Source organism: Nipponia nippon, unplaced genomic scaffold (assembly GCF_047370975.1).
Source record: "Nipponia nippon isolate SJK-2023a ecotype South Korea unplaced genomic scaffold, ASM4737097v1 scaffold_3, whole genome shotgun sequence".
Lineage (NCBI taxonomy): Eukaryota > Metazoa > Chordata > Aves > Pelecaniformes > Threskiornithidae > Nipponia > Nipponia nippon.
Genome location: NW_028262347.1, coordinates 36,509,612 through 36,581,700, shown reverse-complemented (window position 1 = coordinate 36,581,700; position 72,089 = coordinate 36,509,612).

Below are 72,089 nucleotides of genomic sequence, written 5' to 3'. Positions count from 1 at the left end.
TTGTGAGAGAAGCTGAAAGAAAGAGATCACCAGAGGAGAAAAGACATAGCCTGGGGTATTAGATTATTTTCTTTCATACAGATGACTACTTATTTATACTAAATTTCTACAGCTGGACAAGTAGCTGTTTGTTCTTCTGTCTGCATGACCAGCAGAAAGCTCTTGTTACCTGCTCTGCACAAGTACTGACATGTCACAGTGCATGTGAAACTGTGCTGTGAACAACCAGCTACTACGAGTCTCAGGTGGGAGAATCCATCATAATGGTATATTTCTGACAGCTACAGCATAAGTTTTTTAGGTTTTGTATGCATTAATGGGCACTTAAATAACTGGCTGCACATGGAGCTGAGCCTGGTTCCAGACACTGCCCATGCCTGGAGCCAACTGGATGCAGAGTTTATGTTGTTAATGTTTATGTAAACATACTCCGGCAGCCATAAAGCAAGTGGCTGCCTTGGTGAGAAGAGAATAGAAATACCTGTGAGAAAGGCATAGCTTCTTACTTCTGTCTTGTGTGAGGACACATGTAAGAGGTGAAATACTTTTTGGTGGAAAAAGAAGGAGAAAATGAGTCTTCAATTTAATTACGTAATTGGAGATCTATTTTCACAAAAAAAAGCACTATGATTAAACACACATAGAAAAAGATTGTCCAACTTTACACAGGCGGTCCTAGTTGAAAGTCTGAACTTTCAACTATTTGTCTTTGTATCATGTGTACAATGTAGGAAATGTTTATGGTTTTAATATGCAAATTATTCTGAACATACAGCTACATTATAATTTTCCACCATGACAGCTATTGCTGGATTCGTCCACAGTGTTCTTCATTTTATATAGGAGAAATTTTAAAGGGAAGATATTCTTGTGCTCAGTTCCTAATTATGATACCTAGAGCACAGGGCTCTGATCAGGGGCAGCTATTTAGTAAGAGGAACAGTGGACATAGCCATCAGTAATGTGGCTGTTTTGATAACTAAGATCTTAAATCATACTTTTTATTGCTCATTTTTTAAAATATCTGTTTGGTTCACAATATTCCTAGTGTTCCATGGATTTAATTACTTTGATTAATGCATGTTTTGATGTCTGATTAGAACACTGTTTAAATACATTCGGTCCTCAAAAGTCCATTAAATGAATCTTCAATTGATTAAATCAAATTTGATTGTACCAGCAACTGCCTTTGTAAATAAAAATAAATATGCAATCATTACATTTAATTACAACTGAGAAATCAAGATAATATGGACCTATTAGATGGCAGACAAAACGATTGATATGCCTAGAAAATACTCTTCAATTTTTATATTCATATAGGGATGGAATTGAGTTTGATAATAGGATTTGTCTTTATTCTTTGCAGGCAGCGACAACAGAAATAACAGCCTTAATTTAAGGTAATTGGTGATGGTGCAGCAGGCTGGCTGTACAGACAATGTGGCAGAACCTTCCTTTCAGAATGCAATAGAGAAGAAAACATGTCCTAGAATTAGTATTTGCGGGCTTTGATTCAGTTCCTGCTCTGCCAAAGATTTCTTTTTGACTTTCAACTTAATACTATCCTAATACTATCCTAATACTATCCTACTATCTTAATACTATCCTTTTTTAAGTAGCCAAATTCACAATAATCTGGTCTTCAATTTGCTCACCTGTTAAAAAAGGTTAATAATATAAAGACTACAAGGCAGTTTAGATAGTATGATAAGAAGATATGTGTAAATATCATTGATTGAACTAAAGAATGGAAGGAAATAGTATTGCTGAGCTATTCCATTTCTCTGCACAAGCTAGAAGGTTAACCAGCAAGTACATTTCATTGCTGCATTTTGCATGGTCCTTGGTCTAAATTAGAACAATGTAAATGTGGATCCTGTGTTTCTCTATTGATGTCTCCCAAGAGCTATCACAGCTACTGGGAGTTAGGGAGTCACCCTAGGGAAAGGTGATCCAGTAGTTGCTTCGGCACGCGCGCACTGCCCAGACACTGGACAAGTGCTCTGAATGACTTGTCAAGGTGCCATTTGCATAACAGAGGCACAAAACATTCTTCATGCAGTCTAATTTCAACTGACATTTGCATTCTAATCAATATGAACTTCATATTTAATGTCGGATTATTCATTTACTCCACTAACATCCATATGGCCTTTGAGCATTACTTTTTATCTAGCATTTTGAATAATCATGTCCCATCCCTGACCTGAGCATCTCTTGGTGTAGCTGCAACTGTGGCCCTGTCCACAGCTCTGTTCCTGGTGACCTAAGCAGCTTCTTTTATGTTCTTAGCAAGAAAGGATGGCATATTATTTTCCCTCGTGATAAGTATTAATCACTTTGTAGTAAAGCAGTTATGGTGTGTGAAGTCGCCTGCTGGCAGTCCTTGTGAGCAGTTTATCACTTTGGCTCCTGCTTTGTTAGATGTCGGGGCTTTCAAAAATAAATTCATCTCTTTTTTATAATTACATATTTACATATTTGACTCTAAGACTGTAAATTCTGCAGGGCAGGAGAGGAAGATAGCAGCTTATTCAGCACCCAACACTTTTTTAGTCTCATTTTGTACTGTGCCTGATGCAACAAGTTTCATTTCTGGCCAGGGCTGACTGATGCTGGCACTCAATACCAGCTGTTGCTCTAAAAGAGAAAAATTGACATAGAGTCAGCCTGTTCTCAACTAGACCCAGGTCTAACCATGCCAAAAGTTTGACATTATTAATCTCCGGGATTTGAGTTAAATCTTTTTCATAGAATGATTAGAACTTCAGGGTTCAAATACAAATATGAAATTACTAAATACTTGGGTGTGTGTAGACAGTAGATATGGCTATAAGATACTAGGAGACAAATGAATGTGAGTAGAACGTGCTCAAATTAACTGAAACAAGACGTGTTAAATTTAACTGAAGCATTACAAATGAAAGTTGATAGATATAAGATCTTAAAAAAGTATTATATTACTTTTTTCCCTAATGAGTTCAGACTTCAGAGACCAGTTGGTATTTTGAATGAAACTGGCTCCAACCGGTAAATCTACTAACACTGCAAGATGAACATACTGTCTGACCCTGATAAAACACGGTTCATTAAAATTACCAGCAATATTTTCAAGAATCATCCTAAAAAATATAAATCCTTGGGGCTGTTGTCTGACTTGAGTTAATGTGATGGATTCTTTTAATAGGAAAATCATCCTTGTCACTACTAATCTTCAGTGATTGATAACATGATTGATTTTGAAAGTAAATATAAACATTTTAACTTTTCTTTTCATTGATACAACTCTTGTCACTCAGACAGAACACTGAAGTCAGTAAGATTTTTGTTTCAATAACAAATGGAATATGGAAAAATTAAGATATTTCTGTTTAATTTAGTTAATGAGTTAAAATTGTTGCTCTTCTACTGTGATATACTGTAAATCCACAAATCACTGTACTATAAATCTGTTTCTTGATTAAGCATCACCATAATTTGTTTGCTATTGTAATTTGCATGCCACAAGTACTATATTATGTACCTTATGTACTTGCAAAAAAGTGTAATTTAATTTAAGAATTGTTGTAAAATGCAAAAAAGGTGCAGAACAGCATAAATATATGTAATAAAATGTAGTAACTGATGGTAATTCAATTTCAGAATCAGGCAATTAATCACAGTACTACAGTTAGGTATCTACTGTTGTTTGTATGCATAATATGGGACTGATCATACCATCCACTCACCAGTAGTGATGAGAGCAGGGTAAATGGATTTCAGTGGAAAGATGCGTCTCATTTCCTTCCCTCCCTCCTTCCCTGTCAAATTAAGCCAAAGTTTCATTAAAACTATAAGGGCTTCCTATTCTGCTGGTATTTTCAGTTGAGGTTACGCTGTCCCCTACTTAGTTGTATCTTCATATTTTTTTGCAGATGTGGAATTTCTTTTTAAGCCCACATCATCTAAATATCCTGTGGTTTGACGGCCCCTCCAGAAGGTTGTGTTGGGATAAGGACACAGTGACACCACACCCTGGGGGAGGCATGGGCAACCAGACACAACAAATGAAGCTGTAATTGCTGCCAGAGTCCCAATACAATGATACTATTGCCTTCGGTTTCCAGAAGCAATATTAATTCTTAATCATCCACATCACACTTCCTCTAAGTAATAGTCTGAAGCACTCTTTTGAGGTGTTCCTCTTTTTTGAATAGTCACAGAAAATGGACAGCCAGAGCAAAATTAGTTTTGTATTTTTCTCAACACATGGCCATTTGGGGTGATAAAAGATTTCCTAGACAAGAAAAAAAAAACCAAAAACCAACCAGTGAGAGTACAGTTGATACTCCACATGTTAAAGTGTACATTTCCCAGAGGAATGGCTATCTAACCCCTTTGAAAATCTTGCACCTGTTGTTACCAGTTGCTTTTGTAGCTCTTGGAGCTTAGTTGTCCGATTGAAGATCCAAAAAGACTTGTTATTTACACAGTTAAAAAAAGAAATAGCTGTAGGCTGTGTGATTTTTTTTTTTCAATTTTTTTTTTTTTTAAACCAGCTTTGGTGAAGTAGTCCACTAAACTCCATTGGGGTGTTTGTGCTGATGCTTTGCTTTTCTGGCTTCTGGTTCCATATGCATAGATAAGAAAACTTTTATTTTATTGTATATGCCTTTGCTTGCTGGGGATAACAGGGCAGTAACTTTCTGTAGCCTCGGGTGTTCAGTTATTTGGTCTGAGAAATCTAAATGAAGGTGTAAAATGCAAAGTTGTTTTTAATAAGCTCACCGCCAAGTCTCTAGCCACAGCCACGGTGATTTCGGATTGAATAATCTCCTGCCCAAAAAAGCCTAAGGGATGAGTATGTGTCCTGGTACGAGAGAAGAGAATTTAACTATTTGTGATCGTTTAAAAAGACAATTGTTTTCTTTTTTTTTGTTTGTTTGCTTGGGCTGAAACCACAGCGCTCGCAATTTTTTCTTCTAATCCTGTACTGAGGAGTGGGAATTGAAATGTCTTCAAAGCAGCTTTGCACAGACCTTGGCATCAATCAGGCCACTTTCACAGCTACTTTAACTTACTCCCTGCTTCCTAGGACCCATTGTACTCACATTTTGCAGAGATGCACCATCATATCAACAGCTGCACTCTTCCCTGTCATTGTTGCTTCCATTTGGCCTACAAATGATCCTTTTTCACCAGGGTCCAAGGCATTAATTATACCCCATGGACTGTTTTCTACCTTTTTTATGACATTCAGAAAGGCTCATTCCTTGGGCTTAGTAGCACTGAGTATTTTGTTGTTGGTGTGGGAAAGAAAATTAAGACTACTAACTTGTGTACATGTAGGTGAATGAGAAAATAGTATAAATACTGTTCTTCTGGCCAATTTTAATTTTTCTTAAGTTTTGAACAAACACTGACATTGAATAAAGTTATTTCTGTTATAGACCAGTAATTTTCATTTTATATGTGCCAAAAAGGAAATGTGAGAGAGGATCACTGCTAATTAAAATGGATTCTGTGAAGCATATATGGATAACGATGAAAGCTCATAAAAAGGAACTGTAGAAAGGCAGAAAGGTACCTGACTTGTTGCATGTTGATGAAGATTCAAATCCACTAACTGCATGTGACATAAAGTATTTCTAGGTCCATGTCAAAGAAAATAAACAGTGCCTTGTAGAAGGAACTTTTAATTATCTCCATAATAGACAGTGATGATTATAGCCTGGTCTTGTCTGCCTTTTGCTCTTTTCAAAAGGGAAAGAACTTTTAGATGAGTCCAGTAAGTCACATAGATATGCATCTTTTCATCCTGTTTTTGGAGTCCAGTCATTCATTCACTGGAGACACAGTGTAGCCCTGATGTCATTCAACAACAGCTATGTCTTTTTTTTATTTTGGAGAATTCAGGCCCATTGTAATGGTGGCCTTTTCTTTAGATGGTTTTGAGCGTGGAGCAGAATGAGTGAAGACATGGGTTGCAGTTTCATCATTCCCCCTCAGCAAGTACTGGGAGTGGATCTGGATGAACCTGATGTGTCAATGTTCAAATACATTTTCCAGTGTCAAACACACATGCCATTTCTCAGGCTTTGTTCCTTTGGTGGGCTGTTTCTAAAGGCTCACTGGACACTCCAGGAAGACAAAGTGACTGAAGTACTAAGTTATTTTTTTACAAATCTAATGTTAAAATGTAAGGAATATTGACATCCATTCCTCATCTGAGATTTCTGTGAAGTTTCACAAGTGCTCAAAACTCCTGAGGACAAGCTCACAGTTTGGACTTATTGATAACACAGACTTTGAAGTGTCTGTTAGGAATAATGATCACAGTTTTTATAGAACCATCTTTTATGCTGAGTAACTAAGGGTGTTCGCTTTAATTAAGCAACAGTATGTGGGATGGAGAGAAAAATGAGAGCTAAAATGAGTTCTAAACTGAAATGAAAAAATAAGTATTGGGAAGAACGAGATAAAAAGATGATAAGTGACTTTTGGACCTTATTCCATCTCAAAAAAGAAACGCAGTAGATATAACATTACAGTAGGAAAAAATTGTGATTCAATTGCCTGTCACAATGATTATTATTTGTATAAAGCTCCAACAGGAAAAGCTAGGAGAAACTCATTCCACTGTGTTTCAGTTTCATAGACAGAATAGTTAAGAAAAGGGTGATCTAGAAACGGTGAGTATCAGAGCAGCTAACCAGAAATTCTCTTCTGGATCTGAAAACCCTTTGTTTAAAAGTGAAGTCTCAAGGATCTTCTGTTGTCTGTGCTTTCTGTGCTCCTGCTATATATGTTTTCAAAAACCATTTTGGTTTTGAGTATTTGACATTTTCCAATATAAACTTCTTCCAGTGAAGAGTAACTCCCTGTACTCCGTCAAGCCAAACTCTAAGTAAATCTGTTACAGGTTTAGCTCTTCTGAATGGATGCTTTTTCTCTGTTTTTAGTTGGTGGAACACGTTCCCATTTGGGTTGTTTTGGGGTTTTGTTTGTTTCAGTTTTTGAATGTTTATTTTTTTCTTTTAAAATGTGTTCTGGATATCCCTGAAAGGATGTGTTGGAGCCACGTCTGTGAGTCTGAAAAACGAAATTAGAATTTGTCAAAAGTGTTCTAACAATTTCGCAAAGAAAGAAAGCATTTACTGTGTGTGTAAATTACTGTGTTATTACTTCGTAGTATTAAACATTTCCATCCTGCAGTAAGGCAATACTCAATATAAAAGGCTGGGACTGAGTCTGGAACAGTAGAATGCTATAATTGCTTGCTGCAAAATTAAATGATCCACTGTTGAATTGAATATGAGGCAGAATATAAAATAGATAATAGATAATTGGTATTTTTCAAGTATGGGACTGTAGGATGAAAATTTTAATACAGCAATCTGGAGAAAAAGAAGAAATAAAATCAGTACACATAATGTGTTTGTGCACATATATGTATGCTTGTATACATGGACAAATGTGTGCACACATTCAGGCACATATTTTGGTTGAAATGGTAAGCAATTATTCCACTTTTCCTGGAGACAAAGTGAGATAGGATAGTAGAACATTAGGATTCTCCCTTCCCTCTCATATGTTTAAAAATGTTCACACTATATCGTTACATGAATGTGTAAAGGCATGTTCTGTTTTCACATCTATGTGCATAGGCGTGCATATATACATTAAAAAATCCATAAGTAAAAGAAATATGTCCATCTAAGTCTATACACATACAGAATATGTCCCAAAACAAAGATGCAGGCAGTAAAAGGTATCAGTCCTGACAATCCCAATAATTTTGCTTCTCAGAAGTTTCTTTTCTGATATCCTGTTGCACAATAAAAAAGCACCATGACTGAGGGCTCCCAGCCAAGCTTACTTCAGGGTTATCAGTGCAGCAAAGCTTGACCTTGTTATGTAGGAAATGTGTTTTAAATTAGAGCTTGCTCATAGCACTGCACAACCCATGTATCAATTAAAGTTCTTGTAAGTGGAGAAAAAAGGAAAGGGAAGGAAAGGAAAGAAGAGAAAAGAGAAAATATTAATGGGAAGATAATTTTCATTTGAATGCCATTAGTCATATTTTCTCTGGTTGTGTGTAGGTTTGCTCTACATCGTGCTTTAATTATGTCCGCCTTCTTCACATTTTCCTCTGTCTTCCCAAAGAGTCATTTGCCTCCTGCCAGCTGCCATAGGCCTGTACTGAAGGAGTTGAGTGCCAGTTATTTCTTGTCTTAAAGTCAAGTCCATGTAAGAACCATCAGGAAGTTCATTATACTCAGTGTCAGTGGCAGGTTCCTCCAGTGCAAAACATTACCACAAGTCACTTTCCTGACTAGTCACCCTCAGATATAGTGAAAGAAGGTATAATATCCCTGTAATCTTTATTTAGTGCTGGTTAGAGTTGTTATTTGTACTGGTTCTTTGTTCAGGTCTAGCTGTCGACGATAAATAAATTACTCCCCAGCTAGTAAATTGCAGCATTCTTCTGAGGTTTTTGGAGCAAGAAAACAAAGTGATAAATTGGTAGCCCTAAGATGTTTATTTGTAAATATTCCCTCCATTTCATTCAAGGCTTTTTTTCTTCTTTTTTTAATGTATTTATTAGAGGTTTATTTACATCTTTGGTGGAGCTTTTATATGGAAGGAAGCCACAACACAATAGTCCTTGTAAGTATTATTACCAGCCTTAGAAAAAAAGTGAAAGAGAGCAGTATAAGAAAAGACTGAGGCTTCCCTTCTGCTGGAAAAAGAAGAGGATATTTAAGTCTCTGCCTTGAATGTTCATTTTTTGCCATCCGAAATGGAACACGCATACTTTCCCCCTCCTTTTTTCTACATTTTATTTTTGCCAGAAACATTTACAGATTTGCTGGGACCAGAGAAGCTCTCCAACTGTTCTTATTTAGAGAAAACCAGAGAAAGTTCTATTAGTCAAGGCTATAGATCTTAAATGACTCACATAATAGTTTTTAGTAAATGCCTTTTTCTTTTTATATTCAAACCCAGATCATCAGAAACTAAAATGCCTTTCCTCTCTGACAATGTCTGAGTTCACAAGGGAAATAAATTCTGTCACTACGAACCAATTCCTAAGTGGGATAAAAAATTCTTGACTAAAATTCAGCTACTTAAAATTCAGTTTACTGAGATGTTTTATGATTACAAAGCATAAAGCTTGGCAGCAACGCTGCCCAGAGGATAACTGCATTAAATTTTATTCTGATTTGTTTTTGTGGGACTAGTTCAGAAAAGAAGATTCTTTCCTTTTAGGCTTATTGTTCAAGAGGTTAGGTCATGATATTTTTGAAATCCCGGTTTAAAACAAAAGAATTAATGGCATAGATGAGTTGAATTATTATACAAGTATTATACAGTCCTATGATCATTTATAGCTACTAATTAGCAACATGTTCTTCTATTCTTCCTCTATGAGGCCAGTTGGGATTGAAGATCAGTTCATTCTTTTCAGTGAAATTAAAAAATATATTGATTTTTAAAATTCCCAATATAAGTCAAAATAAACACTTTCTTCTTCTTTAAGAAGATTACAGTACAGTGAAAATGAGAAGTCAGTTCAAGAATTTCACCACAAATTCCTAATCAGATTTGTTGTTCTTTTTCTATAAGTCAGCGAGATACACCACAGTAAATTGATGCTTGTCTTCACTGCTTTCATTGCTTTGCGGTTTGCTTTGTGCTGCTGTAAGCAATGCACAAATTGGAGCAATAAAAATCAGGATGCCTTCCTCTTCTTTATAATTTCTCTGTGTCTTATTGTCTTTTGCTTGTCAACTTTCTTGTCTTAGCTCCTAATTTTTTCTTCTTTCCCATCATCTACACTGATGCCAAACAGTGTCTTTAATTCAATTATAATGCCTTACAAAATCCAGCTGTGCAGATCCAAACTTAAAAAGAGCTGATTGACCTTGGGTCCTCTTAGTTTCAACAGGGATTGATAATATCCTTGTGTCAAAATCCAGCCATTTAAAAGTATTGATAAAAACCTCCCTGAGCTATGTTAGCTGATGGTGGAGGGAAGAAAGTGTAATCTTGCATGTGTTTATTAAGGTTTCGTGACACAAGCTTAAAAAATGTAATTAAGCACATTTGGCCTAGAGGTACTGCTTCTTTGGAAGTGTTGGGTGAGTTAGTAGAATTGGAATATGTCAGAGCTCCTGTGAAAGTGTCCAGCTATTGATTTCCAAAAAATTTACTGTGATAATGTGCACTTTCAGGGGGAAAGAAAGCAAGATGTTTCAGGTATCTGTAGAAGTGAACAAATGCATATCAGACTGCATGTTCTGAAAACTATTTCTGCAGTCTTCACCAAATTTATGTGGAAGTTTGTCAGTGTCCTAGTGGGTTTCTTTCCCCATTCCTGAGGACATTTTTACTGAACTAAATTTGGAGAAGAGTTTCGTATTCCCTTCTAATAAGTATTTAAATTTAAAATTTAAATATAAATAAGATTTTCTTTCAACATATAGAGCAGTAGAAACTGTCACCTGAATATTTCATTCTGTATCTTCTCTGTCTCTGTCTCACCATTTGTATTTATCTTGTTTACCACTCTTGTGCAAAAAGGTTAGTGTCTCTGCTTTTAGTTGAAAACAAAAAATTATATAACAGACATAGATTCTGAGACACCCAAGATGATGCAAAAAACCACGGCAGCTGGATACAGTTTAGATACCTGTTGATTTTGCCTCAGTATGTCTTCATTGTACATTGCCAGTCCATCAACTATGCATTTCCTTTTCCATCTTTAAAATTCCAAATGAGAAGTAATTGAATTTAAAGCAGAAAACTCTAGAAGGTTTGCGTTCAGAAGCCAGGAAGTGTTGAAAGTTTCCCATCTGTTCCCATCCCCCTCTTTTTCAGTTTTGTCATGTGATTAGTTTGTATGTAAATGGAAAGAGTAATCTAATAATATAGTAGGAAACACAACAAAAATCTCAACGTGCTAGTTTGACTGCTGTAGAGCGTGTGTCTATGTGGGTCTGATGTGTGGCATTGCTTTCCTCTCATTTAACACAGTAGCAGAACCTCATGCACTGTTAATACATGATAGGACTGGGACACGCAAGTGAAGATCACTGGTATTTAAAAATGCAATCTCCTTTCTTTTGACAACACTGATAGTATGATCCACAGTGGTGTGACAAAACTGACAATACTTCAATGTAACTTAATGTAGTTTAACTAATTGTATTGAAGGAAGTATTGATATTTATGTCAGCAAGCTTGATGTTTAAATGCGTCATCTAAACGAGGTTTTACTTCATGAAAAAAGTGGATAAAGGACTTGAAACAAATAAATAAATTAATATGACAAGTCCAGAAATGAGGCTTTCAACATGAGTCTAACATTTTGTTTAAGATTTTTCTTGGAGAATTTGAAGGTAGGCTTAATTATAGATGGTCTCCTATATTATTCATAAGAATATACAGGATTCCAAAATGGATTGCAAAAATCAGAATGCTTCCAGTCTGATTAGAAATCAAATAGATTCTTAGGTTTCATGGTGAAACAAGCTTAAATTTAGGAGAAAGGCTTAAATATGGTTCATTTCCATGTTTCCTGGGGACTCTTTGTTGCTATTAGATCTGGTTCATCTAACAACATTTTAAGCTTCTAAAACTTAGATCATCATGTCTTAAATTATCATCATATTCTAAAGCAGGTATTTAAGACAGGTGGAAATTCTCTCTGGGTGCCTGTCTCTCCTTACTGACTGTAAGGGGGAGTCAGATTGCTAATTTGTACTAGATAACTAACAATCTAAAAATTAGTAAAGTGAACTGACTGAGCTAGAGCGTATAACTCATAATTTCTTAATAATTCATCTCAAGTATTCTCGCATGCTTCTGGTTTTCATGTTCATGAATATTCTACTTAATGTTAATTAAGTGTTCCTTTCATGTAGTGGCACAGCCTGGTAATGATATGAAATCGAACATTCTATTCAGCTACAATAACTGAATATAGGTAGATTCACTCCATCTACTTAGAAATCAGCTTTTGGATCTGTGAATTATTTGCTCAAGGTACTGATAGGTGGGGGCGATTTAAGTATTTTAGACCTGACATTTGAGAGTATTGTGGAACTGGAACAAAACTGTAAGATGTCTAGGCTAAGTTGAAAGGCCTATACCCAAAAGTTGACAGTAAGGGCTATATAACATTGTAAAAGCAGCATGACAGACTAATCCTGTCAAAGAGAAAAATGAAAAAAAAAATCTTAAATTTTCCTTAAATCCTAATGTGTATGTTTGAGTACTGCAAGACAAAACTGACAGCTGCTGTCAGCAGTCCTGCAAAGACAGAGCACACAGGACCTTTTAGCCCAGGCAGTCTGAATAGAAACTCTTTGCAGTCCGGGTTGCAGCTGAAATGGTAAAAAGGCTTAGCACAGATGCCTCACCTCTGCCTGAGCTGTGGGACGTAGGCACACTTCTACAGGCTGAGCATCGCATATGCTGCTTCCTCTGCTTATTCTCTCAGTTTCTTTGGCATGTAGGTAGATGTACAACCTGGAGAGATGTTGTGCCATGCTCTGGTTAGGTTTGGATGATCAGGGGACCTGCCCTGCAGTCTGTAGACAAGGGGGTTCACCAGGTAATGAGTCAAAGTAGTGGCATAGTTACAAATAAAAGCTTACAGGCTAGGCACTAAGTTTATTCTAGTGTCCAGATAAGAAGTAGAATTTCTTCCAAGTATTGTTTCACAAAAGATGATGGCACAAGCTACATGTGGGGTCCACTGCATTGCATGCATTTACTGTAGATAGTAAGTAAAGGTTGCTTACTTTCATGGAAAACAAAACCAGATAAAACAAAACAAAGGAAAGAGAGACAGAGTGAAAGAACAGGGAAATTGAAAACTTTCTGCAGTGACCAGCTGGACAGAGAAGTGACAGAGTGCACTCTGATGGGTGTCCTCTCCAGTGCAGCAGGAGGTCCCCAACCATAGTTTTTCCTTAGTACTATACAGTTTTCACAGGGACCTGGCTGGGCTCCCTCCTGGAGAACCTGTTCCTGTTCATTTCATGCTCCTGTTCCTGTTCATGGTGCTGCTGGTTGGAGTGCACTTTGGTCATGACTATTTTCTGCTATGTTGTTCACTAGGCCTCCTTTTCCTGTAGTATAAACTAGAAACTACAAAACTAGATGTATGAAAAATGATGCTCCTGTTCCTGTTCATGGTGCTGCTGGTTGGAGTGCACTTTGGTCATGACTATTTTCTGCTATGTTGTTCACTAGGCCTCCTTTTCCTGTAGTATAAACTAGAAACTACAAAACTAGATGTATGAAAAATGATGGAGAGAAGGGGTAAGTCTCGTGTCAGAAGCAATCACTTCCCGTGAGAAGCCCACTGTAATATCTGGGTATTCACAGATGCAAGGTCATAAAAACAATGTCACAGGAACCAGACAAAGACACTGGAACAGCAAATGCAGAGTCCCAAGTCCACAGGTGAAAGGTTTCACAGTGCAAGTGGAAGACATTGTTAACAGCTAAAAGTTGTATGTCATACAGTAGTTCCACGGTAACATTAAAAAAAAGGACTAAACAAGAATTGTCAATATGAAATTAGACTGTAAAATGATCAGTTGCGCTTGGTTCAAAAACAGGAGGAGAGAAAAAGGACAATCTGTTTGACAAGTTTAACTTTTGCTCAAAAGGTGAAATAAGAAATCAGCTGTCTGCCCCACAAACAATATATATTTTGAGAAAAAACATAAATATTTGGAAATTGTCTTAACCAAGATGATACATAAGAATAATTATGAAAACAATATAAATTCTTGTAGCAAAAGACAGATACAGTATTGAAAAATCAATGTTTCCAAGTTGCATTGTGTTATCATAATCCTACTTAAGAACTTGGAAAAGAATAAAATATTTTAAAAATACTGCCTTATTTAAGGCAAAATGCTGCTGTCAGGTTTGCTGTTATAGCTACCTTGGAGCACTGACTTTAGAAAAGTCTGTTGTGAACCCAAATCCTGATACCTTGGGGGATTTTGCCATGTGCCTCAGTGTGCTCCAGTACAGCAGTACATGTAGACATGCTGCTTCCTCAGCCTATGGGTCCTCATGGCTACCTCATTTTAGAAAGCTGAGTTCCAAGACAGGCCATGATTTGGTCAAATGAGGAGCTCTCGGTCACAATTATTTGGTTTGTATTGTTGATTTGGCAATATTTTTACATGGGAGACATGAACAAAATCAGTGCAGCTTATCAACATTGTGTGAGGACATGACAAATAAAAGTAAGAGAAGTGCACTATCTAAAGTGGATGGGAAAGTTAACAGTGTGTAATTGTTGTGTGCCACAGGGCACGGCTTGGCAGGATACTACATCTGAAAACCAGGCACTGGGCTAGTCTTTTTTGTCAGCATCAGCTCCTCCACACCTTTATCTGCTATGCTTTGGATCTTTTCATCTTGGTAAGAGGAAATATGCTATTGATAGGAAATTGTTCATTATACATTTATTATATTTTACTACCAAAGATATAAAATGCATTGCAAATGCTTTCCAAAGTCACAGAGGAAGTATTTATTGGTTCCTTTGTTTTGAGGGAAATGCAGGCATTTTTCAGATAATGCTTCAATAGCTGAAAAAATATTTTCTTCTTCATATTGGGAAAAAATGCCAATTTTAATTTAGAAACAGACTATAGCATTCACAGATAGTGAAAAAGGTGTAATTTTAAAGTTAGATATTGGATAACTTTTAACCACATGCTTGCAAAATGAGGATCAACAATCTACTCCCACATCCAGATACAAGTATGTCAGCTTGTGATAACAGTAAATATGTTGTGTTTAGCATCTTGCTGAACTCTGAGAGTTTTGGTGCAATACTATTTTCTGGACAGCTCCATTTGTTGGATGTGGGAAACCTTGTAATAAATCAGCTTTGAAACTAACCTTAGACATTACATGCAAAACAGTGCAAACTGTGTTGATAATATAGATGAGTTCTATGGCTTTATTAGCAATTGTTTTTTGGGTTTATTATTAAACCTGAGATTAATAGATATTTGTGACATCTGAAGAGGTAATTCTATAACTTTCTCCCTTTCAAAGAAAAGGGAAAACAATGTAGGACTTCATGTGTATGCTGTAGACAAAGTTTTGTCTTTGTGTGTTTGTTTCTTGTTTGTTCTATGGAAATTTGAAGCCCTGAAGTGCCTTTATGATCACCTCATATTATTCAACATGATCTCGAAGTGCTATGCACACAACTGAAATTATGCGATCAAGGCCAATGTTTTGTGGCTGAACTAGAGTGTGTCTCTTTGGAAAGGCATACATACCTGTGTTAAAAAATTCAAACAGGACAGCTCTGGATAATACGTGCTCATTGTCATACATGTTCTTTACTTCCATTTGAATTTTACTTCACAGAACTTAGCAGGCTGTGCAGCTGAATTTCCTTCAGTGGGGGGAAATGAGGTGGAAGTTAATGTCTTCTCTCCCTCTCTCTCTCTTTCTCTCTCTCTCTCCTCTTCTCCCCGCCCCCTGATTTTGTATGCCATGGCTGTTCTTCTTTATATCAAATATAAGAGAAAAAAAAAAAAATGGTAGTCATTCTCCAGCTATTGCAGATTTTTGCAAATGTAGTCTTATGCAAGGATCTTATGCAAGAATCTTATGTCACGTTAAGGGCTCTTTCCACATGCCCTCCAACAACGAAACACATCCAACCCACGTCTGTAGCATAATATATCACTGATTCACTTTCTGACTGGAGATAACAAACACTACTGTTTGGTATCCTTCTATAAAAATACACTCCTCTACTCTACCATAGCGTTATAGCTCCTTACCCTTCATGTGACCTGGTGCACCAGATATGTACATGTCCCACAGGTCCTATGCAGGGGAAGAAGGAGAACTTGAAAGATGTATGTTACTTTCCAGAAGAAGCTGGGTAGAAAAAATAACCCCCACAGGTATTTCACTGGGGCAATGAAGGTAAAAATACTAACCACATTCTGGGATATAAGGAGAAACATGAGAAGGGTATGTACAGAAATAAAGAGAGAGTAAAAACTTCTAGAGCTTTTGTCCCGAAGGGAAATACAGGCTTGACAGACTTTACAACTGGTCTGAGCATAAAAGCTTTATTAACTTAACAACAACAACAAAGGTTTTAAAATGTGTACTTTTTTTCCCCCAGATTTTATTAGAAGAAACACTTTAATAGTTCCCTCAGGTAACTGATAGTGGTTGCTCAACATAAACAAGTGATGAGTTTTGGATGCTACAAGTTGTAGTGATGTGTTGGATATGATAAACCAATTTCTGTTTCTTCCAATGAAAATCTTTTGTTTTTTCTGTGTAAGTACTTTTTTCTTTCAAAATCCGTCTCATTTTCTGTTGTATACCTGAGTTACAATCCATAAAATACACATTCTATTAGTGCTGTAATCCAGCCAGCCATCTGATGTGTCATTCCTGGTGATACTTCTGTATAGGATTCAGTTGTATTCTTGTTATATTGATTTTTTCACCTGCATGTCTTTGAATGGTCAGTAGCAGCTTTACCAAAGGATTAAGACATGGGGTGACAGTGAATGTGTTGTTCAGTGCTGCTACCTGAGACATTTAGTTCTCACCTTTGCCTTTAGACTGAAGACTTTTTCTTCTATGAAGTCTGCCTCACATTCAAAAGAATGTAAAAGTAGTACTCAAGAAGCTGCTGGCTCATGTAATTGGCCTTTGCACAGGCTTGGCCCTCTCTTTCTGAACAAAAAATCAAAAAGCTGATTGAGCTTCTGCTTTAAGCATGGCAAGTTCCTCCACCCAGCTTCCAGGCTGAGCTGCAGAGCGGAATCCCAGTTCTGCATGTAAACTGTCATATGGAAGGAGGCATGGCCTCCTTTCCCAAGACACTGGTGACTTTTGGTGCCCTGGATGAGTCAGAATAAAGAGCTCATCATTGATAAAATTAAGTTAGAGCGATGTATGCAATAGCATATTTTTACAGGTAAGTTATGCATTCAAATCATAGCATCATAGAATCATTTAGGTTGGAAAAGACCTTTAAGATCATCACGTCCAACCGTTAACGTAGCACTGCCAAGTCCACCACTAAACCATGTCCCTAAGCACCACGTCTACACATCTTTTAAATACCTCCAGGCAAGGGGACTCAACCACTTCCCTGGGCAGCCTGTTCCAGTGCCTGACTACCCTTTTGGTGAAGAAATTTTTCCTAATATCCAATCTAAACCTCCCCTGGCGCAACTTGAGGCCATTTCCTCTTGTCCTGTCACTTACTACCTGGGAAAAGAGACTGACCCCTGCCTTCCCACAGCCTCCTTTCAGGTAGTTATGGAGAACAATAAGGCTCATATTCAGCTGGTTGTCAACCAACACCCCCAGGTTCTTTTCCGCTGGGCAGCTCTCCAGCCAGTCTTCCTCAAGCCTGTAGCGTTCCATGGGGTTGTTGTGACCCAAGTGCAGGACCCAGCACTTAGCCTTGTTCAACCTCAACATGGGGTTAGGGGCTTCATTCTGCTCCCTGTCCCTGTCTTCCAGCTCAGGGGGCTGGGTACCCCAAGAACAATTGCTCTGACTATTAAAGACTGAGACAAAGAAGGCATTAAGTACCTCAGCCTTTTCCTTGTCCTTTGTCACTATGTTTCCGCCTGCATCCAATAAAGGATGGAGATTCTCCTTAGCCCTCCTTTTGTTGTTAATTTATTTTTAGAAACATTTTTTATGTATGTATGCACATATGTAGCTTCTCTTCTGTAATCTTATCATTTTATAATCTTAAACTGTTTGGGATGTAGAAGAACACAAAAAATAGAAACCAGAAAGATCTTTGGAGGGACTTGTTTGTTCTGTTACCTAGTGTATGCTAAAAATTAGTTCTTTTTCTTCTTCTGAACAGTTATGAAAGTAGCTGCTGTTAAGGCTTTGGACCAAATCTGAAATTCTCTTAAATCCATGTAGCTTTATCAAATTCAGTACCATTACCTTGCTTCCCATACACTGAGAATCTGTATCATTTTCCAGAACAAGTTTTATCAGCCTGATTTTTTACATGTGCAAAGGAGATGATAGAACAGGAAAATCTTTTTAAGCTACTGTGATCTTTAGATAAAAGACACTTCCATACATTAAAAAAGTATTATTATGATGGTGATAATTATTGTGTAAATTTTATTTGAAATTTACCAATTTGATTTTAGTTTTGTTTTCTCAGTGAGTTTTTTATTCCATAAATGTCAGCTTCTTCCAAATCACAGTCCCTTCCATGGCTGCAAACTATTAAAAACAGAGAGGGGTATAGTTTCAAAGTAGTGCGTAGGTGGTATTAGCACAAATCCTGTTATACATGAACAGATTTTAGCACATACCTCCCTTGCAGTGCTTTGTAAATGTATCCCTTCATATAAAAATATCTGCATGTTTGGCAATATAGAGAACAGACTTTCTCTGTTTTGTTAGAAGAGCTTTATATCTTTGAAGTGCCTAAAGTAATTCAAATTAACCCTTTTTGTAACAAACAAGGGAGAAGTCTGAGATTATACAAAAGTTCTCCAGAGATTTATTCAAATGCCCACACACTTTAGGGTGATTTTTTCCAGCTTGATCCACTAATCCAACAAACATTAGAGAAGCAACATTAAAACTAACAAAGAAAATACAGCAAATCAACAAAAAATCAATCAAAACATAGCAAAACATAAAGTGAGATCGATAAGATGTGGAAGACACACCTTTTACTTACTTCACCAGGGATTTTTTTTTTTTTTTACTTAAAACATGTACAAAACCATGAGTTTTTGATGAAATATTTTCAGCACATGATGAGAATATATAGATGCATGAGCACAATAATTGGGATTTTTATATCAAATCAGCATTCTATCAAAGGCAGAACCCTGTATACCAAAGATCGAAATAAAACACTGTAGAAACAAAGATTTTTGTCTTCCTTAGGGTTAAAGATGGTACAATAACCCTCTCTGACAGACATTTCTACCTAACATAATGTCTAGCTTTCCTCCAAAGCATGAAACTTCTGGAAATTATCTTATTGCATTTAATAGTGAATAGCCTCCATAATTCTCTCAATTGCTGCATAATTCTATCATCTGTTTTGCATTCTTTTAATATTTTTCCAAAATAATATTTAGTACCCATAAACTATACCCATTCATAAATATAATTTATATGTATATTTTTATATGTATTAGCTATCAAATTATTTATTATTTTATCCATTTTACATACGCTACCTTTCAGTTGTGTTAAATCTTGTATCTTGCATTCTGAGAACAGGGAAGTCAGAAAAGCTAATTTATTTTTCCTGTATTATTTGTTACTTCATATAATTTTATGAGAATTTGTCTTTCTCAAATGGACCCAGAGCCAATATAAGACTGAACAGGTCACCTTCATTGGCACTTAAGATGGAAAGAAGTAGAATTTAGACTCCTGGATCAAAAAGAAATAGACTGTTTTAACACTGTAGTCAATCCTCTCATAGTACTCCCATTTCATAAAACACTTTTTTGTTCCAAAAAAACCCAAACATCCATACAGGTTGAACACAACCTTCCCTGAACAGCAGGCCACCTGCCTCCTGTGTCAGCTCTGCCACAATTCAGAGACATGCTCCAGCTCTGTGCCTAAGAAGCAGATGCCTGTCTTACATCTAATAGTGTTTGTTAACATGCTCATCATGTAGCATGAGGAAGCAACTGTCTTTTATTTGTCTCAACCTCCAGACAGAATTTATCTAGAATCACTGCAATTCCGAACTGGTATTTGTTCAAGAACAAGGTAGGACCTATTGGTTGTTTTGGGAAAGACAGATTTTTTTATATCTGTACACAGTTCTTTTTCTTCCTGGTTTACAAAACTTTGGTAGAGCATGAGATCATGGATATGGGGCAAAAACAGAGGAAGACTGCCACCAGCAGAAGCTCAGCTACTATCCAAATCTGACATTGTTTTGTCTCTGAGGGACAGAAAAATGGCTTTCCAAGTGGTTAGGGACATATTCTAATTGGGCACATCTGAGGGAAAAAAGCACTTGAGGACTGAAAAGTAGATGATCAGAGGAGTACTATACATATTTAACTGCATCTTAATGATCTCATGTGCATCATTTATGATGAAATAAAATAAAAATATTTTCTGCTGCTTAGGCAATAATGTATGATGTGAGAGAGAAATCAATGTTTGTTACAGTACATGTGGTATCCAAGCATTTTCTGGTTTACTACATCTTTTAGAAGCTTTTATTCATACAATGGAATATTGTACAATTATATCCCAGGGTGGGATTAGCTAAAAGTTGAACAGCTAGTCTAAGCTGGTTTTAGGACTTGTTTAGGAACCTGTCTGAAGACATCCGAAAGAAGGATCCTATGTCATTTGCTTTTCTTTTTTACATCACTTTTAAAAAAGCTATAGTCATGTGAGATGAATGTAACCCCAGAAGGTTTATGATATGCTCAGCTCTAATCATGTGAGGAGGTGGATGTGTGTTCATTAGAGCACTTAAGGCCCTTGAGCAAGAGCTTAAATACATACTTAACTACCTTGCTTCATAGAAATGGGATTTATGCTTGTACTTGCAATCTTTATAAGGATTATTCTGAACAATTTTGTAGCAATATAATCAGGCTGCATAAAAATTAACCAGGAAACACATGAAGATTTAATAGATTGACTTTTTAACTAAGCAATAGGGTACTAGAGAATGGATATAATTCTCTGTTAATATATTTCAGCTGATGCAACACTAAGTGAGAATACTATTTCACATTCACACTTTTGTTGTAAAGCAAGACACAGGGGTTTATTCCATTTCTCTCCTCCCTCCCTCCTCCCTGTAAGAATCTTGCAGGCTCATCAAATTCAGACATGCAAGCAGACAAAAGTGATCCTCCTGGCTACCTAATTCTAATTCAAGCTGCTTTGCACAGCTGCACTACTAGAAGGCCACATTCTGCCAGAATGATTGCCTTTTCTGCATACTTATTAGCTAGCTTGGTGCCTGGAAATGTTTTGTCCTGTACTGTATCATCATTTTTGGATGCCCTTCTTGAAAAGAAGCTGCAGCTTAGCTGCATCACAGGCCTTGCTGTCATCCAACCTAGCATATCACCTAGGTCAGACACACCTGATCACTGTGCAGTGAAATATGCAGAATCTCCTAGTCCTTTATGGGATGAATCTCATGTAATTTAGCAGAACAGTACCTTACTAGAGAAATTGTAGGTTTTCAGGTATTTCTGTAGCAGGAGAACAATTAGGTGTCATTAATTGTTATTAAGAAAAAGTAAAAAGAAAAAGAAAAAGAAAAAGAAAAAGAAAAAGAAAAAAAAAAAGAAAAAGAAAAAGAAAAAGAAAAAGAAAAATAAAAAGAAAAAGAAAAAGAAAAAGAAAAAGAAAAAGAAAAAGAAAGAAAAAAAAGAAAAAGAAAAAGAAAAAGAAAGAAAACATTCTTTATTAAAACCTATACCTTACTTAAATTATTTCTATAAGAACATTTCTGACTTTCAGTTCTACATGATATTATAGAAGATTTCTATTAGGAACACATAAAGCCAGTTCATATAGAAAACTACAGAAGTACCCAATCCATAAGTATTGTTTAGACATAGGAATAATTTTGGATTATTACCTCCCTAGTAGGACTTGGGGAATAATTTGCATCAAATGGTACACTGAATAAATTTTGCCTCTTTGGCTTGTGAAATGGCAGTGAGCTGACTGGGATTCCCTGTGGTTTATTGAGTATTCATATTTACAGAACTGGTGTCTGTGTGTGGTTAGTTGTATTTTTTAATTTTTATTCCATGTATTGAAATAATGGAAGGGAATAAATAGCCTCTCATTGTTTATATGACATAGCTGAAAGACAAACACTGCTTTACGTGGTGCACTGCTTCTCTTGTGTTTCTCTTGGGACTCTGCATCAGCAGCAGCTTTGAAGTGTGCTTAGAAAGCTAACACCTAACTCCAAGTAGTCACAAGTATTCACATTGACTAGTTCTTTCATACCTTCTTCTGCTTTATTTCTTGCACCTTGATGAATAAGATATAAGATCACATTTGCCAGCTGTTAGTCTGATCGTGTTTAGGACCCATTATTCATCTTATCTGAAGTACCTTAGCTGGCCACATGCTTTGAAGAACTTCAGAAATATATTAATAATTATTGAAAATGTTATTCGCAAATCAGTAATTCAATTATTTAATTTCCTCCGAGGCAGAGTTCTGGAAAACACATTAGCAATGCCCTCTTCTTCTGGGAAACTGTCCCATCCTGTTTGAAACAAGTGTCTCTGTCATGTTCCTTATGGATATGTGCCTTGACTGAAACCTTTCCTGAGCTTTTCTTTATATTTTGTAAGAAGTGAGCACAGACTGCAAACTTTTCATCAGTGGACATGCTAATAAGAAACACACAGTTTCAAATAACTTGTTGGAATTTAATATCTTTGAAATTCTGGTTTCAGTGGATGGACAGGTTTAAAAGTTTTTGAGCACACGTGTGTAGGAGGGAGGCGGGCACTCACATACACCTACACACACAAAATTAGAGTGTGGTTTTGTACACTTTGCATCCATCCTTGGAAGGTTTGGTGGCTAAGCTGTTGATTGTCACAGCACACACGTGGAGGTTCCTCTGTGTCAGACTACAAAAAATTCATGTCACTTATGGTTGTGAGGATGGAGGATATGCGAGGATGATCCAAGTACTTTGGATAAAATTTGGAAGTCTGTCCAGCTATGTGTCAGTGCAAGCAAATAACGTGGAATATTTTGAACGTAAGCACTGGAAGGCATGTAAACATGCCTGAGGTAAATTTTTAACTCCTTTTTAATAGACAAAATGTAAAAGTTAGAGTCCTCTTATCCAAGTGTATCCATCTAGAAGTCAGATATTTATTGGAAGTTATTCATAGAGTTTCCTTCCATGTTTGATAAAGAAAATAACTTCCAGAGGGTGATTAATCCCATTTATCTTAAACATTTCTCTTATTCCTTCAGAGGGTATTAGATACTAGCTTGGCATAGATGGCTGAAGTTAAGTGGAACGAATTTCATTCACTGATTATTGTTTCCCATATCACCATCTATATTATCCTTAACCTCTTTCATCTGCAGCAGGTTTCTGTGGGAGACTGAACGATAAGTCTAGGTGGATCCACCCAATGCAGTGTTGTTATCACAACCATAATTGACATGGATGTTTTTATATGGTTTTAGCAGGGACAATTAAAATATCTCTAGGAAACCTGAGTAGAATCCTGATGAATGGAAACCATATCAGAGATTATATTATGAAATTTAAGACACACATTTTAGTGTTTCAATGTTTCTGGAAGTCCTCATGATGCTGAGTGGAATTCTGGATGTATGTAGGGTTGAGCCCTCTATGAGCTAAACTGAAAACATTTTCAATACCAAAGAGAGATTTCTACCATGTTCTTCTTATATGGAGTTATCTATGGATTGTCATCAAGCAATAGAAAAATGAGAATTCATCATAATGATGGATTTATGAGATCTGTAGCAATCTCAATTCTTACATAGATCACCAAGGATTTCTGTTTTAAAATCTAAAAGGCAACACCACAGAACAGGCAGTATATTGGAATAGCAATGACGAATTTGCTCTACATGACATTTCATTTCTGGATGGCAGCAAAGATCAATGTACTTGCTTACACCTCCAGAATTAATATCCCTTGCTACCAAGGAATAAAATACTGTTACACAACTTCCTGCTCCACATTGCAAGCCTCTCACCGTAATGAAGTAATAATGCATGAGTTTCAATGAAGAAGATTCTTTCAGATTAATATCAATTTATAAAATAATTTGATATCATGATGTACTGAGTTGGTCTGCATTACTTTTTCAAGCAGTATTTTTATTGCTAAAAAGCTCAAATGCCAATAAATATCAAATGCTGTGCTGCAATGTATTTTTCCCTTAGTGAGTTGTGTGTACAAATGCGAGGCTATTCATAGTTATTTTATTAACTGATTTGAAATCTCTTAGAATAAAGGCCAGACCTTTTTTTTTTTTTTCTGACAAAAGTTTTCTTGGAGAAAGATAAAGACACTGCAGTTCAGCATTTCGCAAAATAGCTCCTCTTTTGCCATGTAATTCATTTAAGAAGTTGAAAAACCTTTTTTGAAAATGTTCTATATGATGAACCTATTATTCTTTTTCGATATAATTCATTTTCATTTAGATTCAGGTTTTTTATTCAGATATTATTAGCTGAAATGTTTTTCTAATTTTTTAAAGCAAACTCTCTGTATTTAAAACATTTTTCTCTAGTAAAACTTTTTTTTTTTAAACCTTTTGGCTTCCTTAATATAAAAAGAATATAACTTTGGATCTTGATTCCTTTTTTTTTTTTGTGACTTGACTTTTAGAGCTCCTGATGAACACTCTTACACTAAGCTGTATGAATATAAAGCTCTATACGAGACATAACATTAACAGGGATTTGCTTGCTAGTGTATTTGTAGGTTTAAACCATCTTTTATGGAAATTTGGACATGCTAAACACCTCTCCCAAGGTGGGCAAACAAAAGAGTGTGTTGCAAGCTGTAAAACACTAACAATAATCTCAGCTTGTTCTTTAATTATTGGTTATTTTTTGTGATGATCAGGGGAGTACTGTTGTATTTAAATAACAGTAAGAGAAAAAGTTACAGAACAGATACTGTGGGTTTAATTGAGCATCTTGGTGCACACCCACATTGTTTGAACTCCTCCTCCTCAAGTTGTATTTAAGCAGCCTGAACTGCCAGAGCCTGGAGAGAAAAAACTCAGCATCAGCTCCCCCGCCTCCTTTAACAAAGGATTTGACTGTTAGATTTTTTTTTGCTGCTTGTGTTAGGCAACTAGCAGGGCAGCAGGTAAAGATAATGAGACCTAGAAAAGGGTCTTGAGTGTGTCTTGAATGGAGTCTGCGAGAACTCAAAGGGGAGCAGGCAAGCTTCAGAAATGACAGAAGGAAATATCCCTACCGTCTACAGGAATGGCTGTGGTATAGTTTGTTGCTACCCAAGCAGCCACTGAAAATTGCTGGGCTGAGGATAAAGCCACAGCAAAAGGACCACTCCTTCAAAGACAGAGTGGGTGGGGAAGACATTTGTTTCTGAACTTTTGAGTCTTTCTCACCCCAAGCCCCAGAGTCTTCTCTGTTTAAAGAATTAGCTCATTCTAGCACAGTATTTTGTGACCTAAAGAAACCTTCCTTTGGAGACAGTGGCCAGCTTTAATGTCTTCCAGTATTTTGTCTTTTGGTAGCTCATACTAAACAAAATGTGCAGGTAGTCCAATTTACACAGCTCTGGCAAATAGAAGGTCTTTTCATATCTCCCTTGCTCAGTGCAGGAGCTCAAGGACTTTTAAGACTCACACTTCTCCTTCCCAGTGTCTCCCTTTGCTTCTCAGACTGGGAAGAGAACATGTGCCATATGGAGATCTTAGACCCACAGTTTTCTTCTTCCCCTTCTCCTGGTCTATAATTGTTTTCAAAATTACCGTTCAATCCTAAGAAAACAAGTTACCTTTATCTATGATATTGTTGTACTGTTTTGCTGTTCTGGCAGGATAACCATCAGCATGCTGTAATTTATTTTTCACAGTCCACTGAAATCTGGAAATTCCTCCCATAGACTTTAATAAGGTTTACATCCAGGCTCCTAATGATAGCAAATTCTGTGTATTTTGACATGTGCAGATTATGGCAGTGTTTAGCTGGTTAATGAATTTTCCAGTGTGGAGGAGCACATAGCTAAATTGCTGAATTTTCATCTGTTAGCAGTGCTTACATAATATGAAGTAATATAATCTAATGGGATGTGACCTGAAACCACGGCTTCCTAATATTACATCACAAATTTAAAAAAGCAGCAAGTACTTGGAAGGCAGTGAAGGGTTTCTGCTCTGTTAAAACTCACTGAATATCCTTACTCAGTGCAGTTAACGCCTTAGGTGCATTAAATTACCCTGAGCACAATATTTTTTTTTCAAATTAACTTTTCTATGAAGTTATTTAAAATGGCATCAAAGTCCTGTACTATAAAGGGATCAATTTAGATGACTTCAAAACCAGTAAAGTTTGATTTAGACTTTAATTGAAAGTTTAGTTCTTTCCCCTCCTCTCACTGATACCAAATTATTTCCTATTAAAAAGACTTTTCATAAAGACATATAAAGAGTGAAGTAAGAGCTAAAGGATATATATATCCAGGATTTTTAAAGTATTTCTTAGCATGGAAAACAAGGGAGCAAGCAACAAGCCACAGCCACCAATATCTCTATGGTTATCCACTAGGCCAGTCACACAACACATCTTGCTCATCCACAGCCCAAAACCACACTGAAGGGGCTGGCTGCTAAAGGCAAACAGATAGAGAATGAAGGTTTCCATATTCATCATTATCTCGGAGTGTTACTGTCCCATGACAGCCCTTTGGGAAGCACTAGTCTACAAGAATGGTTCACATCACTTTTGCACTCTTCGGAGTGACTTTAGTCATTTTGCTTCCACATTGAAAAATCTCTAGCTCCTGGCTAGTTTGCCTTCCAGAGCTGATATTCTTATGAGCCTGGATGGGAGCCAAGGTGCCTCCAAATTGCTCTCTGTAAATTTGATGCAATAGAAGAAAAATATATTGCAAAATCTGTCTATGCCTACCTCCATCACATGTAACTGTTACTTTGGAAGACGAATGTCATCACACTTCCTTCTTCTTCCCCCAGCTTTATATGCTAAGCATGACTTCATATGGTACTGAATATCCCTTTGGTTCATTGGAGGTGGTAGTCTCAGCTGTGTCCCTTCCCAACTCCTTGTGCACCCCCAACCTACTCGCTGGTGGGCTGGTGTGAGAAGCAGAAAAAGCCTTGATGCTGCGTAAACACTGCTCAGCAGTAACTAAAACATCCCTGTGTTATCAACACTGTTTTCAGCACAAATCCAAAACATAGCCCCATGCTAGCTACTGTGAAGAACATTAACTCTATCCCAGCCAAAACCAGCACAGGTGTGGATAAGAATAGGGAGAAATTTAATGTGAAATAGAATAAAAAGAACAAAGGGATTGTTGTAAGATGATCAATAACATAGCAAGCAGCTATGAAGAGTGACTGGAAAGCTGCCCAGCAGAAGAGGGCATTTACACCAACAACAGGCCCCAACAGGCTCCAGAGTCAGAGGGAGCCTGCTGGGCACACCCAAAGTCTGGTGACTGTCTAGGCAGACTGTCTGCAGGCTGCCTGTAAGAAAGCTTATAAAAATGAGATGGGTGCTTTCACTTTGTGAGAATACTCTTGGACTCTGGTTTTGGCTTCATCAAGGTAAAGAAGCAAATGTCACAGTTATGTCCAAAGACACAGAAAAGAAGAACTTAAAATGTTGAACTTTGCAACCAGGGGAGAAGTCAGGATGTTGTACTTTACTTTCAAGAAAAAAGCAAAATAGCAAGTGTTTAATTAAAATAAAAGCAAACCCAAAAAGTTTCTCATCAGTTATTTCCTCCCTCTGTCTCTTTGTACTTAGCTTCTATCTCGAGGCTTAGTTTTAACTTGAGTGGAAAATTCTAAACAAAAATGAAAGCTTTGCCCTCAGAGGGTTGTTTGCAGCTCATTCAACCATGGCAATCTGTAAAATTCCAGCAGCAAGAGAGAAGGACCAATTAAAACAAAATACATGTGTTATGATTTAGCACAGACTTGTACAAGATCTATTGTTTTCCTGGTATAATGCCACAGTTTTGCTGCAGTCACATCTGTTTTAAATTCATTCCCCTATAGCTGTCTATTTATTAAGTCACACAGGCTCTTTTGAACATTGCAATAAAATATAACTCAAAGAGGATCTTCATCTGTGTCAGATGAGGCTAAAGGGTGTAAACTCTCATCAGTATCTCTGATACTTGCTTTGGTGGGACACTATCCCTTTGTTTGTTTGAAGAGTAAAGAGCTGACAAACAGAAAGATCTAAAAATCCGAAAGCATTTTTTTTTTCATTATTCTTATGTATTTTGTTCTATTGGATAATTAAAGATGCCTTTCTATGATCACTGACTACTTTTTTGTGTTTGTACTTCCAGTAGCCTGGGTATAATTAAAGTACTTTGGACAGTCTTGGCACTGTCTTTATTGAAGCATATCGCATTCATTTTTAGGCATTTGTTGAATTCGTTGAGACATTGCTTATGTTCCAAATTTTAGCTGCTCTTAGTTGCATTGAAATGTCATACCTTATAGTAGAAGTCTTTAACTCCTTGCAGGTGGTCACCTCACCTGCCTTTAAGACACAGAAAAATGACACCTGGTTTAAACTAGTCATCTATACTCCCTTTATAGTGAATCGACATTACTCCCAGAGGGAAATTTATTCTTGAGTGGCTACAGAGAGTACCTAAATACCTGGAAGTCTACATTTGACCATATAAAGAAAGGAATTTAACTGTGTTTTCCTAACTTTCAGCAAACACCTAATTGCTGATTCCTTTTTCCTTTCTTTGCTTTGTGACTGAAGAATCTTCCTGGTTCATGTTCAATATTTTCTGTGTTACAATATTTGCAGTATTCACGGTGAATGAGCCATGTCTACTGATTTAATACAGCGAGAACAAAATCACAAATTCTTCTCAGTAGGGGTATGTCTGGAGTCAGGCGACAAGCAAACATTTAGAGCTGACTGTTCCTATCACTAGTGCTATGCTGATGTGGGGAGACGTGTTCCTAATACCTTGTTTATGCCTAATGAACTGAAAAGACAGTAGGGATGTCAGATGCCTCTCAGTGACCTACAAGAAGACAGGAGAGATTGCCTGTACTCTTTATTCAGAGCTATGACTAATACAAAGAGCTAAAGCTACATGCTATCTAGCCTCTGAATGGGACACTACATAGCAGTATTCCCTGCAGCTGCTTTTTTCATTAAAGAAAACAATGCTTGTCCTATTACAATGACAATTTTTTGAAGGAATAAGTATGTTTCTGCCTGCCTTCCTCAACTCCCTGTTGGTGAGTTTCAAGTGGGCATCTTCAGGAAGTGTAAGTTTTATAAGCATAGGTGCCTGGGAATAGGAACAAGTTTTTAGTGATCAGCCTTAATGGTAAATCTCTGCAGTGCCTACAAAAAATAGCCCAAGTTGGTAGTTTCTCTTTCCTGGAGCTTCTGTATCTTTCTGTGCAAGGCTGCAGGTCTGTTTCCCATTGTGTGTGCCCATTGACACTTTAGCTTACTACCTCCTTTTTTTTCCAGGATCCTCAGCACACGTACTGTATGAATGTAAATTTGTGTCTGGGCTTCCTTCTGGAGTAACTCACTAGCTTCCTATAAGATTAAATTTTTAAGTTCTTACTGATGTGAGAATCACAGTTTAGCACACTGCATCTCTTACTTAGCCCACTGAAAGCTGAGCCTTTGGCAATCGTTTGCCTATAGTCTTAGATTCATTTCTAACAAAACTGCAGTAAGTGAAAAACAGTTCTCTAAGGAAGACTTCCCCTATAGTGTCATTCTGCATAGTTCAATTCACAAAATATTATGTATTACTTATTTTAATGAGAAGAAGATCAGTTGTAAAGTTGTTATTAGGTCTAGATCATGTAGGCTTACACTTAGGCACAAATCCATATTAATACAAATTGTCCAAAAGAAACAGGAACCCATTCAAGGAAGTGCATGTGATTTGTTTCTGTAGCATTCAGTCTTAATTACTATATCCAAATGTAATCTTATTTACGAAATTAGAAAAAAGCCAACATGATGATTTTCAGAGTCTGAAGGCCTTGAAATTGCACATCAGTTTTGGGTCTCATATACATGGACGGCAGCACAACATTGTTTAGCTCCGCTTGCAATATCTGCAATTACAAGTACAAAAACTCAGCTGTCAAACAAATTAAACTAAGCCTTGCTGCATAAAGCATGTTATTTAATCTCCACAATCTGTTTGCCACCCATTGTGATACAACTACATTAATGCATTAAATTAAGTGATTTTATTTTACTGCTTGCATACAAATCTATACAGCAAGTGAGTGAATATTAACCAACCTAAACCCTAATTAAAGAGCAATGAGACACTGATGGCTACTTTGTCTTGATATTTGAAAGTTACTTTTTAAATTATTATCTGAGGTCAGACACTCTTTCATAATCATCCAGAATATACAGCTATTTGCAGTATTAAAATGCTACACCCTGTATTAACAGGCTGGGCTAAGGATAAGTGTATCTGCAATAGGGACAGAAAGTTGTGCAGTCTTTTAATAAGCCTGTTAAAGATTATCTAGCTAATATTATTTCTTCCTATCTTATGTTTTCTCAAACAGCATAGCACACACCTAATTTGTATTTGAACAGAATTAGAGCAATAAATGATTGGTGCAATCACTGGTCACTCATTACTGCTTGCAAATTTTGCATGAATGCAGAGATAAAATTAGTTTTAAAGTTTCACGATACAAATTGTCAGTTATCTTTTTTTTTTTTGTTTCAAAGGGAAAGTTAAATGAGCTTGTCACTTCTTAAATATCTTACAGCTCCAAATGTGTTAGTTAAGGAATCTAAATGTCTCAGGGGTTTACTCCTCTTATCTTCAAAGTAGAAGCTTTCTTTCCACCCTGTTTAAGCAAAGTGCTTAAGTGTGTGCTAAATTTTTTTTATAGCCTTTCCATCTGAGTGAAACCATTCTGTTGATATTAAATGCATATCTGTTTTGCTAAATTGTTGATATACTTCCTACCCTCCTAGAGATTTCTACCTCTTGAAGTAACATCTAGAGATTTCTACCTCTTGAACTAATGTCTAAAAAGTGCCAGATGAAAATGTGCTTTAGCTCTCTGCAAAACTAGCAAAGCCAAATCAGGACAGCATGGCATATGGGATCCCTTATGCTGTAGACACATTCTTCATTGGGTTGCACAAACTTTAGGAGTTACGATGAATGGGGCAGTTTGTCAGTCTTTGGGGGTTTCAGACTCTCAAGAGAAGACAACATAAATTAGTTATACAGTTCACATTTATTATGTATGCATTATTATTATGTATTATTATTATTGTATTATTATTGTTGTTGTTATTATTATTATTATTATTATTATTATTATTATTATTATTATTATTATTAAAGTATTTCTCTTCATCCTTCACAGGTAGAAACATGAGGGAGAGTATAAATGAAACTGAGACTCTGATTTTTGTGAACCTGAGTACTGGCACAGTCCTGAAATGCTGATGCTTTGCTACTGTCCTGGAAATCCCTTAATTTCTGGTTATTCCACATATCCTAAGCTTGAGACTGATGTCAGTTATGTAGCAAAAAAGATTACTTCACTTGTAACCCGTTCTGGCAGTGCCACTGCCAAGAGGTTTTACCATCATTTTCTTATGCTTTTACAAGCTCAGTTCCTCCTTCTTACAAGACTGCCAAAGGTCACATTAACTTTTTGAGGGAATATTTATGATGTCGGTGAAATTATGTTATGAGTCTTGTCCACTCTGCTATTCTTGACCTCTGTGCACTTCACTCCACGTGTTTTTCCACATGCCAGGTTCCTTAAGTACCTTTTAAGGCACCTTGAGCTGAAGAAGTGCTGCCATTGAGTTGGCTGAGCAAAATGGGAGTTTGAGGATAGATATCTACCTGCAAAGGTGAATCAAAAGAGCACAGTCCTTTCTTTCCCATGATTTTAAAAAGTAGATTAATATTTTCTTCAGGAAAAAAAATCACCTGTTTAGTAGTGTGAAGGCTACGGAACATAAATCAATAGTTTTACTGGTATCCCTATTCTTTTTCAAGTTACAATAGCAAATAGTTATTTTTACACAAAAACACCCTCTAGTCTCTCTTGATTTACAGTGATAAACTGACATACTATACATCTTCCAGAGTAAACTGCAGTCTTTCCTCAGGTTATCATTTTCTTGTCTCCTGTGAGAACTGAAGTTTCCTTTAATCTACTATTTTCACAGTTCAATCACATTTCTAGTTCTGCCTATGTATGTATCCTAGGGTTGAGCTGAATACATAGAGAATTAGTATTATAATATACCTTTAATTAGCAAAGTACAGATAATTAAAGTTCTGAAGCCAGTCCCTGTCTGCATTTCATACCTATTTTTGTTAAATGATGACTCAAAACATTGTACACTCTTGATGAAACCATGATGTCAATCACAAACATCTGAAATGGAATCACAATTTCTCCCATGCAGAACATGTAAAAGAGTATTATACTGATTTATTTCATCTACCACAAACTAGATTATAGAAAAGTTGACACTTGTATTGAATATGTCTACCTTTTACTATTGCTTTTGTCAAATCATATGTAAGGAAACCACAAATTATCTGATCCTATGATGAAAAACTACATTATAATATATAGATGTAAAATGGAGAGAGAAAGTAATCATAACTTGATTTTTTCTCTTGTACCTCAGTGTTAGATTAATGAATTTTTGGATGCAATCTTTATTTATTTGACAGTGGAGATAGAGGGACAGACAGAGAGAATGAGGAGGGCAGAAGAAAGAAAGAGGGAGGAGCGGAGAAGAGAGAAAGAGGGAGAGAAAGAATGAAGAGAGAGAGCACACAAGAGAGAAAGAGTTAGTTTTGAGTAATGCTTGCAGTGTTGCACAGAGAAAGTCCTTGAAGATCAATGTTTTTGTAACATTTTACCTCTGCAATCTTTGATTACACTTAGTTTATGAACTCTGGGAAGACAATAGCGTGGCATATCTATTTGTTACTGGTTCAAGAAACCTAACCAAAAGGAAGGCAGGTCAGTTCTGAGATCTGGCCATTGCAGTCCGTATCAGGCTGTGGGAAAGCCAGGTCACTCCAGAGAGAACTTCTCCCTCCCTGGCTGCCCTCAGGGTGCAGGAGACCCAGCTGGCAGCCCCACCTCCCGGCGAAGGGTATGAGTTCCCCTTCTGCTCCTTTGCCTGCCCCTGACAAAGGAAGGAGCTAATTGTCCTTCAGAGTGTGATTCAGAGGGTGCAGGTGAGGAGCCTGTTGTGTTTGCTGCCTTTATCAACTTTGCTTTTTTTTTTTTTTTTTGAACTGTGATTTTAAAACAAATCCAGCTCTCAGGTTAAAGGGTCACTTAGTGAGTTTTCCTTTCTGGCTCTCACACAGGTTTTCTTCAGTGTTTCCATGGTTTATAGGAAGGAGAAAGAGGCTGTCACTTAAGTATAAATTAGTTTTTAAAACAAAAGTGAAAACAAGAGAACGCTATAAGCAATGAGTGTGTGGCAGTATACACAGAACAATGACAAATTTTAATTGGCTATCTACTACAGGATCTCCGATTTTTCACCTCACTTTCCATAACGCTAGATATGCCTGGAAGCTTTTATCCCTTCTTTCACCCTGTCTTATAAATTTGTCTGACAAGGACTGATAGCCACTATAAAATGTCTTAAGCCTCTGCTTTACGTTTCTAATAGCAAATAATTTAATTTGAAATAAAATGAGTCGTCCAAGTATAATGAGCATTTCCCACATACTTTGATTGCATTGCACTGGGAAGTCAGTATTCTATTTATTGTACTAATTAAAGAACATTTCCTTCCACCATGCTACCGTGTTTTAGTAAAATATGTCAGAAGACTTCTTTTTTTGGGGGTGGAGGGTAAATCATCATTTCAGAAACCAAGTAATCTATGACATTTCCATGATGATATCTATTTGTTCCAAATTACTATGAAAACATGTAAAATTTATTTCATGAGATGGGATTTAAACAGTAGCTAATGTTTAATTACTAAGCTATTTTTCAGAATAACCCATTCCTTATACCCTGTATGGTTTTTCTGAGCTACTCTGGAGTCTAAGCATTAATCTTTTATCTACCAAATGACTGAAAAGCAAATATGACATAGCATAGGCTAGTAAAAATGTCTTGTCTTATGCCTTGTTATTTTCTAAACTAGTTCCAGTATGAAATGAGAAGACAATGCTGACAGATGCAGGGAGTCCCACCACAGTATCGTCTCTACCTATGGAGTGTTGCTTTGTTTCACTTAAGAAAGGGAGAGCACTGTGCAGTGGCAGCACTGTCTTTAGGGTCATCACATTGACTCTAAGTCACCCAAGAGACTGTGAGTCCTAGCTTGCTGACATCTACCTGATTACCAGCACAGCATAGCCGCCACTAACAGATAACACTAAACATAGCAGAGGCCGTAAGGTCAAGAAAGCAAACTAAAAAAATCTAGTTCTTAATTCAAGGAGAACCTTTTTTTTTGCTATCCAAACAGTTGCAACATATTTTCTTAGCAGACTTTTTCATGTAGCATGAAATGTCATCAATGCTGAAAAGAAAAACAAAAATAATTACTATTGGACTATTCTGTAGCTGCATGTGAAATAAATTATCAAGCTCTATAGGACAGATGATATGGAGAAACTGGAAGAGACACTGAAGATTTAGCCATGACTAAGAGATCTATGCAAGGTGAATTTGTCACTATCTGCTTTTCCCCATTATTGCCATTTATCCCCATGTCCCCTTCCCTCATGACCTGTCATGAAGTTGGATGAATAACATGCAGAGAACTATTATATATCCACCAATACTAGAATGAATGAAAATAGCTCAGTGCAGAATAGCTATTAAAGTGTATCATAAACTAGTATTGTATTAAATATAACAGTATATAACATTACATGAAGAATTATATACAAAATTTTATAAATTTATAGAATAATAATTATAATCTGAGACAGTATGCACTGTTTCCTTAGAAGAGATAACTGGAAGGTTATAAATGTATGCAATAAACTGTCTTATGGTAGGACTCTGTATTCATCTGGTGATTTTTACTACTTTTTATATTCAGGCTATCAAGATCCACAAAGCAAAATATGTTAAATAACAAAAAACAATGACACAAAAATAAATAGAAGTTGCCTTGTATCTTCTTTCCACTGAAATGAAAGACAAACATGCCATTTCAATGAGTTGTGAGGTCTGTCTAATGTAGCAGACTTTTGAATATCCATATAATAAAGAATTCAAACAGCCTGACAAGTCTTTGTTCTGCTGAAATGCAGTGTATCGTCCTGGATTTGATCCCTGAGGTCACTCACTGAGGAACCGATGTGAGTACCACTCCAGACAGCAAAGAGACTTAGGATCTTGTCTGATCTAAGTATCTGAGCCCACTCCAAATATCAGCAAAAATAACTGAATGCCACTAAAAGGTGAGTTACTCACCTGAATTTAGGCACCTGAAAGTTATGAGTTTAAACTTTTAGTCTAGTCTTTTATTGTCAATAAGAACAAAGGGAGTAGGGTGGGGGCTGGATGGCTGGGCCCAAAGAGTGGTGGTGAATGGAGTTAAATCCAGTTGGCAGCCGGTCACAAGTGGTGTTCTCCTGGGCTCAGTATTGGGACCAGTCCTGTTTAATATCTTTTTCAATGATCTGGACGAGGGGATCGAGTGCACCCTCAGTAACCAGTGTGCCCTGGCAGCCAGGACGGCCAACCATGTCCTGGGGTACATTAAGCACTGTATTGCTAGCTGGTCAAGGGAGGTGATTGTCCTGCTCTACTCTGCACTGGTGTGGCCTCATCTTGAGTACTGTGTGCAGTTTTGGGCGCCACAGTACAAAAAGAATATGAAACTACTAGAGAGTGTACAGAGGAGAGCCACAAAGATAGTAAAGGGTTTAGAGGGGAAGCCGTACAAGGAGCAGCTGAAGTCACTTGGTCTGTTCAGCCTGGAGAAGAGGAGACTGAGTGGAGACCTCACCGCAGTCTACAGCTTCCTCATGAGGGAAGGAGGAGGGGCAGGTACTGATCTCTTCTCCCTGATGACCAGTGATAGGACCCGAGTGAACGGCAGGAAGATATGCCAGGGGCATTTTGGGTTGGACATTAGGAAAAAGTTCTTCACCCAAAGGGTAGTGGAGCATTGGAACAAGCTCCTCTGGGAGGTAGTCATGGCACCAAGCCTGACAACGTTCAAGAAGCAATTGGACAATGCCCTCAGACATATGGTATGATTTTTGGGGTTGTCTTATGCAGGGACAGGAGTTGGACTTGATGATCCTTGTGGGTCCCTTCCAACTCAGCATATTCTCTGATTCTAAATTTGCAGACAACACCAAGTTGTGTAGGAGTGTTGATCTGCTGGAGGGTAGGAAGATTCTATAGAGGGATCTGGACAAGCTGGATCAATGGGCCGAGGCCAATTGTATGAGATTCAACAAGGCTAAGTGCCGGGTCCTGCACTTTGGTCACAACAACCCCATGCAACGCTACAGGCTTGGGGAAGAGTGGCTGGAAAGCTGCCTGGCAGAAAAGGACCTGGGGTGTTGGTTGACAGCCGCCTGAACATGAGCCAGCAGTGTGCCCAGGTGGCCAAGGCCAATAGCATCCTGGCTTGTATCAGAAATAGTGTGGCCAGTAGGACCAGGGAGGTTATAGTGCCCCTGTACTCAGCACTGGTGAGGCTGCACCTTGAATACTGTGTTCAGTTTTGGGCTCCTCACTACAAGAAGGACATTGAGGTGCTGGAGCATGTCCAGAGAAGGGCAATGAAGTTGGTGAAAGGTCTAGAGCACAAGTCTTATGAGGAGTGGCTGAGGGAACTGGGGTTGTTTAGTCTGGAGAAGAGGAGGCTGAGGGGAGACCTTATTGCTCTCTACAACTACCTGAAAGGAGGTTGTAGCCAAGTGGGGGTCGGTCTCTTCTGCCAAGTAACAAGTGATAGAAGAAGAGGAATGGCCTCAAGTTGCGCCAGGGGAGGTTTAAATTGGATATTAGGAAAAACTTCTTCACTGAAAGGGTAGTCAGGCACTGGAACAGGCTGCCCAGGGAAGTGGTTGAGTCTCCATCCCTGGAGGTATTTAAAAGATGTGTAGACATGGTGCTTAGGGACATGGTTTAGTGGTGGACTTGGCAGTGCTAGGTTAACAGTTGGACTCGATGACCTTAAGGGTCTTTTCCAACCTAAACAATTCTATGATTCTATGATTCTATGATTCTATGATTCTATGATTCTATGAAATAGATGCTACTTAAAGGAAACATTTTGGACTTACCATGGGATGCCTTGATAATAAATGAATTGTACTTAGGTCTCATATTATGGAGCTGAGAACAGACCAGAGAACAGTAATTCCAGAGTAAAATGAAATTATATGGCTTCTGTTATTGAGGAGTTTGGATTATATTGTCAGAGCAGTCTCTTCTGCCTTTAAAATACATGAACTCGTTAATTTTAATATTCTTTCATACAGTGTATAGCTGTAGGACAGTATAAGTTAGTCTCGTTCTTTGGATCTTACCTTGCAGTGGTAAAGTATTTTCATTGCCCTGTCAGCTTCACATTTTAAAGATTTTGCCAATAATAAATTGTATAGCTCTTCTTCAGTGTCTATGCATCATGAGCTCTAGTCAGATTGGTCAGAAACCTGAGATCCACTGACTCACAAGAAAATTAAAGTGATAACTTGTAGTGTACATTCTGGTCATAGGTTATAGTATCTGACAGACGTGCTAAAGTAGGGTTTTTTTTGAATTTTTTGATACTGTATATCTAGTTTCTATTCTTGCCATTATCTTCAGATCTTTGATGTTGCTATTATGTTTGTTGAGGGTTTTATAAAACTGTTAGGTTTTGGGATAAATGCAATTCCTAGTCACAGAGAAAGTCCAAACTTGTAGCATGGCCCAAAGAGCTCATTTTAAGAGTTCTTACTCCATTGGAAAGGTGCTTCCAAATTCTTATGCTCCCTTTTCCCACAGTAATAGAGTCTCTGCATGTCGTCAGAGTATCTTTGGGTTTCCTCAGCAATGTAGCTTTAGCTATTCAAATCCATTCTCTTTAACTGTTGCTGCTTTGACCTGCAATATGGGGAGATCCATGCACTGTTCTCAGATTGTGATTGCTGAACCCTACACACTGCCTATGAGTGGCAGCTGGCCTGAGTGAAAGGTCATTACTAGGCAGAGCTCAGATTGCAAAGAGCAACTGGCTCCTTTTCATAAAACCTTGCATTATAAACTCTATCTTAAAACAGCAAACTCTGTCTTATAACTAGTAAAAGCTATCCTTTTATCAATCGGACAAAATGTTTAACACAACTTGACAGACAAAAAAGAGTTCTGCTTCAAACCTTGCCTTTCTTCTGCAGTCACCCTTGTCCCTTTAACAAGCCTTTGTTAAGCTTTGTTAAACTCACTAGTTTAATAATAAAGAAGTAACAAGATGTAAATCCTTCATTCAAATCCAAGGGTTACACCAGGTTATGGAATGATGTGTCACTCCATGTACTGTTAGAGACAATATGACATAACTCATTTTGGCATTAAACAATTCAATAAAAAACCTTCAGGATTTATCCTTGCAGGAGTTGGATATATTTAGGGATTTAATGTTTGCCCCATGTCCCGATCCAAAGTCGGGGGAGGTTTCGATACGATCCCAAGGACGAGAGTAAGACGCAAACGAGGTCAAATGCCGTACAACCTTTCAACTTTATTTTGGTGAACGAAGGGGTGAGGACCGGGTAGGGAGACAGGGGGGGAAAGAAAGAGAGAGAGAAAAAGAGAGAAAGAGCGTGCTCAGGTGGTTGAGAAGAGAGCCACGTAGGGGAACTAGCTACCGCCACTCCGAGTCCGGCGTTGTCCCGTCGATCAAAGGTCCAGTTGGTCCAGCCTCTGTGCCTTTCACATCCTGGCCTCCACTTTTCGTGCCCTGGTCTCTGCGCAGGTGTGCGTGCAGTTCATGGTCCCGCCTTTCATGTCTTGGTCTCTGCACGGGTGTCCTGTGGTGGTTTCATCGGGGGCTGGATGTCGAAGCCAGAATATGGCGGTAGAACGGCAATGTCGAGACAATTCTGGTTCCATAACAGTCCTCGACACCCTAAAAGTGAGGGACTTGCCCTAGTAGACCTGAAGAGCTGATAGGTAGCTATAAAATCTTAATTAGCAAAATAAAGAAGACATTTCCTGCAGCACAGGAAACACTCACAAAAACAGAAGATGACAATTAAAATAGACTGGACATCAGAACTTAGGCCACAATTCTTAGTCCAACATGCATGCTGCAAAGGCTGTAGACCCAGTTGCTATGTTTACAGCATCAGCTAGGCATGGATTTATTGGGAGAAGTGGGATAAATGTGGGAAATATACAGATTCTGTAAAACCAACATTGAAAACATTTCCTCAGAAGATCCTGAAAACAGAAAAATTGAACCAGAGAAGTAAGTTAAAAAGTTTAGAGGAGAAAGGATATGAAAATGGAACCATTGTTTGGATACTTCTAGGGAAACAAAGACAGTGATGAAGAATCAGTCACAGCTTTATGAAGAGAAGCTTTTCTGCCTTTCTGATTTGTATCCTATGAGTCACTAAAAATTTCTACAGGGTCACATATGCAGAAAAATTCTTGTAAAGGTGGCTAACTTTTCTTTCAAGAGGAGAAACAAATCTAATGGCAGTGGGTAAATATTTTTAAAGCTAAATAAATAAGGTAATAGGTTATATATGTCCTACAAAAAGATGGTGATGCAGAAAACAAATGCATAGGTCAAATATAAGACAGAGAAGGCAAATATCAGGTGAACAAAACAGATATGTAGAAGATACAGATCCTCTGTACCTAAAGATTTCAGTCCTTTCAAGATGTACAGACTTGTCTACAAAGCAGTCCAAAATGTCCAAAGTCTACGCTCCATATTGAAAACCTCTCAGTTAATATGTATGCCCTATTTTTTTTTGTACAGCTAGGTCTGCCTTTTGGAAGAAACAAGTGGTTTTAAGGATCTCAGTTTAAGCCAGGTCACTTTCATGCACTCAGCATAAAATGTTTAGCAGTTCCGTGAGATATACTTTGAAAAATGATAGCTACTTGTTAAAACACAACTAATCAGAGCAAAAGTGAACAAATGGGAAGTTGTATGAGGTACTGAAAGAGGACTTAAGAAGAAAATGAGACTTTAGTTTGATATAAAGAGGGAAAATACCAGAGGAACTCAGATTATAGTGTCAGAGTAAGAGCATCAGTGGTGAATAAATGGGGTGACATCAGCACCTCCATGTTGCACAGCCCCGAGGGAGGAAAGTATATGTGTTTCTGTGTGAGAAAGATGCCAGATAAGAATAGGCTATGTATAAAAATCCAGATGATTTCAGCTGGAGCAATATGTTTGACTGTATAGACAGAAAACAAAGATCAACTATTATTTCAAGCTGTTATGGACCCAGAAGCACAATACCTAGGTACAGCAAATTCAAAGAGATGAAAGGAGTTGAAGATTTTCACAAGTTACAGGCCTATCTGACTAAGAAATCAATGTTGTCAATGGTGAAAATAGGAAGGCTTTGGTAGCATTTGGCAAATGTTGTTTTTGTAAAAGCCTGCTAATTCATGGTTCATGTTTCTCTCTCTCTTTAGACCATAACTGAGGATGCAGAACTAAAAAAGGTTTTCTTTAGATCTGCCTATCTTAATGTTCTCCTTCTTTCCTTTCTTTCTTATATTTTCGGGGAATAAGAAGTTCTTTAAAATGCTTTGCAGCTTTTTATCAATGACTTCTTCATTCCTGTCTTACCTTTAGTAGTGTCTTTAATCTCACCAGTCTCACATGCATATTGAAAACATTTTATATGCAATCTTGATGTCCTGATCATGTTGCTCTGAACAGTTGCTGACATTTAGATAGCTCTGTTGCATCCATTTCCAGTTAAATTTGATTTTTTTGCTGGCTCAATGACACCAATTTTAATTACATTTTTATAAACTTCATCTGTATATTGTTAGCCTAATGTGTACCTTCCAGTTTATGAAAAAATGAAGTCAATCAGACAAATGGCATCGTCTGGGATGCTAAGAACAAGCTGCCTTTGAAGAATAGGTGACGTAATGGAGGAGGGGGTGACATCCTCCAGTGCAGTTGAGTTGAATCCTTTTATCTCTTTTAAAATCAGTAATAATTCCCCCCTCTCCTCCCCCCCAAAAAAACTCTGCTAATGTGTACCTTAAAAGAAATGTGGCAAACAAAAAGGTTTTCTTGCAATAATCTAAACCTGTGCACATTTTGACTTTCTAGAGGTAAAAATGCTGTCTCCATGCTTCTGACCCCTTTAGTTATTTGTAAATGTTCTCAAGATAACTACTTGTCTTGGGACAAAGTCTAAAGTTACAGTAGCAAGTTTTTTGACAATAGTAACTTCAGAACTCCCCTCCTAGATTTAACTTATACTTTTCACTTTCTACTCTATCATTAACGCTGTTTATGTAAAAGTTAAACCATATGTTGATATATCATTTCCTTCCTGTTGAGGTTTTCTTGCTTCACCTCCCATCATCAACATTCATTTGAAATCAGTATTAAGAAGGCCTGCTTATACAAAATAATTAGACATGACCAAAAATAAAAGGAAAGATGGAAATAAATCTTACTTCTCTGACTGGTTCTCTGATGATTTACACACATTGAGACTCTGACTCATATGTTTAAAAGGAAAGTCCACTGTGGATTAGAAAGAGAGAGTAAACTTCTCCACCAAAAACATTTTTATGATAGCCTTTATCTCACAATGATGTTTCACTTGAAAGACTTTGATAACCAGCACTTTCTTCCAAACCTGTTCTAACCCTTTCTTCAAGCCTACATGGTATTTTAGAAGTTTTTCATGGATTCTGCCTCTGAAAAGGGCAAGGGGGGAAATAGACTATGCAATTGGAGGCTGACCTGTCATTACTGACCTTTTCAGGGAAGAAGAGAAGGAAACACTCTATAATGACAGAGCTGTTTCTTTCCCTAAAATATCACATGCCTGGAATCCAGCATCCAGACTGGCTGGGACTATAGTGTGTATGCTCCAGTTAGACAGGTCAGATGATAATGTTGTGTTTCCATACTTCTGCAATCAGCTTTCTTGGAAATTCTAACTGGAAAGCTAAATACTAATCAATCCTTTAAATACAAAATTAATATCTCATGTTTGTTTGTTTGTTTGTTTGTTTGTGTTTTTTCATCCTTTTTCATTGCTTAAAATGTTGAATTCACACAGCATAGAATTAGCATTTTAAGACTGTTGCTTGTTATAGTACATATTGGTATCTCAGCCTTTTTGCCACTGACTTCAGGATGACAGCTGAAAAGAAAAAAGAAAACTTGAAAAACCAAACCTGTGGTTCATGCACTTTTAAGTGATTGAGGCTATAATGATGTAAACACACTGTGAATTCTACCAAAGCTTGACAGCAGTCCTTTTTAGTTTGAGATGTTATCCATTTTCACATCTGATACAAACAGTGGATACTCTTTCAGTAATGAGTGCCATACTAAGAACACACACCAAAGATATAAAACTATTTTAGAAAGTAATTTCTATTCCACGGCCATACAATTAAGTGAGGTTGAAACAGACTGAAAGAAGTAGGAGGCAGAAGAAAAATCTTGAAAGAGATTTCTAAGAAATACATTTCTTCTCATTCAAAGGATTAGTTGGTTAAGGGCATGATGAGGTAGAAAGAGGCATGGGACCAAATGCAAGTCATGATATGTGAGATTAACAGCAAAGAAAACAAACAACAAATAGCATAGGTGTCATCATGTGGCCTGTCCCATGCATGGAGGGTATTGTAACTGTAACCACTGTGACTACATACAGGTATACATATACATACAGATATATCTAAATTAGTTTTGAAATAGCTAGGTCAGGCATTGCTTATATGTGGTAATATTGGCATAAATATGCAAGAAAAGAATTATAGGGAGTTTGGAAAAATCAGAAGAAAAAGAGCTACATTGAGTACAATCATAAATGTGATCTGCAGAAGTGATTAGTAGGGTAAAAGTATATTCTGCGGTCTTCAACTCCTATAGACTGAAGGTAAAAGAAACATAATGTGCATTTATTAATATCATACAAAATGAAGTAATAGTTTCTGTTCTGGAATTGGTATTTGGGGAGTTAGCCAATAAGGTGAAGTTAGATTCCTAAATTAACTTCTGGTTAAAATACAGCATTCTGTCTGTCAATATCTTTATGATTGATTTAAGGCATCTAAATTTGAATAAAACTTACATCGATCAAAAATATATACTGTTACCTGATGTGAAGTATACACTGATGTGAACCCAAATGCCACAGCTCTGCTGTGCTTCTGTGCCTGTCTATGCCAGTGTGAATTTTGTGGTTTCTGCACACAGTCATCTCCAAACTCCCAGAGCCACTTCATGCTATATTCACCTCTATGCATTGCTTAAATAAGCACACTAGACAAACCAGTGGTGGTGTCTATCAGGCTTGCATGGGCAATGCTTTGTGCTCTGTCTGCTCACAGCACGTCATGGTTATCTAACGACAATGTTCCTGTAGCAGTGCTGATCTTGTTCAGCCTGATGAACATTACTCAGAGATTGTTTTGGCATGAGACACTGTATAATTTGAAATTGTTGCTAAACAAAAAGTTTCATTCTAATTTCAGTTTCTTTCTGAATTCTGGAAAAACAAAACTAAGGGTAAAAAGGACCAAGTGTTTATTCACAGTAACTTCAACTTCAAGAAGTCATTACATGACCCGAAAAGAGAACAAAAATTCTAAGCTAGAATACTTGACACTTCACATTTCTAGTAAAATTACATCAAGTAAGCAAGCTTAAACCTGTGCAATTAACTAAAGCGTGCGCTGTGAAAGCAATGGTACTGTGAAAGAGACAAAGTAAAATTATCCCCATTTTGTAAAAACAAATACACTTATTAAGATAATTCAGAATAAATTGGCTGAGAAGGGTAGTGTTACTGGGAGCCTCTTCCATGCCTGTAACAGCAGGCGTGGCTGAAAGCAGAAGCTGTGCAGAACAAGGTCTGCTGCTGAAGCGTGTGCCAGACCACTTAGAAAGATACGCAGGTTTGGGCCTGCTGTGATCACATTCACATTTACATCTGCCTAACACCTGTCCTGTTGACATCCGTGGCAGGATCAAGGCAAAGACAGTGGCTCTGCTGACATGTCTGAGCTAGTTTTAATGCACATGGTCTAGGCACTGCTGGAAGTTCAACAGGTGCTACTATTCATTCAGTATTGCCAATTCTTAATAATTTAATGTAAGACATAGACTATTTAGAAATCTTAAGATATAAATGAGTTTGGAGGAAAGATTCCTTCCATGAAAATACTGAAAACAATATATGAATAAACACTAAGAATGCAGAAATCACAAAGTAATCAAATACAAAAGATACCATTTTATAAAATACTATGACTTTTTAAGACAGTTATAAGCCTGATATAACTTTTGAATGCCTGGAACTTTCAATATTGTATTGAAACACTAGACAAAATATTGCTTTGTAACAATTCTCTGATGAAAACTCAAGTCAACAACTATCTGATCGAGGGTCCATCCAGAGTTCCATGGTTTAGATACGATTGACTCCAACAGGCACTAGTGGAATCAATACAACAATTGGGTGTTTGCCTTTTATGAAAAGCTTCGATTACCTTTTTTTATCACTTGGATTTATTTTGCAGACAGTACATTATTCTTGTCAAACTCAGATATGTTATACCAAAAGGTCTGTTTACTATATGAAAGTCTCCTGTGCCAGTCACTGTGCAGCTACTTTGATGTAGCTTAAACATTATTTTGATATTTGAAAAACAAACTCAGTTACCACATGTTGTTCTCCCGAAAAGAGATATGATGCACTTGTGACTTCATAAATTGAAAGGGACACTGTCTATCTGAGGCATAGCAGTAAATGTCAGATGTTGCTATTAAACAAAGGTTGCCCTTTATGGATCTCATAAGACGATGAAGAAATAAAGATGGCTACAGGCAATCTGTGAGATGATTATTTTAAAGCAATTTTAGTCTAAGTTTTTCATTGAATTAGTATTCTAAGCAGCCTTCCCTACTTTCCCTTGACTTTTGTATTGAGATCTTTAGATTAAACAGTTTTGGGGTGTCATATGTTGACTTTGTCCATACATTTTTTAAATGTATCAACTAGGAGAGATCTGGGAGGTGTTCACCTATCAATTTATTCCATTGTTTGCGATGTTCAGTAACAAGGGCCAAATTCAGAGTTTACTGCCACATCTGTGTATGCAGATCACTTACTCAAGAAGGGCAAAGCTTGGCAAGGTGTATCTGTTCTTCAAGGCATGAGGTTTGACTGCAGATTTAGTTCTATGTAGGATGGTGCTTAATTAGTGGTAAGCTGGTGTTGGGTGGGGGGGATCAAGGGACAGGCTTTCTTTGTGATGTTTTCCTCAGCCCATTGCTAAACTGGAGCAATATAATGAAAGCTGAAGTGGGTTATGTGGAGTACCTATACAGGCATTTTAAAACATGAACAAAATGAATTTCTGAATGTGTACAGAAGATGTGCTTGTAATATTATTCAAATATTAAGTCCAGTCCTGATCAACCTGGAGAACATAAGGCTTCTTATGGACCCATTGACATAACACTGTCTAGTGCATGCAGATTTAAGGCATGAGAGTCATCTTTGACTCTGTGTATATACAGTGTAACACGTCAAAATCTTAGTCTGTGAACAGGACTAGAAGGTTGCCATTTCTGCTAACACTTATTAGCACTACTCCTAGTGCTACTCTTAATAGGCACAAAATTCTCTAGAAAACTAGTGGTGAAGTAAACTGGTAGGGCATAATACTGAAGGAGGAAGCAAATGTGAAGTCTGTTCTTTGTCTCCATTCACAGTGATCCAGATAGCCTAAGGAACAATTTCTGAGTTAGTTTTTCCTGATTTCAATATACATCTGGAAATAATTTTTTTCCTCTTATATATGTACTGGAAGGCTAAATAACATGATCAAGTCTCTGAGATAATATATTATCTTTTTTAACATTGAGATATCCTTTTTTAGCTTGACTCCTCAGCTTCCAACTTGATACATTTTGTAATGTCTACCTAACATCTGCTTAAGGAAAAAGAAAATGCAAACTTTATTTTTAAACTCAAATTAATTTTATACTATTATTTTAATTTGATTTAATTAGTTATTTTAATACTCAAACTAATTAAATAGCTGTTTCTTTTAACTGTTCTGCCATATCAGATTGCTATAGTTTCTTAAACAGTTTCCTTTTGCTGCTCTCAGTGTTGAGGTTATGGTATGAGATGTAAAATACTGTGGACTGATCCTATTAAAAGAAGTTTGTGACTGTTCTCCATTTTAGACTTTTAGTGAGGGCTAAACACAATTCACAGAATGCAAATTTCCTTTTACCCTGCTGGGTTCCTTATAACTGTGAACAACATTTTTGAGTTAAGAGGATTTTAGTTCCATACTGGTAATTAGTTTGCTGCTGATACATAGAAGTTTGCCTCAGAATTCCAGAAAAATGGTAACTTCTGTAAACATACATGTTGGAAATGAAAGGGAGGAAATCTAGTGTTTATTTCTTGGAGACATCTGGATGGTAAGGTATTTGAATGAGGATTTTTTTCATTCTTTCTGCTGCATTTCTGATGCATCCTTTCTTTTCACTCTTTATTTGTGTTTTGCCTTTCTAGATTGTAAACTCTGTGGAGAAAAGTGTACTTACGATTTTACACAGTACTTACAATCATGAAGATGCTGTATCAGGATAAGTAACAAATAATAGCATCTGTTGTCAGCATTCAACTTGACAAACGTTTTAAGATATAAACTTGTCAAAAAAAATAGCATCACTATTGAGGGCAATATCTCTTTTACTCATTTAGAAATAATACCCAAAATAATACCACATACATACGCTTTGTTGTTTCAGGTTTTCTCTCTGACTTAGAGCATTCATTTATGTCACATACATAATCACAATGTCTGATATTTCTGTGACAAGGTTTTATAATGCCAGTTTAGATTCACTTATTCAGTGCAAATTCTCTTAAACTAAAGTTCTATTTGCATTTTACTACAAAGGGTAAGATACATGAATGAGAGTGACATGAGCAAACATTTATATCTTTTTCATTTATGATTAAAATGTATGGAAAAAAACATTTTTGATAACATGACTGGAAATTGTATTTTCATTCAAATTGTCTAAAGCGCAAAAAGATAAAGTCAGATGGGTGTCTTTCCTTACTGTTTCTATTGATGAATATTTATAAAGGATTAGATTGATTAAAAGACTGATATTTAAGTATATGATTAATTATCTGGTCTGAAGACAAGCATGTTGTTGATCAGGCCTTCTAGTAATATGTTCATTCTGACTGATTAATGCCAGTAACACAAATGTGACAGCTGTCTTTCTATAGAAAAGCTTTTAAACACTTAACTGTTCTTTTGTACTTATCCTGTGTAAAATTTGAAATTTTGTATAAGTATTGAACTGGACTTTCAGATAAGGACTTTTAAAAAGTATTATAAATAAAATCAGACTAAAAATAGGTAAAAGAAAAATATTTTCAGTTTAATCCCAGATGATTACTGGCTAGCTGTGACCTTGGGAAAGACTGAACTTCGTTATACCAGCTCTGTCACTAAGCTTAACTTGCAAGTAAATAGGACACAAATGTCTACTTTTATTATTCTGTGCAGTAAATGTGACAGCTCCCCACCCACCCATTTTTACTATTAACTATTTCTGAAACATGTGATTTTTTTACACCAAAGTCCTTTTTTCTTCTCAGACTATCAAATCCCAGTGCATAAGTTTTAAGGCTGGGAATATAGCCAGGCTTCTGACAGATCATTTCAATGTAGTTCAATATGAAATTGCCACAGCAAATAATATGGCCTTAAGTCTTTAGGTCTCCTAATTGGGCCATATGAGATGGTAATACCTTTTTTGTCATGGCTTATTATTTTAAAACGTGAATATAAGGGGAAAGTCATCAGGATTCATTTTGATTTTATTTAATTTGTCTTGAGTGTTGTCAGAGAGCACTGAATAATTCAGTTTTAGGTCCTCAGGGAACAGATCTTATCATCTACATAAGCAAAAAGTAATTTTTCAGATACTTATGATATTAAGCATTAAAAACTATGGGAAAGAAATGTGAATATTAAGGTGTATGGAATTTTTATAAAGGATCTCTGATTTATATAACTAGTGTAATGAATATTACCTTATATTTCTACGTAGTCACAACTAACCTTTGATTTCATATGTGAAATAAAAGAACAGCTTTTAAGAGTCTACCATCTAATTTTAGGTATGGAATATTTGGATGATGAACACTATGCATTTTTCCTAAATGATTTAATAAGAATCTATATTCCTGCAATGAATACTATATGAATCTGTAGCAGTTGCCCTCTTAACCCTTTACAATAATGATACAAATAACCTCATACAGCAATTTGTTCATGAGACCTCATGTCTAATGAATACAGACCCACTGTCTCCTTGTTGTAGTCTTGTTTTGGCCACAAAGTTAGAGTATGCATGCATGTTTATTCCCTAAACTCTGATTTTTGTTGTGCCTTACAAATTCTGGTCAACGTTGGCAGCACCACTGGCACAGGGGAACTGTCTAATCAGTTCTGCTTTAGGAATGTAGATCCCTCATGGTGTTCTTGATGCAGCCCTTGCCCACATGCTGCTGCTCATTAGGGTTGCAACATATTCAGCAATGTATTCACTCTGCTAGTGAATACAAAACAGATAGAGATTATTTCTTTGATGCGTCTTGCCCATTGATAAACACTAACGTGCTCTTGTCAATAATTATAATATTGTCCTAAATCTCACAGCCATACATTTTATTTTGAAATCTGTTGGAAATAGGATGTTGTCTGACAATGTGAGCTTGTATGGAACAATAGCAATGAAGGATTTCTAGTCTTCATTGTTGCAAAGAAAGAAGTTCTTTCCTTTTATTGTTTTCTTATAAAAATTTATTTAATATATATGTAAAATAAAGAGCCAGGAAATGGTGTAAGATAATAATCAAGCCACAGACTATGTATCAACTGATGAGAGAACATAAAGGAAAGGCACAACAGGAACGGAGAGGAATAAAGAGTGACAGAATGTTGGAATACAGAGCCCTCCTGATGCTGCAGGATGTAAATTAATATAGCTACTATCAACATTTGAACAAAACAGCTAAAGCTGACTGCTGCACAGCCATTTTGTCATTCAGTCCAGGAGAAATATAACAGCAAATGCAGCAAAGGAATCCAGTGAGAATTTTAGCAATGAGAAACTGTTCACAGATTCCATAAAGCAGTTGTCACAGTAGACGGGGTTAAGATCACCGTACTGTCAGTGAAGTGGAGTGTGTATAATGGCTGCCAACAATCCAGAGTTGGTAGTGACAGTGGATATACAACAGAGGTCAAAAGTAGACTTCTGAATTTCAGGCTAAAGGAGACAAATAAAATTCAAAACTGACAGGAAGCCTGTTATAATGGGTAACATTTCCTACTTTTTAATCAAGCAGGAGTGTTGGTGGTTGAAAGAAGAACAATGCGCTCAAAGCAATCTTATCCTCTCTGAAAGAAGTAGATGTACCAGAACAAGAGGTCGCTCATCGTATAGCTGAGAACAGGTTCTGAGCCAGAGAAGTAGCTGCAGAGGAATGAGACCAAGCATTGAAGAATTATTATTAAACAGCAGATAGTCTTGCGACATAATTTCAGACCACAATCTTGGATTTTTATATTTCTTACTCTACAGAGAAAATATAAATTGACATGCCTATATACCAATCTTTGTAACAATGAATAAACTGGGAGTGGAAGCCTGCAGCATTCCTTTTCTTCAAAGGAGACAGATGTGTGCAAAAATTGATGTTTCACAATTCCATGCATAATAAGGCTGTAAGGAGTCCTTTAAATATTAGTCTGAGCTCCTGTGGCAGTGACAAAATTATATCAAGCTTGAATATAAAATTTCATTCAAATAGTTAAGTCTTCTCTCCTCCATTAAGACCAGGTGGGGGAAAAAAAAAAAAAGCATTTCCAAAATGAGAACAGGAATGATCAAGCCACAGCCAGTGTAATGGTAAGTGATTTATGAGGGCATTTAAGGAATTGTTAGCAGGCAAGGGGGTAAAGGGAGAATTTAAAAATGAGAGGCTTTGCTTTAATTTAAAAAATAAGTCTCTAGTGTTAAGGGAATTGGAGATTGAAGAAAGTGGCTATTGTATTAATTATGTCTTTAAATTAAATTAAATTTATATATAAAAATACAAGCATTAAATACAAACTGTTCTTGCATCAAAAAGAACTTCACGGTGTATATGGAGGGATGCACAACTCTTCTATAGGAGCAGTGAGCATTGCATGTAGCCCACATCTCCTAGGAAGCCCTGATAGAGAGTCCCTCTCAGACTGCTGCTGTTGTAATCCAGGCTCCCCCACTCTGGCACTTAGGCTGACGCAAGAACATTAAGAGTCAGGAGCAGATGGCTACAATTTTGCTAATAAGTCAATATGCATCCTGTAACTCTGTGTGTGTGTGACTGTGTCCACTTTCACAAGATGGTACATGCCCCTGGAGATATCATCACTGTTTCTGCCTTATGTTGGGCTAATGGCTGCAGTCATCAATACTTGGTCACTACAGTGGCTAAGCATCCCTTTATACTTAGTGTTGGAAAGACTGGGAGGGCCATGATTTGCTAAAAAAAAAATAAACCTATATTATCACTATTAATAATAAAACCATTTTATAAGGCTATTAATTTACATGGCACTATACAAATTTGTTTTCCTGCTCAAGTAAAACTATCTTGAAATGAAAATTAACAGGAAAAAAACAGGAGATGTAGGCTAGGTGCACTTTCCTTACCAAGTGGGAAAGTTGAAAAGAGAACAATTAGTCAAGATAGAATAGAGATGATGATACAGGTTTATATTTCACCTGGTTTATTTTCACCATACTTACTAGTGGGCATCTACTGATGTAATACGATAAAGGAGGACCATAGTGGCTATTTCAAATTGTAGTAAATGGTAAAGGCAATGGTGTAATGTGTTTGAAATGGACTTTGAGGCAAGGCAGAGGGAGGGGGTTTTGTCCAACTAGTTGCATTCCCGTCTGGCACCTACTGACCTGAGACCCCTTGGCCCACTGTATGTGGCAGCTGTACCATGGGCAGATGGGCATTCAGAGGTATTATGAGTAGCACCAGTAACATTCATGGTGGTTATTTTTCAGGCAGTATGAGGGTGTATCATTTACAGTGTTACAGGAAATCTTTTTTTGTGCTGTGAAAATATTGACCATATTAATACAATTATATTCTACAAAACCTTGAAAGACTTGTTATGCTTCTTAAAACACAGAAACTTGCTGATGACTGGTGCGTTCTTGGAGTGTCAACAGTCACAAATTACATTTAAATCATGATTCAAGATATTTTTAACTAAGAATTTGCTACTAGACCTACTTTCATTCTTGTAAATAATTACTAGAAGGTGATCTTTTATCAATTTATGATTAAATGGTTTTTAATTCATAATGGGTAAACAACTACATTTTAGAAAAGCAAAAAGCCTTGAAAGCTATGGAATAATTTCAAATCTAATGAGATATACAGTTAATATTGTATTTGTGAGGTGCACCACATTTAGCAGCACTCATAAATGCATGTAAGCATATTTTAAAATTATCTCCAATTATCTTTCTTTAATGCTCAGCTAGAATTAGCATTATTTAATGATTTAACAGATCTTTTTTTAGTGCTGTATTATGTAATCATATGTGTGCTTGGAAAATTCTCCAGAAAACCAGCAATACATCTACAAAGAAATACATCGATTTAATCTAATGCAGATGCTGCCCATTTGGTTTTATTTCTAAAGCTACAAATCCTACTTATATTTATAAATATGAATGGTGGATCATAGTGCTCTGTTCAAATTTTTGTAATTTTTAACAAACTTGTATTTAAAAGAAATAACTAGGAAGGATTTCAATAAGTGATCTGAGCCAGGGGTATTTGATTATTTTTTGTGACAGCTTCTCACTTTACTTATTGGCATTCCACTGCAATCAAGAAAATACGTTTGTGTTTTCTTTAGCAATGCTTCACAAACTTGGAAAGAGATGACCATAAATATCCACAAAGACAACATAGTGTTATTGGTCATTTTTCTCCTTAATAGCCTGCTCTTTGACAAAGTATAAAAAAAATCCCCATATGCTGTTTTGCCAACCACTGTGATGACAATCAGTATTGTCCTGTTGCCCTGTGCTCATTGCTTTGTTTGTATGAATCCACTGACGTTGTTCTTTCCCATATTAAGCATGTAGGATCTCTAACAGCCGGAAGTACTAATTTTGTTCTGTTTGCAGACAGATAATGAGATCCTGTCACAATGTCCTATGTAATAAATAGTACTAAAATAGCTCTAGTATTGTAATTGTATTTGTAATAAACAAGTAATAAACAATTCCTGCACAAAGTAGTGGTGATGAGAGGCGGTGGCAAGACAAGAGGATTCAATTCACCAGCTCATACAAAGAATGTATTAATGAGCTACGGAAAATTTTTAATTTTGATGGAAATTTAAGAAAGTTGTGCAGTGGCTGGAACAAGGCCTATGCTCTTTGCAATACACCATTGACCACTATGCACTTAAGTGAAGTATAACCATTATATTGTTTGTCAGCAAAAAGTTGGAATTCATTTTTTGTACATTTTCTACTGCTGTGTCAGCAACTTGTTGAAGAGAAATACGATTGTGTGAACGGAGACAGTACCATTCTTCATTTCAGTGTCCTTTGAGGTTCTTCTCTGCTGAAATAAGGATGTAAATCTGGCAGATTCTCTTTTATTATTATAGAAAAAATCAAACTGATATTTAGACAACCATCTTTGTACACTCTAAATGTATTTCATTTTAATGTGCAATGGGAAAAACTTCTGCTAGGTTGTAAATTAATGCAAGAGTTAGCCAATACATCTTTCTCAGCTCAGCAATGATACACTTGGCATACAGCAAGATATTTGACATTATCTTACATCTCTTATAATTTTGACATAGACCTGGCAAGTTATCTAAATTCCAAAAGATGGTAATGATTTACTGAAGACAATGTACTTTTTGCAACCCTCTCCTCCATAACATAGTCTCAAGAATCCTTGTGTGGACCTCCTGAGAAAAAAAAATCTGGCATGAATATAGAGAGATTGAGTATGAATGAAAAAAATATCCCTCACTGCTTGGCTGGAAAATTGCATTCTAGTTAAAGTTCAAACACTGAATCTTTCCTGACCCCTTCTTTTGTTAATTAGCTGAGAAATTGTACTTCAAACAGCTCTTGGACTAGGGAGACAATGTCTTTTTCACCTCTTAAACTTTACACATACTGGGACATTTGATGAAACCCACATAAACAAAATAGCATTATTTTTATGGATATTTATTTGTTAATGTTAGAATATTCCCAAATAAAAGAACTGACTTGAGCTCTAATGATCTAAATGTCCTGTATCCCTCCCTATATGACTACGACAAACCAGAAGTGGAATATCAAATCTACATTACTGCCTGTCTATCTAACTTAATTTGAAGATGTCTTTAATAACAGGCTGTGAATAGAAATATACTTAGCTAAATTTATGTTTATGTAACTCTCACATGTATCACAATGAGGCAGTTTTTGAGCATAATATGGAAAACATCAGATTTTTCATTTTGTTCAAGTAGATATGTAGATGTTCTAGGAGGCACTAATCAGCCTTTGTTATTTTTATTCCATTCTTATACTTAGAGACAGTGATTGTTGATGATTCTACCATCATTTTTAAAACCTCATGGAGAAGAGTGAATATGGGTGTCTAAGTGCCAGCTGTTTAGAATACAGAGCTGCAACAGGAGGAAGTTGCACCACTTTTTATGTCCCTTGGAACAGTAGTATGTGCAGCTATTACAATGATTTAACATCCATGTAAACCTTTCTTGCAGTCATTGCATAACACACTTTCTGGCTTTCCAATCCTGTAAATTATGGACATTAAAAGTCAATTCTCTCCTAGGCTAGCTGTTTGTTGTTTGAATTTTTGAGCTTGTATTCTTGCCGTATCTCCCTGAAATAGATGTGCCTTGACTTGAAAACTTCCCAAAGCTTTAGCAGAAATTAAGCAGAGTGTGAAGAAGCCTTTGATTAAAGACATTAGTAGGGTTTTGGAACAAACTAACTTGATTTGTGCAAATTATTAAAGAAAAGGGTGTCAGAATTCATCTCCAAAGCAAATAATATTATAGGGGGTTTTAGGAAAGATCATGCTTAAGTACAACCACAGTATTTCTTTTTTAATTACTTAATGGTTCTTTGAATAATTAAATATGCTCCTGTCCTGGTTTCAGCTGGGATAGAGTTAATTTTCTTCCCTCATAAGAGAGATACTCCAGTCCCCTAATCATCTTTGTAGCCCTCTGCTGGACTCTCTCCAGTAGTTCCTTGTCTTTCTTGAACTGGAGGGCCCAGAACTGGACATACTACTCCAGATGGGGTCTTACCAGGGCAGAGTAGAGGGGGAGGATAACCTCCCTCGACCTGCTGACCACAGTCTTTCTAATGCACTCCAGGATACCATTGACCTTCTTGGCCGCAAGGATACGTTGCTGGCTTATGGTTAACTTGTTGTCCACCAGGACTCCTAGGTCCTTCTCCGCAGAGCTGCTTTCTAGCAGGTCAACCCCTTACCTATACTGGTGCATGGGGTTATTCCTGCCTAGGTGCAGGACCCTACCCTTGCCTTTGTTGAACTTCATTAGGTTCCTCTCCACCCAACTCTCTAGCCTGTCCAAGTCTCGCTGAACAGCAGCACAGCCTTGTGGTGTATCAGCCACTCCTCCCAGTTTTGTATCAGCAGCAGCAAACTTGCTGAGGGTACACTCTGTCCCTTCATCCAGGTCATTGATGAATAAGTTGAACAAGACTGGACCCAATACTGACCCCTAGGGAACACTGCTAGCTACAGGCCTCCAGCTAGACTATGCCACTGATCACAACCCTCTGAGCTCTGCCATTCAGCCAGTTCTCAATCCGTCTCACTGTCCACTCATCTAACCCACATTTCCTCAGCTTACCTATGAGGATGTTATGGGAGACAGTGTCAAAAGCCTTGCTGAAGTCAAGGTAGGCAACATCCACTGCTGTTCCCTCATCTCCCCAGCCAGTCGTGCCATCATAGAAGGCTATCAGATTGGTCAAGCATGATTTCTGCTTGGTGAATCCATGCTGACTACTCCTGATAACCTTCTCTTCCTCCACGTAGAGTCATAGAATCGTTTAGGTTGGAAAAGACTAAGATCATCACATCCAACCATTAACCTAGCACTGCCAAGTCCATCACTAAACCATGTCCCTAAGCACCACATCTACACATCTTTTAAATACCTCCAGTGATGGAGACTCAACCACTTCCCTGGGCAGCCTGTTCCAAGCTGGACCCTTCGTCCAGATCATCAATTAAGGATATTAAATAGGAGTGGCCCCAACACTGTGCCCTGGGGAACACCACTTGTGACCGGCCGCCAACTGGATTTAGGTTCATTCACCACAACTCTTTGGGCCTGATGATCCAGCCAGTTTTTTACCCAGCAAAGAGTATGCCCATCCAAGCCAGTTTCTCCAGGAGAATGTTGTGGCAAATGGTGGCAAAGGCTTCACTAAAGTCCAGGTAGACAACAAACATCCACTAAGCAGGTCACCTTATCATAGAAGGAGATCAGGTTAGTGAAGCAGGACCTCCCTTTCCGAAACCCATGCTGACTGGACCTGATCCCCTGGTTGTCCTGTATGTGCCGCATGATGGCACTCAGGATAATCTGCTCCATAACCTTCCTTGACACTGAGGTCAGGCTGACAGGCCTGTAGTTCCCCGGATCCTCCTTCTGGCCTTTTTTATAGATGGGCATCACATTTGCTAACCTCCAGTCCGCTAGCACCTCCCTGGTTAGCCAGGACTGCTGAGAGATGATGGCACCAGCCATGAAGCCAGAAGCTGATGTGCCTTATACATCTAGTTCTGACTGCCCCTTTTCCTCCAACTGGTATAATGGGGGAAAAGATAACTTGGGCACCAGTATTTTTCACTTGCACCCCCAGGGCTTTATAATCTTCCTTGATTCTGCCCAGATTCTGGCTTGTGGTGTCATTCATGCCCACATGAAAGAGTAGCAGTGGATAGTAGTCTCTGCTTCTGACAAGTTGTGGCACTCTCTTGGCAATATCTTGGATCTTAGCTCCCAGAAGGCAGCATACCTCACGTGACTCCCTGTCAGGTTGGCAGATGGGCACCTCAGTGCCCCTTAACAGAGAGTCACCCACTACAAGCACTCGCCGTTTCTTTTTATGGTAGCCACTGTGTGCTGCTGATACAGTTTCTCCTTGCAGACCTTGCTCGTGGGTGTCTATAGCTGTTAAAGCTTCATATCTGTTTTTTGTTGTGATACTGGAGGGTGGAGACTGAAGTGGGGTCCTGATTTTGTGGGTCACCAGGGCCCAAGGTGCCTCATTCTCAGTGGTGTCCACTACAAGAACATGGTTCTGAAACCACCTATCTGTCTCCATCTTAGCTCCTCTAATACTGCGCAGCCTTTTGACTGTTTCCTGCAACTCAGCCACCTGATGTAAACAGATCATCAGCCTGTGCACACCTTATGCAGGTACTTACCTTTTTTCCAGGAGAAGGGTCTAGGCACTCATTGCAACCTACTGCCTGTGCTGAAATATCCTTCCTTACCAGTTCCGTCCGAGTGGAAGGGTCAGACATCTCAGGGGCTTTCTCTGCAGGAACACTGGTTTTAACTCTGAGGCTAGTGCCTGCTGTTATGGAAGAGACCTAGAGCACTTCCCTGGGCTGTGGACCTACAAGCAGGTTGCGGCGCCCTTTCTGAGCACCCTTCCTGCACACTCTTCTGTAAAAACTTCTGCGCTACACCCTGACAGATGTGCCATGCCCTGCTTGCAGTGCTCCTGGTTGCTAGTACTCCCTAGGGACATTTAAATCTCCTGCAGTTGTTCCTGGCAACACCCAAGCTGCATCAGCCTCTGTTGAGAGAGTTGCTGTCTCCTAGAGGGCTCCTGGAGGGCCTCTCTGCTCCGGGAGCCCCCTGTCCGCCTCAGTCTAGCACTCAGGCACAGAACTTACTGTTGCCACGGACCAGGGGATCCCAACAGCTGACTGTATTGGAGGCTGAAGTGAGCTTAACTGAGAACGAGTGGCAGAAGCACTCCATTGTGACTGGCCCAGAGGCCCCGTGCATCCTCGGCACAGACTACCTCAGGAGAGGGTATTTCAAGGACCCAAAAGGGTACTGGTGGGCTTTTGGTGTAGCTGCCTTGGAGACGGAGGAAATTAAACAGCTGTCTACCCTGCCTGGTCTCCTGCAGGACCCTTCTATTGTGGGGTTGCTGAGGGTCGAAGAATAACGGGTGCCGATCGCTACCACAACAGTGCACTGGCAGCAATATTGCACCAAGCTGATTTGTCGACTGGAGAGCCAAGGAGTGATCAGCAAGACTTGCTCACCCTTTAACAGTCCCATATGTCCAGTGCGAAAGTCTAATGGAGAGTGGAGACTAACAGTAGACTATCGGGGCCTGAATGAAGTCACACTGCCACTGAGTGCTGCTGTGCCGGACATGCTAGAACTTCAATATGAATTGGAGTCAAAGGCAGCCAAGTGGTATGCCACAATTCGGTCTCTTCTTCCTAGTCGGTCTCTTCTCCCTAGTTCGGTCTCTTCTCCCTAGTAACGAGTGATAGAACGAGAGGAAACAGCCTCAAGCTGCACCAGGGGAGGTTTAGGTTAGATAGTAGGAAAAACTTCCTCACCGAGAGGGTGGTCAAGCATTTGAACAGGTTGCCCAGGGAAGTGGTTGAGTCTCCACCCCTGGAGGTATTTAAAGAATGGATAGATACGGTGCTTGAAGACATGGTATAGATGGACTTGGCAGTGATAAGTTAATGGTTGGACTCAATGATCTTAAGGGTCTTTTCCAACCTTGACGATTCTATGATTCTGTGATTCTAATTGATATCACTAATGTGTTTTTCTCAATCCCTTTGGCAGCAGAGTGCAGGCCATAGTTTGCTTTCACTTAGAGGGGCATCCAGTACACCTAGAATCGACTGCCCCAGGGGTGGAAACACAGCCCCACCATTTGCCATGGACTGATCCAGTCTGCAGTGGAACAGGGTGAGACTCCAGAACACCTGCAATACATCGATGACATCATCATGTGGGGCAACACAGCAGAAGTTGTTTTTGAGAAAGGGAAGAAAATAGTCCAAACCCTCTGGAAGCTGGTTTTGCCATAAAACAAAGTAAGGTCAAGGGACCTGCACAGAAGATCCAGTTTTTAGGAATAAAATGGCAAGATGGATGTCGTCAGATCCCAATAGATGTGATTAACAAAATAACAGCTATGGAAGAGGAAACACAAGCTTTCTTAGGCATTGTGGGGTTTTGGAGAATTCATATTCCAAATTACAGTCTGATTGTAAGTCCTCTCTATCAAGTGACCCAGAAGAGGAATGATTTCAAATGGGGCCCTGAGCAAAGACAGGCCTTTGAACAAATTAAACAGGAGGTAGTTCATGCAGTAGCCCTTGGGCCAGTCCAGGCAGAACAAGATGTAAAAAATGTGCTCTACCCTGCAGCCGGGGAGAATGGCCTACCTGGACCCTCTGGCAGAAAGCACCAGGGGAGACACGAGGCCGACCCCTAGGATTTTGGAGTCAGGAATATGGAGAATCTGAGGCCCACTATGCTCCAACTGAAAAAGACATATTGGCAGCATATGAAGGGGTTCAAGCTGCTTCAGAAGTGGTTGGTACTGAAGCGCAGCTCCTCTTGGCACCCTGACTGCCAGTGCTGGGCTGGATGTTCAAAGGGAGGGTCCCCTCTACACATCATGTAACTGATGCTACGTGGAGTAAGTGGGTTGCACTGATCACACAATGGGCTCGAATAGGAAACCCAGGAATCTTGGAAATGATCACGGGCTGGCCAGAAAGCAAAGATTTCGGAATATCACCGGAGGAGGAGGTAATGCGTGCTGAAGAGGCCCCACTGTATAATAAACTATCAGAAAATGAGAAGCAATATGCCCTGTTCACTGAGGGATCCTGTCATCTTGTGGGAAAACATCAGAGGTGGAAGGCTGCTGTATGGAATCCTATATGACAAGTTGCAGAAACTGCTGAAGGAAAAGGTGAATCGAGCCAATTTGCAGAAGTGAAGGCCATCCAGCTGGCTTTAGACATTGCTGACTGAGAAAAGTGGCCAATGTTCTATCTCTATGCTGACTCATGGATGCTGGCAAATGCCTTGTGGGGTGGTTACAGCAAAGGAAGCAGAACAACTGGCAGTGCAGAGGCAAACCCATCTGGGCTGCCGCACTGTGGCAAGATATTGCTGCCTGGGTAGAGAACCTGGCTGTAAAAGCATGTCACATAGATGCTCACATACCCGAGTCGGGCCACTGAAGAACATCAAAACAACCAGCAGGTGGATCAGGCTGCTAAGATTGAAGTGTCTCAGTTGGATCTGGACTGGCAACATAAGGGTGAATTATTTCTAGCTCAGTGGGCCCATGACACCTCAGGCCATCAAGGAAGAGAGGCAACATATAGATGGGCTTGTGATAGAGCGGTGGACTTGACCATGGACACTATTGCACACGTTATCCATGAATATGAAACATGCACTGCAATCAAGCAAGCCAAGCAGTTAAAGCCTCTGTGGTATGGAGGACGATGGCTGAAATATAACTATGGGGAGGGCTGCCAGATTGATTATATCAGTCTCCCACAAACCCACCAAGGCAAGTGCTATGTGCTTACAATGGTGGAAGCAACCATTGAAGGGCTGGAAACATATCCTGTGCCCCATGCCACTGCCCGGAACACCATCCTGAGCCTTCAAAAACAGGTCTTACGGCGACATGGCACCCCAGAAAGAATTGAGTCAGACAACAGGACTCATTTTCTGAAACAACCTCATAGGGGCCAAAGAGCATGGCATTGGGTGGGTATTCCATTCCCTATCATGCACCAGCCTCTGGGAAAATCGAACGATACAATGGACTGTTAAAGACTACACTGAGAGCAATCGGTACTGGGACATTCAAACATTGGGATACACATTTAGCAAAAGCCACCTGGCTAGTCAACGCTAGGGGAACTGGCAATTGAGATGGCCGTGCCCAATCAAAACTTTTATGTACTGTAGGAGGGGATAAAGTCCCTGTAGTGCACATGAAAAATATGCTGGGGAAGACAGTCTGGGATATTCCTTCCTCGGGCACAGGCAAACCCATCAGTAGAATTGCTTTTGCTCAAGGACCTGGGTGCACTTGGTGGATAATGCGGAAGGATGAGGAAGTCCAATGTGTACCTCAAGGGGATTTGATTTTGGGTGAGAATAGACAATGATTTTAATTGTATGATGTTAATTGCTATATAATACTGTATATCATCACTACTATGGTTGCTATATGCCATACCAATGGTATTACAGTAAGAATCACCCAAATTAATGAAGAAGGAATTTTGATGAAACCGAGCAAAGTGCAGCGATGATAGAACCAGACGAGCTCAGTGGGGATAGAACCAGAACTGGCTTCAGCATGCAACAGTCCAACACCGCATAACATCTGTCTTGCCCTGAAGGACTGTTATGACAGATGGAGCCCGAAGTCATGGACTAAGTAAACTCAATGGACATTTTAGAGGGATGACTTAGGGAATGATATCTGTGTGTATATGTCAAAAGACAGGAAAGATGGTGGTGCTTAATTGGAAAGTGTGGGACCTGGGCATGATGTAGATGGTATAGAATAAGGGGTGGATATTGTCCTGGTTTTGGCTGGGATAGAGTTAATTTTCTTCCTAGTAGATGGTATAATACTGTGTTTTGGATTTAGGATGAGAATAATGTTGATAACACACTGATGTTTTAGTTGTTGCTGAGCAGTGCTTGCCCTAAGTCAAGGACTTTTCAGCTTCTCATACTGCCCTGCCAGCAAGAAGGCTGGAGGTGCACAAGAAGCTGGGAGGTGACACAGCCAGGACAGCTGACCCAAACTGGCCAAAGGGATATTCCATACCATGCGACATCATGATGAACAAAAAAACTAGGGGGAGTCGGCCGGGGAGGTGTGACTGCTGCTTGGGAACTGGCTGGGCATCAGTTAGCGGGTGGTGAGCAATTGCATTGTGCATCACTTGTTTTGTATATTTTTTTATCGTTATTATTTTCCCTTCCTTTTCTGTCCTATTAAATTGTTTTATTCTCAACCCACAAGTTTTACCTTTTTTCTAATTCTCTCCCCCGTCCCACTGCGGGGGAGTGAGTGAATGGTTGTGTGGTATTTAGCTGCCTGCCAGGTTAAACCATGACAGCTCCTTTTGGGAAGCACATGGAAACTCAACAGAAGGCCACATTATCTTCTGTATAACCATGCTTATATTTTCTGAATGTGCCTAAGGGAATAATTTGGTCACTTATTTATTTTAAAATGTCAGTATAGGAAATGACTATGTACTTCTGACTTGGAAAAAAAAAAAAAACCAAACTGTATGTCATGTGAAGTTTGTTGAATATGTCCCTCTTCTGTGTTTTATGAAATGTGAAATGACCTGATTGCATGATCTCAGAATAACACTAGGATACTTATTGTATGTGTCTGTGCACACCTGGGTGCATACATACATATCTTGGTGCTAATGAGATCAGATATGAAAATCACTTGCTTCCAAGCTTCCACTTGCTTGCTCTACTGAGATATCTCCCAACCTGTTTAAGTTGCCACATAGTACAGGATGACAGATATTTCTTGTGGGTGTGGGCTCCAAGTCTCTTCAGGCTACCCATTCTAGAATCAGACATTTTTTTTTTTTTCACCCTAGGATGAATTTTCAGTCATTGTGAATCTATGTGCCTGTTCACATTGAAGCTGTGAATAGTGTTGACTGGAAAAGTATCCAAGCCTGGAAACTCAGATATGATGAAAAGGAAGTTACCTTATTTCACTTAGCAATTAAGGTTGTTTTGCACTCTCATAAGAACTAAGACAGCAATGATTTAATTTTCTTCTTCCTGAGAATTTTTTGATCTACATCACTTAGAGCTTTGATAAATGCTGTAATTATTGAGATATCAGGTATCTTGAGAGGAAATATGCATACTTTATATAAAATACAGAAACAGACTGATTATCCAGCCTGATGTTCAAATCACCCTTACAGGAAATTATATCCTTGCTGATCATTCCAGTTCTTGCTGAAGTAAACAGTGTGAGCTTTTGAGAGAAGAACAAGATGAGTTCAAATTGTCTCAGAAAAAAGAACAAGAGAATGTTGGAGTTTCTAGAGCCTGAGTGAATGAAAGAGATTTTCTTAATATTTGTGCTCTTGGACAATGCAGAGTACAAAGCACAGGCCTCTTGTGATTTGTGAAATCATTATTTTTCTTAAAATATTTGATATATGAAATTGCAAATTTAATTCTGGGTCAGACAGATAGAAATTTGAGTACTAGAGAAGGTCAAGTACAGCAGCGTGGACTATGTATCAAATTCATTAAGAAAAAAAAGCAATAAAAAAATTTTTCTCAGTTTGGAATTCCATTCCTTCTACTTCTCCTTCTAGGCCCATCTGTCATTCATGGGTTTGAAGCAAGATGGAAATGTCATACATACTGTATACGAAGGAACTTAAAATTTCCTCCATGCTAGTATTGGCTTGGAGTACATTAGCAAACTAATGTAACATCTTTTAGCTAGAGAAAATATTTTAGTATTGCCATCCAGAGGGACCTGGACAAGCTGGAGAAATGGGCCTGGGTGAAACTCATGAGATTCAACAAGGCCAAGTGCAAGGTCCTGCACCTGGGTCGGGGCAATCCCCAGTATCAATACAGGCTGGGGGATGAAGGGATTGACAGCAGCCCTGCCAAGAAGGACTTGAGGGTACTGATAGACAAAAAGCTGGACATGAGCCGGCAATGTGCTCTCACAGCCCAGAAAGCCAACCATATCCTGGGCTGCATCAAAAGAAGCGTGGCCAGCAGGTCGAGGGAGGTGATTCTGCTCCTCTACTTTGCTCTGGTGAGACCCCACCTGGAGTACTGCATCCCGCTCTGGGGTTGTGAGTACAAGAAGGATATAGACCTGTTGGAGTGTGTCCAGAGGAGGGCCACAAAAATGATCAGAGGGCTGGAACACCTCTCCTATGAGGAAAGGCTGAAAGACCTGGGATTGCTCAGCCTGGAGAAGAGACGGCTGCAGGGAGACTTTATTGTGGCCTTTCAGTACTTAAATGGGGCTTATAAGAAAGATGGGGACAGACTTTTTAGCAGGGCTAATAGTGATACAACAAGGAGTAATGGTTTTAAACTAAAAGAGGGTAGATTCAGACTAGATATAAGGAAGAAATTTTTTACAATGAGGGTAGTGAAACACTGGAATGGGTTGCCCAGAGAGGTGGTAGATGTCCCATCCTTGGAAACATTCAAGGACAGGCTGGATGGGGCTCTGAGCAACACGATCTAGTTGTAGATGTCCCTGCCAATTGCAGGGGGGGATGGACTAGATGACCTTTAAAGGTCCCTTCCATCCCAAAGCATTCTATGATTCTATGATTCTATGATTTTCTAGTCTATTAATTGAGGATTCTCAACAATTTTTTTAAATACCTGAATGTACATGGCCTATTGCAGCAGATTTAAAGTAATGTGGGTTGGTTTGGGTTTTTTTTCCATTTTTATTTTTAATGTATTTCTCCCTTTTGCTAAGAGGCCAATATTAAAGGTGACAAAGCTTATAATACGCATTATTCCCTGGTAAACTAATGGGAGTATAAAATGACATTATCTAAGATGGGGAGCTGGCACAGAGAGCTGGACTGGGGAAGCTAAACAAGGAAAAGAAACCAGAATTCGTTTTATAAAGGGAAAGGTGATTTTATAAAGGGTTTTATAGGAAACACTGTCTTAACCAAGGTTATTTTAGTTATCTATCTCCACCACTATCAGTACAGACTTCCCTTGCAGGGAAGAGGTTCAAAAGCCAGTCCTGAGCCTCTCTTCTAGTCATATCAGCATTCAAATTATTTCAGTTTTGACTTAATGGAACGTATCCTAAGGTGGCAGCGAACGGGCAATGACTGCAGTCTACTACTGCATATAGTTCCTTATGAAGTCTATTGCAATGCCATCATCTCCTGGTATCCTCACCAGGCTTGGTATTAAAGTGAGTCCCTTATTGTCGTTCTGTTTCCTGAATAGGCTCTTCTAAGGAAAGCTGTGTGTCTGTAGCCATCCATTCTCAGTGGTGGGCTCATTCTCTCTTTGTCCTTAAGCAAAAAATGAGAACAAACAAGTCCTTTCTATTCAACTTTGGTGATTTCTCTTTTATTATTATTGCAGAGAGAATGGAAAGGAAACTGCAGCACAAAAAAGGGAAAGAAGACAGCATGGGATGTACTTGGCAAAGCATCACTTGTCCACAGCAGCTGTGTATGTAATTGTACTAAAGATGTCATCAGCTTCATAAAAAAAGAATAGGCATTTTTCTTTGTTGCCAGCTGAAATTCACTTATGGGGAAAGTAGCTGAAAGATACAAACAATAGCAGCCATTTAGCACAGGGAGCAGATTTGCAGGGGACAGAGTTTTGGCACATGAGACATCTCGCCATCAGTTATCTGGAAAATTGTTGCCAGCTGATATTAGGCTTTATCCCAATTGTGGTTTGTTTGGTTTTTTTCTTTCTTTGCATTAGTTGTGTATAACTCTTGTGCTACAGGGTTCTTTGGAGTGTTTAAAATGTAACATTTTTACCTGTAGAGAAGGTACACCAATCCCTGTTTGAATTTACATGTGTACCTGTATGCAAGACACACATAAACTGTTTCTCATGCACTGCCTGTGGAGGAGATGGGAAGATTTCTTTGGCCTTTTATAGACTTGGAGAAGCTGGGTCGATTCAGATCCAGATGAGGGCACTGAAAGAGTTGACTGATATTATGAGACCAATATAAATTATCTGTGAAAAAGCATGAGGATTGAGAGAGGTTCCAGAAAAAAAAAAAAAAAAAAAAAGGTTAACTCTATATTTATCTTTAAAAATACTGAGAATAGGACTTGGGGAACCTGGTCAGTCTCATGGCTCTCCCTAGAAATGTCTTGGAGTGGGTGTGCCCTCTTGGAATACACTTCCAGGCATGTAAGGGTCAAAGGAGGCTGGACTAGATGACCTCCACAGGTCCCTTAAAACCAACATTTCTGTAGTTTGATGATTCTATGAGTGCAAGAGACGACAGGTTTATCAGGACATATATGAAAGCTTTTGTATGTATCTCTTTGGAAAGTGGCTTTTTATGATATGGGAAATTGCAAGTATGAGAAAGTAGTGGGTTCAGTCATCTGTCTTTGATCACTTTAACTTGTTTCTTACTCACTAGATCCATCTAATTGAGAAGTACATTTGGGACTGAGAATTCAAGATGAATAGGAATGAACGCTGGTTTTATTTGAGCAAAATGAGCAAGCTCATTTTGTTAGTCTTTACAGTCGAGTGTGTCATTTGTGATATCACATAGTGAATTCAGTGGGAATGCAGGTGCCTAAGAAGGAGTCACATTTTTAAACACATCTGCTGATTTGGATTCTCTGTAACTTCCTTTCTCTTTGGAGACAGAAACATAAACAGCTTAAAGAAAGAAATTCTTAAAGAAATAAATTTGTTTATATCAGTTTGGTTTTAGGATAGAATTTCATGGTGTGACTTTCTTAATGTATTGAATACTGTGTAGTTTTGAAAGCTTTTTAGAACATAATTACAAAACCATATTTGGGCAATTATTCTCTTTATTACATTTTGACTGGAATCATCAGTCTACACAGCATATTTTCTACATTAAAAGCTGCTTTTCACTCTAGAAACATGACATTTGCCAGCTTGACTGGGACAGCTTAGTGTAAACCTTCTCTTTCAGTAGTGAGCTTGGAAGATATTTGTTTCACTGTGTCCTGCAGTGTAGACAGCATGATACTCTTGAGTGTTTCATGCTCTTGTAAGGAATGCAAATGTTATGCTGATTCCAACATATATTACTCATGTCTACTGGTTCCACTTGTTCTCCACCTCTTGTCCATCAGGTTTTTTTGTTAGCATAAGAAGTTAGCACTAAGAAGTATCATAATCTATGCTTAAGAAGGCATAAGAACAAGAAGCTACAGTGATAATTTACAGGAAAGCTCACGGGCATAAAATATCTTCATGTTACTAACAAAAGAAGTAATAAAAAAAAGACTGAGTAAATATATTTTCCATGAATTAACTGAATTATGATTATGAAATCAGGCTCATATTTACTCCGGGATAATTTAGTGAAGAGGAGGGATTCTTATAACCTGAAGAAATCTTGAATTGAATGCACTCTGTGCTGGCCTCGGAATAGCAGTGAGGCTCACTGTGTTCTGAAGACACACTTCAGCCATTGCACAGAAAGCTCCTCTGTCGTTTTTACCATAGGGAAGTATCTGCTCAGTTAGAGCAATACAGATCTTTAGACATTTTTACACTCAGCAAAATCTGGAGAGAGAGATATGATTAAGTGGAAAGCCATTGGGTCCTGACCCTGACCTGAACATAAATGTCTTGCTAGTATATATCATGGCCACTTCCTCATTGTACAAATAGGATTAATTAAATGGGTCATTCATATTCCTTAAGAGGGGCCAATTACCTTCTTATGCAGGGGCAGACTGTGAACCTTTACTCACTCTGATGTACTCTGATGTGTACTTTCTAACATTATTGACTTCTGTGAATAATTGCAGAGGTAAAGGTTTCATGGTCCAGTGTTTAAGGTATGTTAATTGCCTTTAGTTTCACTTCTGCCTACTGGAACTGTGCGATCCCAAATATCATAAAGAGAATGTTTTATGATTGGCCTTTACTCTGCTGTAGTAGCTTACAAATGATCCTTTTAAGGAAAGGCATATATCCTTTATTTTATTATGAAATATCCCTGTCAGGCAATTATAACAGATATGCAGAAAAAAGGACCAAGCTTATGAAGGAGAATCATTTGTATACCTGGAGCAACACTAACACTAACAACCTATTATTATAAATGTTTGCTGAACCTTAACTCTAGTCAGATTTACAGAATAACAGATAAATTCACGTCTTTGACAGGTCTTACATGAAAACCTTTCTGCTGAGTTTATAAGCAAGCTGCTGTGGAAATCATAATTTTAGCTTCCTTTGAGTTTTTTAGATACCTGTCAAAAAAATTTTAAAATTTCCATCTTCATGACCTAAACTCAGAAATTGTTTATGAAAACAGCTTCCAAGTTTTTTACTTTAGATACTTTTGTGAAGGTTTAATTTAACTACTGCACTTTTTTACTGGAAACAACACTGACACTAGTGCCTAAAGTCTTTTTTCAACTGTTAATTATCTAAAGTGCCAAGATTTGTGCCTTTGATAAAGTAGACAATTATTTCTGGTGTTTCCATGGGATATTTCTAAGGATATATTCCATAATATAGGAACTGTACCTATTTCCTCCAGGGACATATTTCCATGGTATTATGCACTGTGTTACAGAGAAACATTTCTGAATGAACTTACTTAATTTACTGGTAGTAGTTAGCTGAGAGGTACCTTGGGTATGAGGCATATTCCCTTACCAGAGATCTTTTGGAGAGAGCTTAACAGAAGAATCTGAAATTGAGGTCACTATGGCAAAAATTGACATAATAAAAACTAAAGGTTTCTAGGGGAATTTTACCCCAAAATCCCAAGAGGATTAAATATCTGGTTTACTAACTACAGCAAACTTCCTTAGCATCTGGTGATTGCCTGCTGGCAAATGTCTGCACAGGTATTAAGAAATCCTCCACAGAGTATCTGTGCAAAACTGATGCCTATACAAGGTAATTTAGCAGAAACTGGAAAAAGACAGAATTAGTGGACACCTGGATAAAATATGAATTACTGTGAAAGAATCAGCATAGCCATGTGAAGAAAATTCCTGCTTTACAGACTTCTTGTTTGTTTGTTTGTTTGTTTGTTTGTTTGTTTGTTTGTTTGTTTTTTAAGAGATCAGGAAATGTGATCTTGTTCATATACTTGGATTTCAAACAGGTTTTTGCTAGATTCCATGATCAAAGGCTTTTAGGACACTTAAGCAGAACTAATGGAGGAATAAGGAAGTGTGCCTGCTTGTGTAAATGATTGAGTAAAAGATAATAAACAGAATGTAAGAGTAAATTGTCAGGTCTTTCAAAGGAGGCATGTGACAAATGGAATTCAGGGATTAGCAGTGGGATAGGTTCCCATACAGCATCATGGATCACGTTTCCTATGTATGTATAACAGTGTTTACTTACTCCGCACCACCACATACCTCAAGAGCAGTCATTCTTTCCACAGGCACTGACTCTTCTAGTGGCAGGAATGTCCTCTTCAGATTCAACCTGAATCTGGACTTTGGAAATTTTTATACCTGTCTGTTTGGCTCTGAAAAACCAGCCATCACCGGATAGGTGTATGCAATCCTCTCTTTCACATGCATAGAATTATGCTGAACCTCCAGAGAAGGTTACAATAATTTGAAAACATACCACTACGATGTGTTATCTTTCTGATGATGACAAGGTAATCCACAATTTAAGCATGTATAAATCCAAGCTAGAACATGTGTAAACAGAGCTAACTGTATTAAACCAGGTAATAAACATGTTCTTATGGTTTAATTCACATCATCCCTACAGGGAGCTGTAATCAACATGGCAAAAACATGCTGAATTGGTAAGCAGGCTAAATTTACATATAGGTTTTTAGGAATTGTCCAACAGTGGATACGAATCTGGATTTGGTTATCACTTTTGGGGACTACCTCTGAAGGTGACTATAAATCATTATTTCATTTCATGTCCTTGAATGTTATAAAGAAGCATTATGAACAGAGGTCCTGGAAAACAAGAGGGTGAACTTGTCTGGTGCCATCTCAAAATAAGGTGGGGGTGAGTGGGCATTGTTGTTTCCACTCAAGCCACAATAAGCAGCTGAAATTAAATATCCAGACTGTAGCAGCTTCTGAGAAAGACTGAGATTTTAAAAAGTGTTGATGCTCTATTGAGAGTAGTTGTAAGTATAAACAAGAGCATTAATGTTATATTTTTCTCTTAGCTTACCACAGAAGGGTATGAGAGAAAGGTTTTCTTTTGTCAATATTTTCATTTTCTTATCACTTGCTCCTGCAGTGTTAAAGTTGAAATATTTATGGAAAAAAACTGTAGTGCTGCAGTGTGATCTCTAAACTAACATTGACTTAAGGCAGTAAGTCCACTGAGCAAAGTAGAGAGTAATGCAGAGCTCCATTCGTGCATCTGGAAGGAAGATAATCATCTTCAGCAAAGCTTCCCAGTTTGGTTTTGGCACTATGCCAGTGTGATCATACTGCTCTTATAGACCCTGCTTGGGAATGTGCATGCTCTCCATCTTCTAAAAGTTCTGGACCTCGGGTTTAGTGTGCAAAAGGCCATCTTGGCTGCTTGTGATGCTTTCATTATGGTTGAGAAATATGTCATATAAACAAGATTTTCCACTGGAAGTTGTCTTTATGGACCATTGAAGTGCTTGGAGGGTATGACTATAAGAAAAGTGTGCAGAGGAGAAAATATCCTTGAAAAGTGTTTATCAGCATGCTCTGTGGGTACACTAGATGCACAGCATTCATGCAAGTAAGCTCAGCAATTACAGTGAAAAGTTCGCCCTATTATTTGTCCCTTTACAAACTGATGCTACTGGTACAACATTTACCTGATTTACACAAACTTCATTTAGGCTCTTTGCATATAATTTATCTTAACTAAATTTAGATGTTTATATTGTAAACACCTACATTTGTGCTAGTTGTGCTAGCAACCCTTTATGATCAATTACACAAGATATTAAAATGAGATTAATTGTAATTCAGATAGGACTATTTCTCTACATTGTCAGAAAAAAGAATATTTCCACCTAATTCAAATACAGACATCTACATCATAGATTTCTTAATTTAGGCAAAATTAGTCTTAATTCTGTATATTTTTGAAGAACAAGTTGGCCATGTTCTTAAGCCTCCATTGAGGTATCAACAGACATGAAATAGCCTTCATCTGGGTAAAGTCATAGTAATTTATGACAGCAGAATGTTTCATTTATAATTATAGCAGAACTACCTTCAAATGTCTCCTTTGCTTCACGCACATACTTTTTTTTTGTTGAACTAAGACTTCTGTTCCTTATTTCTTGATACATTTTTTTAGATCTATTTTATGAAATCACCAAAGCATTAGCCACTGTGCTCTGGTAACAAAATTACAATGACTTTCTTTCAATTAAAGGCAATAAATCAGTAAATCACCTCAGTGCAATAATTACTGTCATTTTAAAAGGGACCCTGAATCCTTCAAAACTCCTGGAAATGAAATTCAATCAAAGACAAAGGGTGAAGCAAAATCCAGAAAATAATAAATCCTAACATAACATTAAATAATTTGAGAAGTGATTTAAATTACTTTGTAAATTAAAAAGTAAATTAAAAATAAATCTATAATCAAATCATAGGTTAACAGTATATATTTATTAAAATAATAGTTCATTGATGTACAATAGCAGAACTTTGGAATGAAGAGTATTGCTAAACAGAATATATTTTAGTAATCCAAAAAAAACCCATCATGTCATGTCAGGCTACCTATGGCAAAGCTGAGATGGGAGCTTTGGTCCCTGCCTAGACAGCCAGGACACTGTTGATTCATGAAGGCTGCCATACCTGAATGTTGAGGTGTGCCACGGTGCAATGGGGGTGAGTGGTGGCACAGGGCCACGTGCTCCTGCTGGGCTGAGGGCAGGGGCTGCCATCAGGGATGGACGCAGGCCCAGGGCACCAATCCTGGGGTTCGGGGCCAGGCCTGGTGATGCCGGGGGCCCCCGGATCCTTGACCTCCCCACAAGGCCATGGGGACGGGGTGGGAACATGGCTGAGCTCAGACCTGGCTGTCATGGTGGGGTAGGAAGGACAAGGCATGTGGCTGGGCCTGTTGCAGTAGCATGATGACCAGGGCAGGGACATGGGCAACTGTCCTACCTTTAGTTTAGAAGATAAAATAGTTTGTAAAAAGTGTCTTTTTAAAAAGAATGTTTTTGCCTATTTTAGTGTGTGTAGCTGTCTGTATGCCAGTGCTGCACTATGGAAACTTCAGAAAAATGGAGTCTCCGTGCTAGAGTTTCGTAAATAAAATTTTAACCTTATTTCCTATATGACATTAAGTAGGACTTAATACTTAGCCCAAATCCTTTGTTTCAGACAGAAAGTTGAAATCCTGGCTGTGCATTCTGAGAATTTTGATGGATGAAGTAATCTATAATGATTGAGTCAGCTCTTTAATGACAAAAGAATGAGTACAGAGTGGTTGCTGGTTACTTGTTCCTTGTTCCTTGTCCTCAGAAAGACAGATATTGACCATGGTGTTCTGCCACTAAATCTGATCAGGATGGTAGAAGAAATTTAGCCATATTACAACTGAACATGTAGAGAATGATTAAACCATCGAAACATGATGCTGTCCTCTCAAATCACTTCAATGTACACTTTAGATCCACTTATCCAGAAGCTGGAGACAAGTCTTCGGTGCTTGCTTTTCAATATAATAGTTTCATTATAGATGACAGACTATCCTTGCAACAGTTCTCAGTAAAAAGTCAATCTTAACTGACGTTCCACTTTACTGTATATGTGATAGTATGTTTATTTTCAAATGAGCATAAAAAGAAGTATGGCAGTATATCTGCATATACACCACTGTATAGTCACTATTTGTAAAGGCTGATGTTCTAGAACTGGCCACTGCCCTTGTTCTTGAGCAATGAAACATCACATAAATTGTTAAGTTGTGGCACAGAACTCAGACCAGAGTTATTTCACATTACTGTATACCTGTCGTGAGCATTTCACTTTGTACTTTGCCGAGTGCTATCTTTGCCATTTAATCTTGAGCTCTATTCCCAGACCTAAGTCAGATGCTTTTTATGTGTAATAGACTTGTATCTAAAATTATATTTATAAATG